Source organism: Sarcophilus harrisii, chromosome 4 (assembly GCF_902635505.1).
Source record: "Sarcophilus harrisii chromosome 4, mSarHar1.11, whole genome shotgun sequence".
NCBI classification, from domain to species: domain Eukaryota; kingdom Metazoa; phylum Chordata; class Mammalia; order Dasyuromorphia; family Dasyuridae; genus Sarcophilus; species Sarcophilus harrisii.
This window is the reverse complement of record NC_045429.1, coordinates 314,630,221-314,702,309: the sequence shown is the minus strand read 5'-3', so window position 1 is coordinate 314,702,309 and position 72,089 is coordinate 314,630,221.

The following is a 72,089-nucleotide window of genomic DNA, read 5'->3' as shown; positions in this document are numbered from 1 at the left end:
TGTCACAAGAACCATTGGAGAAAATGCAGCTACAAGAATTATGATAAGACAACTGGCTAAGGAATGAGGTTTGCAGAAGAATTATGTGGAGACTATACAAAGATGCTCCTTTAGAGGAGATCATAAGACGCTGTGCCACAGTGGGCACAAATGCTTATTATGCCCAGGCTATGATGAACATGGAAAGACAGGGTCCCTCTTGGCAAGGGACTTCTAGAGAAACTCGTTGATGTTTTCAGTGTGGAAAAATAGGACATCTGAGAGCTCAGTGTAGATATAGAGATAAAATGAGAGGACAGGGGGAGAGAATAAAACCCAAAACTCTATGTCCAAAATGCCACAGGAGCTTCCACTGAGCCTCAGAATGTAGCTTGACCCAGGGAAATGAGAGGCAGGGCACAGCTCAAAAATATCATACAAAAGACAGGTAGGTATGATGGCAGCTGAGTTTACACCCAGAGAGTCTTTAGATCAGAACTCTGATGTGATCAATCCTCCAAAAAGCAATCAGATAGCAGAAAGGGATTACAATTGGGGAGAATACAGGCTTTTTAAACCAACAGGCAATGTCCAGTGCAAACAGCTCCAATGTAATTGCCAGGTGATGAGGAGAAATCCCAAAAGTAGTAAATAGAAGGAACCAGATAAGTTAACTGCTTGGGAAAGAGAGTTTGCTAGTATTCCTATAGATGGAGAAGGAAAGAGATGGAGAAGATGGGTGGCAACGAGCACCTGGAAAGAGACAGAAAAAGAGAAAATCCTTGAAACAAAGGAGAAGACCTAAGAAACATCTGACACTGAAAGAACATGGCTGATAATGAGACTGTTGCAGGACTTGAAAACCAGCAGGAATCATTGGATTCCTTGAGATAAAAAAATTTGTTGATGAGACTATTGCAGGACTTCAAAACTTGCAGGAATTATTGGATTCCTGGCACATGAAGTAATGGACAATAGATTCCTTTTGGAAGATTTCTAGGACTTATGGACATGTATAAATCATCATTTTGATTCATGTTATTTGTTACATCACTACCAGCCTGTGTTACTATGTGCTTCTGTAACTTATGTAATTATATGTAATACCTCCCATATTGATGAATTTATGTATACCTATTTTAAGAGTGAGCCCCTTCAGAAACCCATTAATCTGGTTTGATTACCCATTTCCTTTGGTGTTTTCATCTCCCTTCCTGAGCAGTCAGGGAGGGCATGATCACCCTTTTTTATGGTGTTTTCACTCCTTTTTTGAGCAGTCAGGGAAGGCATAATCACCTTCTTTGTTGGGATTCTCACCTCCTTGAGAAGTCAAGGAGGTCATGACTACCACCTATGTTCTAAATCAAAAGAAAACTGGAGATGTTAGGATTCTTACAAGGTGCCAAGTCAGTGGAACTGATGAAATAATGATTCTCTAATTTACATTTTTTTAGTACTTACTATAATTCCACAAGATTCACACCTTTAAGAGAGCATATATAAGGAGGAGCTCTCAGAGCCAAAGAAGAGAAGCCTACTAGAAGCTCATTCAGAGGGAGCTTTTGGAACAAAGGAGAGAGAGATAGGCCTCCAGAAAGCTAACCGGCCCCCAGGAAGAGAGACAAGACTTTGAAGAAACAATAAAGGATTTGGACTTTAACTCCTGGCTGCATTTGGGGTGATTGCTCTGAACTGAAACTAAGACTGCCCCCAGAATCCCCACAAGAAATCTGCTCCCAGAGAACATTACACTTTAGAGAAGAATATTACAATCAGAGAAATGCAAATTAAGACAATTCTGAGATACCACTACACACCTGTCAGATTGGCTAAGATGACAGGAAAAGATAATGCAGAATGTTGAAGGGGATGTGGGAAAACTGGAACATTGATGCATTGTTGGTGGAGTTGTGAACAGATCCAACCAATCTGGAGAGCAATTTGGAACTATGCTCAAAAAGTTATCAAACTATACATATCCTTTGATCCAGCAGTGTTACTGCTTGGATATCCCAAAGAGATTTTAAAAAGGGAAAGGGACCCATATGTGCAAAATTGTTTGTGGCAGCCCTTTTTGTAGTGGCTAGAAACTGTAAATCGAAAGGATACCCTCCAATTGGAGAATGGCTGAATAAATTGTGGTATATGAATGTTATGGAATGTTATTGTTCTATAAGAAATGACCAGCAGGATGAATACAGAGAAGCTTGGAGAGATTTACATGAACGATGCTAAGTGAAATGAACAGAACCAGGAAGGAGATCATTATACACTTCAACAACAATATTACATGATGATCAATTCTGATGGACATAGCTCTCTTCAAAAATGAGAGGATCCAAATCAGTTCCAATTGATCTGTAATGAACAGAACCAGCTACACCCAGAGAAAGAATACTGGGAAATGAGTATGGACCATAATATAACATTTCCACTCTTTCTGTTACTGTTTGCTTGCATTTTTGTTTTTTTCTTCTGAGATTATTGTTGCTTTCCTTCTAAATCTTATCTTTCCTATACAACAAGACAACTATATAAATATGTATACATATATTGTATTTAACATATACTTTAACATATTTAAAATGTATGGGACTATCTGTCATCTGGGGAGGGGGTGGGGGGAAGAAGGGGAAAAGTTGGAACATAAGGTTTTGCAGGACTCAATGTTGAAAAATTTGCACATGTTTTGTATATAAAAAGCTATAATAAAAAATAAAATTAAAAAAGAAAAAAACTGTTTGAATTTATAAAACATTAAAAAATGAAAGGCGTAGAAGTCTTAAAAAAATGTCCTATGGATTGAGGGAGGGAGGGAGAGAGAAAGAGAGAGAGAGAGAGAGAGAGAGAGAGAGAGAGAGAGAGAGAGAGACTGACTGACTTAAAGCAGAATTTTTATGCCAATTTTTTTATTTGTGTGTGTGTGTGTGTGTGTGTGGTTTAAGTGGCACAATAGATGATCTTGAAGTCAGAGAGACCTTCTGAGTTCAATTCCTGCCTCACACAGTAACTAGCTTTATGATTCTAGACATTTTAACCTCTCTCAATCTGAATTTCCTTATCTGTAAAAAAGGGGATAATTATAATATTTATTTCATAGGACTCTTGTAAGGATCAGATAAGGTAGCATTATATAAATGCTTTGTAAAACTTAAGTGCTATATGAATTCTAGATATTATGTCATCATCATCGTTGTCATCATCATCATCATTTTCATTTTTGTCCTAATTTTATTGTGTTCAGTTTGAGCAGACACAAATTAGAAAGATTGTAAAGAAAATCCCAGATATATAGAAAGGAAATTCATCTTTCCTACCTATTCCAAAATCTATCTGTACAATGCTTTCCTTCATAAATGTTCCTATACTTTTTTTGGTTGTTTGTTGGTTTGTTTTAGGAGTTAATCTAATCTGACTGCTGTTGACACATCATTCAATGATTACCAATTCATTACTATTCTAGCTACACGGAAAATTTGAAAAACACAGCAATTATTCATTTCCATTGCTTTTGGAGCTGTTGCTGTTAGTTAGGCTGTTTTTAGCTTGTGTAAGAGAAGACCATCATCCATCTTCTACTCTTCTTTCATGCTTTAATGTTTTATAAATTCAAAAAAAAGGTAAAGCATGCATTGCAAAAACATGGGACTGGAAGCTTGTTTTTTCCATGGATATAAATTGACTTATCTATGTTTAATACACATTGCTTAATGCATCATGTTAATAGAGAAAAAACAAAACAAAAGGGAAAAACAATGGAAGAGAAAAAAAACAGAAAAAAGAAGTGAACACAACATGTATTGATTTACATTCAATCTCTATAGTTCTATTTCTGTATGCAAATAGCATTTTTCATCCAAAGTCTAGTGTCAGTGTTTTAGATCATTCAACCACTGAGAAGAACCAAGTCTTTCATAGTTGATCACCACACATTCTTGTTGTTATTTTGTATAATGTATTCCTAGTTCTGCTTGTTTTGCTTCTGCTTGTTTCACTCAGCATCTTTCCAGGCTATTATAACATCAACTTGATCATTATTTTTTATAGAAAAATAATATTCCATTATCATATACCACAACTTATTCAACCATTCCCCAACTGATGGGCCTGTACTATTTTTCCAATTCTTTTCTACCACAAAAATAGAGCTGCTACAAACATTCTTTTACATGTGGGTCTTTTTCCCTTTCATCATTCCCCTTTATGATTTCTTTGGGATACAGACCCAATAGTGACACTGAGTCAAAGTGTATGCACAGTATTATAGCCTTTTGGACATAGTTCCAGATTACTTTCCAGAATGGTTGAACAAAACCCCATAAATAATATGTTAGTATACCAGTTTTCCCACATCCCCTCAAACATTAAGTATTAAGTTTTTTCTTGTCATCTTAGTGAATCTGAGAGATGGGAGGTGGTACCTCAGAGTTGTTTTAATTCACATTTCTCTAATCAATAGTGCTTTAGAAGATTTTTTCACATGAATACAGATGTCTTTAATTTCATCATCTGAAAAATGTGTGTTCATATCATTTGATCACTTATCAATTGGAGAACGACTTGTAAATAACTAACAAATTTGACACAGTTCTTTTTATATTTTAGAAATTAGATCTTTATCAGAAACATTGGTAGAAAAGTTTATTTTCCCTAGATTTGTACTTCCTTTTTAAATCTTGTGTTTGTGCAAAAAATTTAATGTCATCAGAGTTATCCATTTTACATTTCATAATGTTCTCTAGTTCTTCTTTGATCATAAATTCCTCCCTTCTCCTTGAGCCTTATTTTGATATAAGGTGTGAGAGGTAGGCTCATGCCAAGTGTCTGACATTATTTTCCAGTTTCCCACCTTTTTTTGTCAAATTGTGAGTTCTTATTCCAGAAGCTGTAGGTGGATGTTTATCAACTATAGATTGCTATAGGCTTTGATTACTGTGTCATGTATCTAATCTATTCCATTGGTCCACCATTTTATTTCTTACACAGTACCAGATGGTTTTGTTGACTGCTGCTTTAAAATATAGTTTTAAGTTTGGTACTACTAAGCCATTATCCTTTGTATTTTTTTTCATTAATTCTCTTGCAATCTTTAACCATTTGTTTTTGCAGATGAATTTTATTAGTATTTTTTCTACTTCTATAAAATATTTTTGGCACTTTGATTGGTATGGCACTGGACAAATAGACAAATTTAGGCAGAATTGTTATTTTTATTATAATAGCTCAACCTAGTCATGAGGATTTGATATTTTCCCAATTGTTAGATTAGACTTCATTTGTGTGGAAAGTGTTTTGTGTTTGTGTTCATGTAGTTCTTTGGTTTGTCTTGGCAGATAGGCCCACAAATATTTTATTTTTGTCAATAATATATACAAATTCTGATGATTTGTGTGAGTTTATTTTATACCCTGCAACTTTGCTAAAGCTGTGAATTGTTTTGGGTAGGTTTTGGGATGATTTGTAGTATTCTCTAAGTATTCCATCACATCATCTGCAAAGAGTGATCATTTTATTTCCTCATTGCCTATTCTAATTTCTTTAATTTCTGTTTTTCTTATTGCTAAAGCCACCATTTCTAGTACAATGTTGAATAATAGTGGTGATAATAGGCATACTTGTTTCACCTCTGATCTTCCAGCTTCTCCATTACTTGTTTTAATTTTTTCCTGTCCATTATTAATAATGCTTGCTGTTGGTTTTAAATACATACTACTTATTATTTTAAGGAAAGCTCTTTTATCCCTATTGTCTCTAGTGTTTTAAACAGGAATGGGTGCTATATTTTGTCAAAAGCTTTCCCTGCATTTATTGAAATTATCATATGATTTCTGTCGGTTTTGTTATTGATATGGCCGATAATAGTAATCGTTTTCCTGATATTGAACCAGCCCTACATCCCTGGAATAATTCTCACTTAGTCATAGTGAATTACCCTGCTTATAAATTGCTGTAATCTCTTTGCTAATATTTTATTTAAAACTTTTGCATCAATATTCATTGAGGAGATTGTTCTGTAACTTTCTTTCTCTTTTTTGGCTCTTGCTGGTTTAATTATCAGTACCACACAAACACACACGTGTGTGTGTGTGTGTGTCATAGAAGACATTTGGCAGGACTCCTTTATCTAGTTTTAAAAGTAGTTTACATAGTATTGAAATTAATTACATTTTAAATATTTGGTAGTGATTTTATTTGTGAATATACTTGTGAATTCATCTGATCCTGAAGATTTATTCTTAGTGAATACCCTCAATGGGTCATTCTATTTCTTTTTCTGAAATTATTTCCTCTTCTATTAATCTGGGAAATTTACATTTTTGGAAATATTCCTCCATTTCAGTTATTGTCAGACTTGCTGACATAGTTTGACAAAATAACTCCTAATTATTTCTTTAATTTCTTTTCCATTGGTGGTAATTTCACCCTTTTCATTTTTGATGCTGGTAATTTGGCTTTTTCTTTCCTTTTTTTCTAATCAAATTAACCAAAGGTTTATATATTTGTGTATATTGTTTTTTTTTCTTGAAACCAACTCTTAGTTTTTTTTTTAATTAGTTAAATAGTTGTCTTATTTTCAATATTATTAATCTCTACTTTCAGTTTCAAAATGTCTAATTTGGTATTTAATTGGGGTTTTAATTCATTCTTTTTCTAACATTTTTAGCTGCATGCCAAATTCACTGATCTCCTCTTTCTCAATTTTATTCATGTAATTATTCAGAGATAAAATTTCCCCTAAGAACTACTTTGGCTGCATTGCATAGGTTTTGATGTGTGGTTCCATTATCATTTTCTTGATGAAATTATAGATTATTTCTTTGATTTGTTGTTTGACTTACTGATTTTTTAGAATTAGATTATTTAATTTCCATTTGTTTTTAGTCTATTTTTGCCCCCTTTATTTTCTCCTTTTTGCTCCCCTCCACCCCAGAAGACAAGAAATTTAACACAGGCTGTACAGATGGATTCATTTCCATGATAATCATGTTGTGAAAGAAAACAAAGACCTCCCCCCCCAAAAAAAAAGTCTTAAGAAAAATAAGGAAACCACAACAATACTTATGACTTAATCTACATTCAGATATAATCAGTTCTCTTTGTAAGTGTAGATACATTTTTTTCATCATAAGTTCTTCAGAGTCTTCTTGGATTGTTGTATTACTGAAAATAGCAAAGTCATTCACAGCTTCATAAGGGAATCTGACCAATTGTTTGACTCCCTCATTTTCTGTGGGCTGAGAATTCCAGACGCAGCCACTTGCAGCTATTGATTCTGTGACTCCTAAGGCCTACTCTTGGTTTGCTGGGATCTAAGTTGTGATGGCACAGCCTGCCATGGACTATGCTCTACTCTCAATCTAGTATAACAGACCTTTCCTGCTAATCTTCTATATTACCTTGAACTGGAAAATTGTTTACTCCATCTTTTGAGAAGGATGTTGTTCTATTCTAGAATTTGTTTAGAGCCTTATTTAAAGGTATTCAGTCTCAGTCTTTACTCTACCATCTTGTTTCCACCTCTTCTATACTTTTCAGTCAGTTCTTTTTCTGGGGTGGAAAGTATTTTTCATTATGAGGCCTTTGGAGTTGTTTTGGATCATTTTATTCCTGAGAATATATAAGTAATTCACAGTTAATCAATGCATAATATTGCTGGTACTGTGTACTATGCTTTCCTCATACTGTTCACTTAACTTTATAACATTTCCTGCAAGTATTTCCAGATTTTTTTTCTTAAAACATCTTATTAATAATTTATTTTTAATTTAATATTGCATTTTTCTTTGATTGTATATAATACTTTTTACATTTCTTTTCATAATGTTGAGTTCCTGATTCTCTCCTTCTTTCCCATCTTCCTACTTCCTGCCTTTGAGAAGGCACATGTGAAATTATACAAAACAGTTCCATAAGTCATGCAATAAAAAAATCATAAACTCTCCATCCCCCAAAAAACAAGAAAAATTAAGTTAAAAAGGGAGAATGTTTCAATTTGTATTCAGACACAGTCACTAGATATGGATAGTACTTTTCATCATAAGTTCTTCAGAGTAGTCTTGTATCATCATATTGCTGATAATACCAAAATCATTCATAGCTGGTCATGCCACAACATTGTTACTACTTTGTACATAGTCCATTTCACTTTGCATGAGCTCATGGAGAATTTTCCAGGTTTTTCTAAGAACCTGATCACAATTTCTTATAAAACTATGATATTCCATTATAATTATATAGCACAATTTATTCAGTCATTCCCCATTTCATTGGAATCCCCTCAATTTCCAATTCTTTGTTCTGAAAAAAAAAAAAGAATTGCTATAAATGTGTGTATGTGTGCATATGTGTGCTTATGTGTCCTTTTCTTTTTATATTTTTAAATCTCTTTTGGGATATATACCTATTAATGTTATTATTAGGTCAAAGGGTATACATGATTATATAGCCCTTTGTACATAGTTCCACTTTGCTTTACAGAGTAGTTGAGAATCCGTTCACAATTTCATTAATAATACATTAATTTCTCTCCCCCCCCCACATTCTCTCCAGCACTTGTCATGCTGAAATTATGTATTTCAGTTGCTTTTCTTTCATAACTCATTACTCAAGGGCTTGTAGGAAAGAGTAGATTTTTCTTAAATACTTTTAATTACATTTTTACAAAACATGTTGCATTAAATATCAGTTGTCTATATCTTCGTAACTGCAGGAAACAAAGAAAAAAAATCTACTTTATCACAAGGCAGGGAAATAGACTATTGGTAAGTTTTGTTTATTTGTTTGACCTCCTCCTTTCCTACCCCAAATGGAACACTAAGAAAAGTATATATTTTTGTATTCTGAAAAAATTAAGATAAAGTAGAAAGGGTGAAGATTTGGCATGAGAGCAGATTGCAATGCCACTTTATAAAGGTGATCAAATTTACTGACACTGGAATGAAATAAACAGCTTCTTGATCACAACTACTCAGAACTTAATTTTTTTAAAAAAGGGTTTTAAGTTATTATTCAAATTGTATCAATATCTTTCATTGTCACTTCCAAAATACATTGAAGAGAAGGATAAGAAAGGAAGAGAAGATACTAGTTGGAAGTAAGACTCTATAAAATATAATAGATTGGTATCTGTTATAACCTATTGCATCCAAAACATTTTAATTTATTGAATCATAGAATAAATTTCAGAGTTAGAAAGGATCTTATTGATTGTGTACTCTTGCTTGAAAAGAATCCCTACTAAAATACCCTTGAAAGGTATTCATTCAACTTTTTGTTGAATATCTTCCATGAGAGGGCATATATGAGTTCCTGAAGCTGCTAATTCTATTTTAATAGTTACAACTGTAAAAGTTTTTGTTTGTTTGTTTTCTTTAATGCAGATCTAAATTTGTCTCTTTACAACTATTATCCCTCATTTTTATTTTTATATATTTGGATCCAAGCAGGAAAAAAGCATATCTAATTTCTCACCTATGTATTATACTTATATATTATACTTAAAGATACCTAATATATATTTAAAGATAGCTATTTCTTGTTTGCTTGCTTTTTTCCCTTTCTTTTATTTTTTTAATCTGATTTTTCTTGCACAGCATGATGAATATGGAAATATATTCAGAAAAATTGCACATGTTTAACTTATATCAGATTGCTTGTTGTTTTGGGGAGGGCAGAGGGGAAAGAAAAGAAGGAAAACTTGAAAATCAAGGTTTTGCAAAGGTGAATGTTAAAAACTATCTTTGTATATATTTGGAAAAATAAAATGCTACAAAAAAAGATAGCTAGCATGTCTCTTCTGACACTTTCCTTCTCTGTCCTTGACATCTTCCATTAATAATAATAATTATCATTATGATTTATATAGTGATAACTAAATATTTTGCAATTATTATTTGATCTTCACAACAACTGAGGTTGCTAAATGTTACTATCTCCATGTTCCAGAAGTGAAAACCTAGACAGACAGAAGTTAAGTGAATTGCCCAGTGAAAGAAATTATTATTAATAACCAATGATTTGGGAGATCCAGAGTTTACCTTTTCCCCCCAAAATTGTGATTTCAAAAGTTCATTTCCTTAAAGGACATTACATAATGAGATTTGATTAAGTTTTTTTTTAACAATCTTGTTCAGACTCTACCCAATTGGAAAAGCCATTAGATGAGAAGTAAATTCTTTGAATAGATTGCCCCCAGCTTAAGATAATATAGAAGTAAGTGGCATAATCAAATTTCATTTGAATAGGTTCAACCCTTTATTGTGATATTCATTTTTCTCTTATTAATCGTTAACCAATCAAACTTGATTGCCACCCTCAGGACGAGCCCTGTTCCAAAGGCATATACACTGTGAACCCACCACCATGATTATTTTTGGTCTTGAGAAAAATGTACAAATGACTATCCTTTTATTAATAAATGTATTGACACTATCAATAAAAATAGTTCATTACCTAGAAATTATATCTTTTGAACTTTTAAAACACCACACCAAGGTCACACAATGGGAGGGAAGGAAGGAGGGAGTGAAGGAGGGAAGGAGGGAAGGAAAGCAGGCAAATTTAAGTCAGTTTTGTAGGGTAAATTACTTATTCTTGCTTGTAATTCTAGCTCCCTTGATCTCTGGAACATCTTATTATAAGCCCTCCACTAATATATTCTGATAGCTATTAAATATTTTTGGATGCCAACTATAACTAAAGGATTTAAATGATTCCATTCAGGCTACTTTCTGTTTTCTCCTGTGTCTTGAGAGTTCTGAAATATAGCTATAATATTCCTATGATTTCTCATTTTGAGATATAATTTCAAGAAATGAGAAGTGATTTTTTTTATTTGTATTTTGCCTTCTGGTTTTAAGGTATTTGGATAGTATTTATTTATGGTTTCTTGAAATAAGACCCATTCCCCAATTGATAAGTGATCACAAAAGATATGAACTATTCTCAAAGGACTTTAAAATCATATATATCATTTGACCTAAAAATACCACAATTAAACTGAAAACACAGGGAAGGGACCTATATATACAAAAATATTTATAGCAGTTCTTTTCTCAGGGTAAATAATTGGAAATTGAGGGAATGCCCATCAATTAGGGAATGGTTGATATAGTATGTGGTTATGATGGAATGTTATTGTTCTATGGGAAATTACGAGCAGGATGCACTCAGAAAAACCTGAAAACTCAAGCAAACCAAAATGTACTGTGTAGGAGTTATAGCAGCATTGTGAGATGATCAGTAGTGAATAAATGATTCTCAGCAATACAATGATCCATGACTACTCTGAAAAACCTAGAACAAAAAATGCTATCCATAGCCAGATTAAAGCATTCTCTCTTTTTTGTAACTTTAATTTTTGTGAGTTTTTTTTTTGGGGGGGGGAGGGTGATAAGAATTTATCTTTTTTTTTCCCCACAACATTACTTTTCTGGAAATGTTTTGCATAATTTCACATGTGTCTCCTTAATGAGAGTGGAGGGGATGGGGAGGAAGGGAGAGAATCTGGAAGCCAAAGTTTTAGAAACAAATGGAAACAATTGTTTTACTTGTGACTGGAAAAAATAAAAATATTAAATATTAAAACAATCTTTTTCACAAACAAAACCAATGCAACTAATATAATGAAACCAGAAAGCTGGGAAACAATCTTTACAGCAAAAGTCTCTGATCAAGGACTCATTTCTTGAATTTTTTGGAACCTAAGTCAAATTTGGAAGAACAATAGTCATTCCCCAATTAATAAATGGTCAAAGGATAGGAACAAGAAATTTTCAGATGAAGAAATCAAAGTTATTTATAGGTATATGAAGAAGTAATCTAAATACTTTTGATTAGAGAAATGCAAATTAAAACAACTCTGAGTTACCATATCATCTATCATATCGGGTAAGATGATAAAAAGGGAAAATGATAAATACTGGAGAGGTTGTAGGAAAAATTAAAACTCTAATGCATTCTTGTTGGAGTTGTGAACTGATTCAACCAAAAAAAAAAAAAACTTATTGTTTTTTTCAAAGTCTTCACTTTTTATCATTAAAGCAATGAAATTAAAAAAAAAAAAACCACTTCCAATTTTTCCATTCTACTGGCATTAGCAGCCTCTTAATCACCTAGAATGATAATCTTAGTATTATACTTGACTTTTTTCTCTCATCTTTTTATCCAATGTGTCGTTAAATTTTGTCATTGCTTCTTTTACAGAATCTCTCTTCTATCCATCTGCTTCTCTCCACTCACATAACCACCATCCTGATTCAGGAATTCATATTATTACTGGGCTATTAGAATACTCTTTCTCTATCTCAAATCTATGTTCCCTGCTCTCTGGTTTCCATCTAGTCTTATTTCAAATCTTGTTTTGCAAATATGTCCTTTCCAGTCTCCTTCAAGTAGTAGTTTTTCTTCTGAAGCTACATTATATTTGCAAAGTACCTATCTCTTGCATGCATAGTTATTAGCATAGTCTCTCCCTTAAAATGTGAGCTTTTTTCCAAAAAAAAAAAAAAAAAAAAAAAAGCATATTTTTGTCCTTTTCCGTTTCCCAACAACTGTGTGTTTAGCACACAGTTACCTACGTTCTCAACTTACCTGTCATCCTTATCTCCTTATTATTTCTCATCCCCCTATATCCAGTCAGTTGTCAAGGCCTATCATTTTCATATTTGTGGTATATCTCCTATATGTTCACTTCCAACTTTGATGTTAACCATTATTACTTCACACATTTACTATAGCAATAGTTTGTTTATTAATCTCCCTACATCAAATATCTCCCAACCAACTAATATTCCTAAAACAAATCTGATCAGTTCACTACCTTTTTCAAGCAATATTTAGTGGCACACTTTGCCTCAAAGTTCCACTGCAAAATCCTCTATTTAGTTTCAAATGCCTTCACAGCCTTAGCTCATGTTACCTTTCCAGTATTCTTATTGTCTTACTCTGTACTTTATGTACATGATTTACACTGTCTTACTGTGTCTTCCATACAGTAATACATTTCCCAATTTTAATGTTTTTTACTATCTGTTACCTATTGCTAGAAATTTTTCCCTCCTTATTTCTACTTCTTGGCATTGTTTGCCTACCTATATCAGCATATGAGCTCCTCAAAAGCTGGGACTTTGCATCTGTCTTCAATTTTCCAGATAGTGCATTAACTGGTACATGGTAGCACTTAATAAATAGTTGTTAACTTGATTATATCCTGCAAATAAATATGCATTTCCTGACTGTCTTAAAATTAATATTTTCTTCATTAAGGTATAAATTATGATTTTCATTTTTGTTTCTGTTTTTTCATACCTAGCACAGTATCTTACAAAGAAGAGGTACTTATCAAATAAATACTCATTGAATTGAATAATGAAAATACTTGCATATTAGGCAACCAGATGAGATAAGACTATCTCATCCACTATCCCTCTTTGTATAAAAAAAACAAAGCTAAGGGCTTGCAATTTAATATTTCTTTTTGAAAGACATGTAGTCTGTTGTATTAAGATGAGTAATTAGCTTTATCTTTGTGTAAATAAAATATAGTGTTATTTATTTTACATTATAAAAGAAACTAAGAAATTACCTTACCAATTTTCTGAGGATTTGTTATTTACCTCAAATGAAGTATAAAAATGACTAAGGGGAACTGGAAAGAATACCTATGATAAACAATTGTGGCTGTTTTGTTTGTTTTATTTTTTTCATTCCTTCAATAGTTTTAATATAGATGAAGAATTTCATGTTATCCCAATTGGGAAGAGTTTATTTCAAGATTTACACCCAGGGAAAGAACTCTGGGAGATGACTATGAACCACTACATAGAATTCCCAATCCCTCTATTTTTGTTTGCCTGTGTTTTTGATTTCCCTTCACAGGCTATTTGTACACTATTTCAAAGTCTGACTCTTTTTATACAGCAAAATAACTGTTTGGACATGTAAAAAGAAAAAAAAAAGACTATCTGCTTTTCTAGTTAAGGTTTTTTTTTTCCTCATAATTTTTCCATAGATAGTTTTTAATAAGATAAAAAAGTAAGTAAAAAAAAAGAATCTAAAAAATAAATATTTTCTAATAAGGAGAATATAAAAATCTGAATCTTTGAGAGACTTATTTTTGGATAATTGAATTTATTAATGAAGGAAAAAGAGTGTTGAATAAGTAGGTAACAGCTTTAATTTATCAGTTTATTGTTAAATGAACAGTTTCATGAAAAAATAATTTGTTATTTGAAAATACTTATTTGAATGTGATGCAGATCATAAATACTTTTCTGGTGTTAGATAAGCAACATTGCCTTCCATTTGGAAAAAAAAAAAAGTTTCTGTGGATCCTTAGGGTCACATCTGTTAGGGCACAAAATGGTTTTTAATCACACTTTTTCAAATGATTGGAATTCAAGTATGTGAGGGAAACAGAACTTTAACTGAGGCCTACATACTATTGTTGGGATGTTTGGGAGGTGATTTTCTGGTAGTTTGAATGCAAAGTGGCAGAGACCTCTGCTGAACCTAAGTTAGTTGATATGCAGCTGAACAATCAATTGCTGGCAGATCTCTAATCAAAATCAGCCTCTTCAACCCTAAAGTAATTCCAAAAAACAAACAGTATTTTTTTAAAAGAGAAAAGAAAAAGAACTGAAAAAATTTAACTGATGTTTTCTAGAAAACAACTATTGGAAAAGTATGAAAAAATGTGCAACACACACCATTCATGATCATTCTACCACCACAAAGTTGTGGAGTAGAGATATTTCTCCTCTGGATAGTCATGCTTATAGTATGTATAGTTTTTCAACATTCACTTTTGATATTCTATTGATTATTCTTTCCATTTGCCTTGTTGTAATATTCATGTATATAATGTTGATGCTCTCTTTTGCTTATTCTTTTTCATTTATATTGTTCTAATGTGGTGTTGTAGTCTTTGTAGGCTTTCCTTACTTCATTAAGCATCAACTAATGTAGATGTTCCTGTGCTTCTCTGTATTCATATTTATTATTTTTACAATGCAACTATATACCTTCATATTAATGAACCTCAATTTGTTTACCCACCCTCCAATTTGGAGGCATCTGCCTTGTTTTTCATTCTTTGTTAATAAAAAAAAATGGTATTCTTCAAATTTGATAGACATTGGAACTATCTTCTTATCAATGGTTAGTAAAGAGGATCTCTAGGCCAAAGGACATATAGATTTTATTCCCTTTACTTTCATAATTCCAAATTTCTTTCTAAAGCAATTGTCCTTACTGACCACTCTTCAGTTATACATGCTTATGACAATAGATACCCAAACATTCTTTGCCAAAATACTGTCATTATTATGCTAAAACAAATGACTCATGCACAGAAGTTTATATTTTATAACTTCACTGTAGTTTATGCATTTTGAAACAACTGTTTAATTTTTTTTATATTTTCAAAATACATGCAAAGATAGTTTTCAATATTTACCCTTTCAAAATCCTGTGTTCCAAATTTTTCTTCCTCCCTTCCCTCCATCCCCTTCCCCTGGATAGCAAGTAATCCAATACAGATTAAATGTGTGCAGTTCTTCTAAACATATTTCCACATTTATCATGCTGGACAAGAAACAGCAAATCAAAAGGAAAAAAAAATGAAAAAAAAAGTAAGCAACAAACAACAAAAGTGTAAATACTATGTTGTAATACACACACAGTAACCACAGTCCCCTTTGTGGATTCAGATTGCTCTCTCCTTTAAAACTTTATTGGAATTGGTTTGAGTCATCCCCTTGTTGAAAAGAGCCAGGTTCATCACAGTGGATCATCACATAATCTTCTTGTATTCTCTTGGTTCTACTCATATCACTTAGCATCAGTGCATGTAAGGCTTTCCAGGTCTTTCTTAACCATTCATAAAAACAACTTTTATGGCAATTTTACTTCTTTTACTTGTTCTTTTTAAAAGCATATAGAGAAATCATAATGATTTTTCTGTATTAATTTTGTATCATGTCACTAGATTTTTCATACATCAATAATAAAACAATGAGAAAATAATAAAAAGAAAACCTTTTCCAAAATTGCTACATAATTCATGAAGCATATTGGAATCAATCTATCATAAAGCCTCAAACTTTCAAGACAAGAATTTAAATAACTATATTTTATAAAATAAGGAATAAACCATTAAATTGGACTAATTTTTACTGTTTAAGGTTTGGATGTGATAATATGATGAATATAACAGTGACATTAATGTCATAGCAATCTCATTGTTATCACAAACAACCAACAGGAAAATTTATAATGCTAGTAAAAATAGGAAGAAAATTAATTCAGAGAATAAACATAGAATTAATAAGGAATTAATCAGTGGAGAATTAACAATTGTAAAAAAAAAATGACATCTCATATTATAATCCAAAGAACTAATCACTAAAACTACTAGTTGAAAAGTAGAACAGGATATAGCTATACATATATAATATATATATATATATACACACACACACATATATATATATATATATATATATCAAACTACATAAAGATTTATCTACAATAACTACAACTCAAAGAATACATACTACTTGGAGAAGGATTTCCCATTAGATAACAACTGTTATCAATGCTGAATACAGTTAAGGAAAAAAATAAGCTTAGACAAGCATTTTTGATCATTTCCTGGCCTTCCTATCACACTAAATCTATCCTTTACATTTTCCAACCATTCCTGGATTCTACTTTTCATTTTCAATCTGACACTCCCAAGTCCACATCTTTGGAGCCTGAGCTTCTGACTGATGAATATTTTACTGCAATTCATATGGATACAATTCCATTTTGTCATCTTCACAACATGCCACTGAGTGTATATTTATTTCCATCATCAAATTCCCATCTTCTGTTGAGAAATCTAACTTTTAAAATGATAATCAAATCAATAATACCAAAATACTTCTTCATGATCACCACTCCTCTCTATATGATAGTTTCTATTATCAAAATGAAATATGCTTGAAGGAACATAATTGTTTGATTATTATCAACATTATTCAGTACAAGAGCTGGAATACATCAAGTGATGAATTTTTATCCAGTAATTCATTGCCCAATAAATTTTAAATAAATAATGAAAAAATATCAACTTGGGGGGGGGGGCGTGGACTGACAAAAAAAATGAAGGAGATATCTTTTTCAACTGTGGATAATTGGAGATTGCATAATTCATAGGTAAAGTGGGAAAAATCCCAAATGAAAAAATTGTATTCTAAATATATACAATTATAAGTGTTCAAAGCAATATTCACGAAATTCTGACAAGGAAAATCTTGAATTAGGAAAAAAAAATTGAATCCAAATTCTCTCCTAAAAATCTAACACCTGAACTATTTATGTAAAACACAAGTATGTTTGCTGAAATATCATTGACCAATAAATAAAAAGTCAATTAATCAATAAAAACATTTTATTAAAAACTTTCTATTTCTTAAACATTGCTGAGCATTAGGAAGATCATTTTCATTCTTGTAGGTGGAAACAATAAATTTGATTCTAAATATAAAGCACTTTGCAAACTTTAAATCATAAAATTTGCTATTGCATAGATGTGTTTGTGTGTGACATAAAATTAATACATGACTGATTGACAAGACAGCAAGCACATTAGCAACAGAAGGGACAAGGAAACATTTCATGAAGAAGGAAAGTTAGTAGTCTAAGGGAATTAATAAGGCAGGGCTTTCTAAGAATGGTGGAGATGGAAAGAAAAACCGTGGGGAAAGACTATGGAATATTTTTTTGTGGAGAATACTGAACAAGTTATCATGAGTAGATGTATGTGAGTATGTGAGGAAATGTGTAAGATGAATGGCAGAATAGTAAAAGATGAAGCTGTGAAGACATTTTAAACCCCAAATGAATGTTTTAAATTTTATTAGACAATGGAGTCACTGGAATTTATTATTAATGGCTAGGAAATAGGAGGCAATTATAATAGTATATGCAAGAGATGATGAAGGTCTGAATTACAGTAGTTGCTATAAAAATGATAAAGAAGGTATAGACAAAAAAATGAGAAGATTTTGAAACACATTGTATATGTGGGATAAATGAGAGTGAATTGAAACTGACTGAAATTTTAAACCTAACATTATAAAGGTCATAGTGCTCTTGAAAGTAATAGAACAATTTTGAAGATGAATTTGTTATTTTGTTTTGTTTCAGGGGAGATAATATATCCTACTTTAGATGTGTTAAATTTACTTAGGTGATTATTGATCAAAATGTCTAAGGCAGTTGTTGATGCAGGAGGGGGCATTAGGAAAGAGAGCAACTAAGACATGTTACAACATTCTAGGGATCATCTGCATAAAAATTGTCATTGAATCCATGGGAGAGAATGATGTCTTCAAATGAGACAGTACAGAAAAGAAAAAGGACTCGAGATCATTGAAGTATACCCATAGATAGTTGGTATTAAATGGATAATGAATCAATATGGAAAATTGGCAGAGAGGAAATCAATCAGGTAAGAGAAAGATCAAGAGATATACTGTTGTATCATGAAAACCCAGGAAAAAGACAGTAGGTGATCAATAGTTTGACACTCCAGAAAAATATGTTGAAGAAAATAATATTTGTGAACATATCAGATTTGGCAAATGATGAGATAATTTTGAGATATCACTTCATACTTCTCAGTGTGACTAAGACAGAAAAAAAATAATGATAACATTGGAGGGGATGTGGGAAAATTTGGACACTCATATTTTGTTAGTGCAATTGTGAAATGATCCAACCATTCTGGAGGACAATTTGAAAGTTTGCCTAAAGGACTATAAAACTATGTATGTATACGTTTTGATCCAGTGGTTTCACCATTGTTTCTGTAAACCAAAGAGATCATAAAAGAGGGAAAAGGAACCACATGTGCAAAAATGTTTGTAGCAGTCTTTTTGATAGTGGCTAGGAACTGGAAGTTCAGTAGATATCCATCAATTAGGGAATGGCTTAATAAGTTATGGTATATGAATGTAATGGAATATTATTGTTTTATAAGAACTGGTGAGTAGGTTGATTTCAGAAAAGCCTGGAAAGACTTATATGAACTGATGCTGAGTGAGATAAGCAGAACCAGAAGAACATTACCCACAGTAACAACAAGGTTTTGTAATGATCAGTTGTGATGGACATGTTTTTCCCCCAATAATGTGGTGATTCAAGGCAATTCCAATAGTTTTAAGCTGTAAAATACCATCTGCATTCAGAGAGAAAACCATGGATACTTAATAAAGATGGGAGAACAGTATTTTCACCTTTTGGTTTTTTTTTTCCTCTTTTAACCCTTTTATGTCTTTTCTTGCACAATATGAAAAATTTGGAAATATGTTTAAAAATATGACATATTTAACCTAAGAAAAGGTTGGATATTAAGAAAGTTATGGTCAGTTTTAAAATGTAAAATTTCTGGTGAGTTATGAGGTTGGAATTAATATTAGAGTAGATTTCAAAATGAAGGAAAGTAGAAGTGCAGGCTCCCCAAGTATAAAAAAAAACAAACAAAAAACAAAAAAACACTTTTCATAGTTTTTTTTTTTCTTCTTGCCTCTTTTTTATGGCAGATAATAAGGAGCCAATAGATAAGTCTGGTAGGTAACAATGGAAGTAATTAATTGGGGAAAAAAATTAAATGAGAGAGAACCAAAGGTACCAGTAGAGGAGTTGGTTTAGAGAAAGGTTTCACTTCACAATAAAGATTAAATAAAGTAATGATAGCAGAGGTGATATCAAGGCATTTTAAGATGGGAAAATGAGTAAAACCAAATAAAAAGAAAGAAAACATGTTTAAAATAAAAATAAAACTGAATATTTTCTTCAGTTGAGATTGTTAGAGCTCTTCTCATTTTTGTGCCTTCAGCATCTTTGTCTATAGGTATTAAAATGTTTTAAGCTATATAATATGATTTTGACTGGTTCAGTGCTAACTACCATAGATTCTTGTAATTCTAGGTATTTCCTTGACAATATAAATTCTTAATAAATTTACATAGAACTTCAGCAGTAGTGTTTTCCATATTTTGCCCTTAGAAATTATTATTGCTGTTTTTTAAAAAAGAGAGATAAAAATATCTTCCAGAAAAGAAGTATTCTTAATATCCTTTTTTAAATGTTCATTGCAAGGCAGCACTGGGTCAGGTTGTGTGTGTGTGTGTGTGTGTGTGTGTGTGTGTGTGTGTGTGTTTTAATTGTTCACTGGCTAGATTGTTTCTAAAGAGCAGACTTTTACAATAAAAAGAAATTGAGGTTCCAGGAACAGGAAGGCAATAAATAGTCACTTTTTAAATAAAGTAGAGGTATAGAAGGTAAGTGAAGATAAAACTAGACCCAAAAACTAGAAATGAAAAATAAAACTAAGAAAAAAAATAATTTTAAGGGATGGCATTGAAAGTGTAAAAATGAAAGACCTATTAAATTTGGGATACCCTAGAAGCTGGGCTGTTATTCATTTCCAAAATCCTTAGGGTACATTTCCAATGGATATTCTTTAAATAAGTTTCAGTGTGTGTGTGTGTGTGTGTGTGTGTGCGCATGCACACGCGTGTGTGTGTGTCTTCATGTGTGTTAAATTCTCTATTATAGTTTGGAAAAATTGAGGAAGCACTTATTAAATAGAGGTAGCAACACATGTGGAATTATTTTCACAGTCATTCAGTGTGTTGATATTAAGTAATAGATTTGAGTCAAATCTCATTGGCAAGAGTAATTAAAGTGTAAGCTGATCTGTTTCTGCAGTGTGGCTCAAATGGGTGTCTAATTATGGTAATGATTAGCTCAAGTAATATCAACAGACCCATTCCTTTGTCAATTTGACAGTTATATCACAGTACAATTTTAACCAATTCCTTAGTATTCCTGATCTGTATCAGAAACATCATCTCCAAAATATGTGTTGAAGAAGTATGATTTGCTGACATTCTCTATGAAACATACAACATTTTTATGTTTGCTAATTTGGAGATTGTTTTCTATAACATTCTGATGTTTTAGTCTAAATATAAACTGATTTTTATTGTTTGATATGGTTACTTCTAGAGAAGAAGGCAGGACATACAATTTAATTGACTTTGCATGCTGTTTCTTGAAATACTGAGTACCAATCTAGAATTCTTTTTTTCAGAGTGAATCAAAAATGGTTGAAAAAATAGGTTAAAGTGTGGACAGAGGGAAGCGAGGAAGTTACTTGAGCTCTCATCAATTTCCTTGGGAAACAATGTTAAATCAAACCTATAAAATATTTTAGAGTCCACAAAAAGACAGTTTTCAAGATAGGTTAGAAGGATTTCAGAAAACAGGCTGTTTTATTTGGGTTAAAAGGAGAGCATTGTTCAGTGCAGGCAGTGTCTAGACAAGCTATCAAGAAGCTCTTAGCTATAATACAGATCAGCAGCCAAGACTCCTTAGTCCAAGCTCAGCAAGGCAGTGGTATCATAGGCCAGCTGTGAGGCCTCCAGCCCCAATGAAGCAGGCAAACTGCCAGTACCAGAACCCAGATCAGAATAAACATGACTAGGCCAGGCCACCATAGAACAGTGGGCAAGCCACCAACTCCCATGATAACCCTAGTGCATAAAATCAATGACCAGACCCTGGGGAACCAGGATAAATAGTTTACCACAGTGCCCCTTGTATCCTAGGAGCAGACTTTAACTTTAAAAAAATGAGCAAAACCCAAAAAAACCTCATAAGAATTCAACAATGTCAAAATACCTATATGTAAAGCTTCAAAGGAGAATATGAATTGGTTTTAAGTCCAAAATATCCTCTTTAAAGAGCTTAAAAGATGATTTTAAAAATCAAAAAAGGTGAAAGAGATATAGAAAAACTGACACACTAATAAATTGGACACTAATACATTGTTGGTGGAGTTGTGAATTAAACAACCATTCTGGAGAGCAAATTGGAACTATGCTCAAATGGCTATAAAACTGTGCATACCCTTTGACCCAGCAGTGCCATTACTGAGTCTGTATCCTAAGGAAATCATAAAGGAGGGGAACACATACACAAATGTTCATAGCAGCTATTTTTGAGGTAGCAAAGAATTGAAATATGAGTAGATGCCTATTAATTGGAGAATGGCTGAACAAATTGTAGTATATGAAGATAATAGAATATTATTGTATCATAAAAATTATGAACAAGCTGATTTTAGAAAGACCTGGGAATATTTACATGAACTGATGCTGAATGAAAGAAGCAGAATCAGAAATACATTGTACCCCCAAACAGCAAAATTGTGTCATGATCATCTATGAAAGACTTGGTTCTTCTCAGTGGTTCAGTGATCCCCCAATAGACTTTGGATATACAAAAGCCATCTGCTACCAGAAAAAAGAGACTGGATGTAAATCAACACATGCTGGGTTCACTTCTTTTTTATATTGTTTTTTATCTCTACTATGGTTTTTCCCTTTTACTCTTATTTTTCTCTCCCAACATGATTCATGAAGTGTGTATTAAAAATAAATAAATTCACTAGGGAAAAAAAGATGGAAGAAAAAAGAGCAGGAAAAGAAATGAGAGTTATGCAAGAGAATTATGAAAAAGTGCCAACAGCTTGGAAAAGGAAATAAAATGATTCTATTCCTCTAAAGAAAACAACATCTTGAAAAATGGAATTGGTCAAATTGGGGGGGGAGGGGTAGAGAATCACTGAAGAAAATTACTCTTTTAAAATAGAACTGGCCAAATAGAAAAGAAATTATGAGCTAAAGAAAATTATTTCTTATAAAGTAGGACATGACAAGTGGAAGCTAATAAACTCAGTGAGAAATCAAGAATTAGTCAAATAAGTTCAAAAATATAGGGAAAAAGAAAATATAAAATAACTGACTTGGAAAAAAAAAACTTACCAGGAAAATAGATCCAGAAGAGATATTTTAATATTTATAGAATTAGCTGAATGTCAAAATAAAAAAAATCCTATACAACATTTTTCAAGGAATTATTAAGAAAAACTACCCTGATATCCTTGAACCAGAGGGCAAAATAGTCATCAAAAGAATCCCCAAATTACCTCCTAAAAGAGATTTCCAAATGAAAACTCCAAGGAATATTGTGGTCAAATTACATATCAGGTCCATTAGAAAATATGGCAAGAATCAGAAAGAACAATTCAAATATTAAGGAACAACAGTCAGGATTATACAGGATTTAGTAGCCTGTACATTAAAGAATTGGATGGCTTAGAATAAATTATCCCATAAAGTGTAAAAGTTTGAAGTAGAACTAAGAATCAAGTACCCAGCAAAACTGAGCATAAACTTTTTTGTGGGGAAGATGGTCTTCCAATGTTATAGAAGACTTTCAAATTTTCCTGATGAAAAGACCAGAGAGATACTGAACAGAAATTTTAATTTTCAATTATCAGACTAAAGAAAAGCAGAAAAGGACAAAAAAGGAAAGAAAACAATGTATTCTATTTAACAAGGATAATTTGTTTACATACCTACATGAGAAAATGATACTTGTAATTTTTAAGAACTGAATCTTTTGCTCCAAGTCATCATTAATTAGAGAAATGCAAATTAAGACAACCCTGAGATATCACTACATACCTGTCAGATTGGCAAAAATTACAGGGAAAGATAATGCAGAATTTTGGAGGGAATGTAGGAGAACTTGGACACTGATACATTGTTGGTGGAATTGTGAATATATCCAGCCATTCTGGAGAGCAATTTGGAATTATGCTCAAAAAGTTATCACACTGTGCATACCCTCTGATCCAGCAGTGTTACTACTGGACTTATATCCCAAAGAGATTTTAAAGAAGGGAAAGGGATCTGTATGTGCAAGAATGTTTGTGGTAGCCCTCTTTGTAGTGGCCAGAAACTGAAAACTGAGTGGATGCCCATTAATTAGAGAATGGCTGAATAAATTGTGGTATATGAATATTATGGAATATTATTGTTTTGTAAGAAATGACCAGCAGGATGATTTCAGAAAGGCCTGGAGAGACTTGCATGAACTGATGCTGAGTGAAATGAGCAGGACCAAGAGATCATTATATACTTCAACAACAATACTATATGATGATCAATTCTGATAGACGTGGCTCTCTACAACAATAAGATGAGCCAAATCAGTTCCATTAGAGCAGTAATGAATTGAACCAGCTACACCCAGCAAAAGCACTCTGGGAGATGACTATGAACCACTACATAGAATTCCCAATCCCTCTATTTTTGTCCACCTAAATTTTTGATTTCCTTCACAGGTTAATTGTACACTATTTCTAAGTCCGATTCTATTTGTACAGCAAAATAACTGTATGGACATGTATACATATATTGTATTTAACTTATGCTTTAACATGTTTAATATGTGTCAACCTGCATCTGGGGGAGTGGTTGGGGGAAGAAAGGGAAAAATTGGAACAAAGGGTTTTGCAGTTGTCAATGCTGAAAAATTACCTATGCATATATCTTGTAAATAAAAAGTTATATATATAAAAAAAGAACTGAATCTTTACTAAAACACTTAGAATAAGAATACTTAGGCAGAGAATATGGACTTAAATTTGCTTTGATGTGATATGGTCCAATGATATGAACAGATAATTTTCAGGTGAAAAAATTAAAGCCATTTATGGTACTATAAAATATTCTAAATCACTATTTATTAGAGAAATGCAAATTAAGGTAACTGAGGTACCACTACACATTCTCAGATTGCCTAACATGACAGGAAAAGATAATTATAATTGTTGGAGAGGATGTGGGAAAACTTAGAGACTAATAATGTATTATTTGTGAATTTGAAAACTAATCCAACTATTCTGGAGAGTAACTTTGAAATATGCCCAAAGTCTACAAAACTCTGCATACCCTTTGATCCAGAAGATTTACTACTGGATCTATATCCTAAAGAAATCATGAAAGATGAAACAAGGATTTATATATGAAAAAAAGTTTGTAGCAGCTCTTTCTCTAGTTACAAGACACTGAAAATTGAATGGATGCCCATCAGTTGAGGGATAGCTAAATAAATTCTGGCATATGAAAATAATGGAATATTATGGTTCTTTAAGAAATGATGAACAAGCTGATTTCAGGAAAGTCTAGAACAAAGATTTTGATGTGATAAAAAAATTAAATAAGATATGGCAGTAAAGAGGATGATTGTACTGGGAAAAGAGGAAAGAGAGAAGAATGGAGTAAATTTTATCACATGAAGAGGCATTGAAAAAACCTTTTACACTAGAGGAAAAGAAGGAAAAGCATGAGAATTGAATCTTACTTTCATTGGATTGACTCAAAAAGGGAAGGAGGGAAGTAGGAAGGAAAGAGCAAAGGTTGGAGGAAGACAGTGTAAAACTGGTAGAAGGGAGGTGATGGATAAAAGCAAAACACCAGTGAGTAGAAATGGGGTGAAAGACCAGAGGTAAAATGTAAATGGGAATAATAGAATTAAGAGAAATATACACTGAATAATCATAGTGTTGGATGTGAATGGGATGAACTATCCTATAAAAATGAAAGCAAATAGAAGATTGTATTAAAAACCAGAATCCTACATTTGTTATTCATAATACCATTGAAGCACACACACACACACACACACACACACACACACACACAAGTAAAAGGAAGAAGCAGACTATATTATATATTATAGTGTCCTTTTAGAGGACACTACAATGTTACTGAAAAATATTACTGAAAAGTGCCATAGATAATAAAGTAATATCACTACTAAGAAATACTGAGATATATGAATGAACTGATATCCACATTCTGAAAGGAGAAGTTCAGGAAGAAATGGAAAGCAAAACTATGCTTCTGCAGGAACTCGATCTCTCCCTTTGAGAACTAGATAAATCTAAGCACAAAATAAACAAGAAAGAAGTTAAAAAGGTGAATAGAATTTTAGAAAAGTTAGATAGGATAGGCCTCTGGAGAAAATTGTCTCAGCAGTGCATGGCACAAAAACTGACCATGCATTAAGGCATAGAAATCTCACAATCAAATGGAGAAAGGCTGAATTATTAAATGCAATCTTTTCAAATAATGATGAAATAAAATTATAGATAACAAAACATCATGGAAAGAAATTAAAACATCTCATCCTAAAGAATCAGTGATTCAAACAACAGATCATTAAATACTAAAAAGATTTATAAGAGAGAATAGCAATAATGAGACAACATGCCAAAATTGATGGGGTGCTGCCCAAGCAGCACTTAGGGGAAATTCAATATCATGCCTACATATTTTAAATAGATCAAGAACATTTGGGAATACAATTTAGTAAGCTAGAAAAGGAATAAATTAAAAATTTCCAATTAAACAACAAATCCATCCTATCAAAAAAGTATATATATACACATACTTTTTCTTTATTTCTTCTCAAGGGTTCTTTAATTATCTGCTGCACAGCTTATTTAATTTATTCTTTTTTTTTTCTTTTTCATTTCCCCACCACCCTCAAACAAACTCTGATTAAGAAAAGATATATTTATATAGATAAACTCATTCACACACTCACACACATCATATAGATATACATCTTTCTTATCCCTGTTGACTCTTTAATGAAATTTTGCTCTCTAACTTGTGTTACTATTACTTAACATTCCCCTACCCAAGGATCCTTTCCCTGTCTTCTTCTCTCACCCTTTGCTTTCCCATCCACCCATCCCTTCCCCCTTATTTCTTTATAGATTTTGGAGGGTACTATACCCTTTATGGTCTATATGTAGGGTTGTCTATTGAATCCATTCTTGATGTGAGTAGGCTTTCAGAACTATGAACCCTCCTCTTCCTTGTAATGCCTCTATGTCTATTCTTCCTCTGCACCTCATTTGTATAATATGATTACTATTTTTACTTTAATTCTGCCAATTTTTCTTTTAACTTTACCTTATTGTTGAGGTGAATCTTAAAGATATACATATATAAAAACAAAAATAATGAGTTCATATTTAAATAATCTGTTCATGTTAAATTCCTTAAAATCAATCTTTCATATTGGCTTTATATGTTAAATTTTCTGTTAAGTTTGGGTTTGGTTGATAGAAAGTCCTGAAAATGTGCACGTTTGCTGAATGTTCATTGTATAGATAGATAATTTTGCTGGATATGGTATTTTTGGCCACAGGGGTAGTTCTTTTGATAGTCAGTAGATGTTATTCCAGGACTTATGGTCTTTTATTGTGGATGCTAATGAGTTTTGTACAATTCTTATTGTAATTCCAGGATATTTAATTGCTTTTTACCTTGTTCCTTGAAAAATTTTCTCTTTGATTTGGGGGTTTCTAAATTTGGCAATAATATTCCTGTATGTTTTCCATAAATAATCTCTTTGAGGTGGTGATAAGTGGATTTTTTCTATTTCTACTGTCCCCTAATGTTCTATCACTTCAGGATAATTTTCTTTGATTATTTTCTGCACTATTTTGTCAAGGTTCTCTTTTTGATCAAAACGTTTTGGAAGCCCAATTGTTCTTAGATTTTTTCTTCCTGATTTGTTCTCCAGACCTCTCATTTTTTTTTTTTATGTTTCACATTCTGGTTTATTTTTTTTTCATTTTTATAATGTGTTTTGTTATTTTTTGATCTCTCACAGCTTCACTGGCTTCCATTTGCCCAATTTTGATTTTCAAGGAATTATTTTCGTCTTTGAGACTTTATACCTCCTTTTCTAACTGGTTAATTATTTTTCATAATTTTCTTTTCTTGGATTTTTTTTTGTTTTTCTTTTTAGTTTTTCCTCAATGTCTCTCATGTTTTTTAAATTCTTTTTTGAGTTCTATCAATTTTCTCTGGGCAGGAATCCATTTCATGTTATCCTTTGGGGTAGAAGCTTTTTTGCTCAAGTGTCCTCTTCTGAAGATGTTTCAATGGTGGGGTTCTTTTTTCTTTGCCAATTCATTTTTAATAAACCATATTAATGTAAGAACCTTTAATTGTGGGGTAAAGGGATTGTGCTTCAAGCCTCCCTTAAGCTCTCCCCTTTGACCAGGAACTCCAAACCAAATCCACTCTCCTGCAAGTGCCTATAGCTAGCAGCATCCTTGCTCTGCTGTTTCTGCATTCACTAGGTACTTCCCCCCCAGGGCCACAATTCAGCAACACAAGTGGGCCTGGCATTCCCAGTCAGCTGAAGTTCCCTTAGTCTCCCTGGACTCAGACCCTGACTCCACAAATATCTCAGAGGTGAAAGTCTCTGTAGTTCTTGCTGAGGCTTCAGCCACATTTAACTAACCCAGGTATCCCCACTAGGTGTTTCTAGGGAGCTAGCCAGAAGGTGTTTGCACTTCAGACAGATTAATCCCTGACCTGGGGTCTTTCTTCAGATCTTCTTGGGTTGTATCTGGAGGTCCCCTGTTCTGCCTCATGTCTTCTTGATCTTTCTAGAGTCTATGTCCGCCCAGAGGCACATTTTTTTTTCTATTTGTAGGAGAAATCGAGAGAGCTTGAAATTTATCAGCCTACTAAATTATCTTCCCAGAATCCTCTCTAAGCAATCTGATTTTGGAAAGGCCTAGAAATATTTACATGAACTGATGCTGAGTGAAAGAAACAGAACCAGGAATATGTTGTATAATGTAACAAGACTATGAGACGATAACTATGAAAGACTTTGTTCTCAGTCTCAGTGATCCAAGGCAATCCCAATAAACATTGACTAGAAAATGCCATTTGCATCCAGAAAAAGAATCATGGAGATTGAATATAAATCAACACATGCTATGTTCATTTCTTTTGTTTTCTTCTCTCATATTTTTCCTTTTGTTCTAATTTTTCTATCCCAACATGATTCATAAAGAAATGTGTATTTAAAAAGTTAATATACATGTATAAGCAGAAAAAAATATTAAATTCTAACACTTTGTAAAGTATTTGGGGAAAAAAAAGACAAGTAAGGAGTCCTACCAAATTCCTTTTATGAAATACATATGGTATGGATACCTAATCCATGATGAGTAAAACAAAGAAATATCATTTTTTTAATTAATGAAAACCTGTTTTAAACAAAATATTAACAAAGCTATTACAGCAATTTAGCGCCAGCATAATATTATGGCCAAATGTGATTTATATCTGGAAAACAGGAACATTTCAAGATAATTAACCTTATCAACAACAAAACTAACAGAAATCATATGATTATCTCAAAAGATGCCAAAAAAAATTTTCTGACAAAATACAGTGCTCATTCATTTTTTAAACACCAGAGAACATAGGAATAAATTGAACTTTCCTTAAAATATTAATGGTATCTAACTAAAATCATCAGAAAGCTTTTTCTGTAATGAAGATAAGCTAGATGTCTTCCAATAGAACCAGAGGTGAAGCAAGGATGTCTATTGCCACCATTATTATTCAATATTTTACTACATATATTAGTTTTAGCAATGAGAATTGATTGAAGGAATTAGAATAAGCAATAAAGAACAAAACTATGACTCTTTGCAGATGAATTGATGGTATACTTAGATAATCCTAGAGAATCAACTAAGAAACTTTGAAATAATTAACTTTAGCAAACTTGAAGGATTTAAATTAAACCCACATGAATATCAGCATTCCTATATATTATCAACAAAGTTCAGCAACAAAAGAAAAGGAAATTTCATTCAAAATTACTATAGATATATAGATATAGATATAGAGCAACATCTCACACTATAAAACAAGATAACGTTAAAATGGGTACAAATTTTTGCTATAAAGGGTGATGACTTAAGCAAATCTATGGAGAAGGGAAAATTAATAACCAATTTAGAAAGAGAAAACATGAAATGCAAAATGGATTAGTTTAATTTCATTAAATTTTAAAAATATTACATAAGTAAAATTAATATCACCAAGATTAGAAGAAAGCAAAAATATGGAAACAATTTTTATAGCCTGTGTATTTGATAAAGTTATCTTTTCTCAATTTTTTAAAATACAGATCATTCTTTAATTGTTTAATGGTCAACAGATTTCAATAAGCAGTTTTTAGATAAAGAAAGCAATCTATAGTTATATTTAAAATGTTTTTACTCATTAATGAATAGATAAATACAACTTAAACAACTCTGAGATATTATCTCACACCTATTAGACTAATACGATAGAAAAAATAATCAATGTTGAAGAAAATGTGGAAAATTAGAATACTAATGCATTGTTGGTGGAGTTATGAATCAATTCAACCATTTTGGAAAGCAATTGGAAACTATGAGTAAAAAGCAATCAAATTGTGCAGATCCTTTGATACAGCAATAATTGCTAATCAGTCTATATCCCAAAGAAATAATAAAGGAGAAAAGGACCTACATGTATGAAAAAAAAAAGTGTTGACAAATAATTGGAAATTGGGGAAATGCCCATCAATTGTGGAAATGGCTTAACAAGTTGTAGTATATAAAAGCAATGGAATGCCATTTTATTATTAGACAATGATGAGCAGGAAGATTTCTGAAGAATCAGAAAACTGTGTATGAACTGATGCATAGTGAATTTTTTTGATTGAAATGAGCAGAATCAGGAAAACACTATATACAGTAATAGTAATATTGTGTGATGATCATTTGTTATTAAGTTATCTATAGCAATTCAATGATCCAAGGCAATTCCAAAAGACTCATGTTATCCACATCCAGAGAAAGAACTCTGGAGTCAGGATACAAATCAAACCATATTATTTTAACATTTTTGTAGCTTTACTTTTTATTCTGTTTCTTCTTTCACACCATAACTAATGTGTTCCGATGATTTTATAAATATTTATAAATAAATAAGTGAATTCATAAATTTATACAAAAAGTTATAAATTTTAACATACAGGATTGCTTTCTATGTTGGGATGGGCATAAGGGAAAGAGGGAGAAAAGGCAAAAATGGAAATTTAAAATCTTATAAAGCAAAAAGACAGTAAAAACTGTCTTTTCATATGATTAAAAAAATACCATGGAAAAAGAACAACAGCAAAACAAAGCTAAAACTCTAAGCAATTTTCAGTGACCTAATAGAGAGATTCTATCAGGACTCTCCCTTGTAAGAGAGTCATTGTGGTTCTTTGGAAAGCATGTTGGACTGGAGTCTTTTAACTACCAGTTCTGCAATTTGCTACCTCTGTGGCCTTTGAGAAGTTCCTTAAAGTCTCTGGGTGTTTGTTCTTGGGTGAAATGAGGATGCCCTATTACATGACCTCTAAGTTTCCTTCAAGTTCTGATTATAATCTTGTAGGCTCTAACACTGTAGAGGATAACTACAGAAAATAATTAGCTTTTCTTTGAGGTTGTTAGTTATTACAGTGGATAGAGAACTGCACATGAAGTCAGGAAGACCTCTGTTTAAATCTACCCTCATTTACTTAGTTTCTGTATGATGACAAGAAAGTTATTTAATTCTTTTTGATTTTATTTGCTCAAGAATAAAATGGTTAAAATAATAGCACCTGTCTCCCAAGAAGGTTGTAAGAATCAATTAAATAAAATAACATTTCCAAAACACTTGGGGCCATGGTTAGAACACAGGTACTATATGAACATTATGCAATATTATTATTATTACTATTATTATTATTTTGTTTTTAACTATAATTATAGGTAATTTTATTTTTTTATTTATAAATCCAGATCAGTTTTTCTTAAATGATTTCTGTATGAGGAATATTTATGTATTAATATCTGTTCTATATTCTGTGTCTATCATGAATATTATTGACATATGAGCAGTATGATGCTGAATGCCTATATGATTGAGAAACTGACAAGTTCAGGTTAGTTTGGAAGAACATATTCCATTGATTAACAGAGATGTGAGGAAAGACAGGTTAGCAAGGCATACGTGAGATAGACATACCCAGTAATCAGAATAACCTATGATATCCCATATGAAAGTATTGAAATAGTAACATATAGACAAGAGTAATGTTAAAAATGTACATAAGTGATTTGTGTCTTGTATGCAATTGCATATGTTCATTAATGCTTGTATTTTGGATAGTTAATTCTGTTAAATATGCAAAGGTTTGCTATTCATTTGTGCAGTGTTGTTCTGTTGTATATTTTGCAATTTTCTAGTTATGCTGGTTTTATTATTGCTGGTGTCATTTGTTGAATCCTGTGGCCATGGTTGACTTTTTCAAATTTGCTGGCATATTGAATGCACAACTTTAATAGCACCATCTATTAACATTTTAAATAACTCAGCTGGAATTAAGGCACTTCCACCATTCTTATTGTTAACAATGCTTCCTAAGATCTATTTGATTTCCTTCTCCAGGATGTCTAACTTTAAATCAGTACCCACACCACCTATATGAACATGAACTTATCGACATAAAAGTCTGGCATGTTGAGACCATGGGATCATGAAGAGTTGGACATGACTGGATGAATGAACAATGTAAGCACATGTTATAAATGTGGTATTTACATGTGACTTATCCTACATTTAACAGTGATAGAGTCACTGAAGTAATCTTTCAAATAATGTTTTGTCAGGGACACTAATACATTGTTGGTGGAATTGTGAATACATCCAGCCATTCTGGAGAGCAATTAGGAACTATGCTCAAAAAGTTATCAAACTGTGCATACTCTTTGATCCAACAGTGTTAATACTGGCATTATATCCCAAAGAGATCATAAAGAAGGGAAAGGGACCTGTATGTGCACGAATGTTTGTGGTAGCCCTCTTTGTAGTGGCCAGAAACTGGAAACTGAGTGGATGCCCATCAATTGGAGAATGGCTGAATAAATTGTGGTATATGAATATTATGGAATATTATTGTTCTGTAAGAAATGACCAACAGGATGATTTCAGAAAGGCCTGGAGAGACTTGCAGGAACTGATGCTGAGTGAAACGAGATGGGCCAGGAGATCATTATATACTTCAACAACAACACTATATGATGACCAATTCTGATGGACCTGGCCATCCTCAGCATTAAGATGAACCAAATCAGTTCCAATGGAGCAGTAATGAACTGAACCAGCTACACCCAGAGAAAGAACTCTGGGAGATGACTAAGAACCATTACATTGAATTCCCAATCCCTATATTTTTGCCCACCTGCGTTTTGGATTTCCTTCACAGGCTAATTGTACAATATTTCAGAGTTCGATTCTTTTTGTACAGCAAAATAACGGTTTGGTCATATATACTCACTGTGTATCTAATTTATATTTAAATATATTTAACATCTACTAGTTATCCTGCCATCTGGGGGAGGGGTGGGAGGAAGGAGGGGAATAATTGGAACAAGAGGTTTGGCAATTGTCAATGCTGTAAAGTTACCCATACATATAACCTGTAAATAAAAGGCTATTAAAATTTTTTAAAAAATCAAATAATGTTTTGTACTGTATATATGTTGTTATTCTCTATATTTTGTTATATTGTTAGTCTATAAATGTTATTGTTGCTTAAATTTTCCTTTATATTACTCATGATTATATTTTGTGAATATACAATCACAATTTTGACATATGCATATGTTATGGTGTTTGACTCATGGACATCAAAGATTGTTGGACTTCAAAACTCTCAGAAATAATTAACATATGCATATGTCAAAATTCACAAGGTACCTATAGTCAAGGATTAAGAACAGTGGGAAACAAGAGAAAGGCAGAAGCTTTTCTCCCCTCTCTGAAGAGATTCCCTCTCATGTGTTATTGTATAATTGATCTCTCCTGACTCACCATTGGAATAATAATAGGCTCTAAACCATCTAATTATTTCATCAAACTCAAAAACTATAATTGAATTGTCAGCCAATATCATTATAGCTCATATGTAAACATAATTCAATTTCATTCAATGACATTTCAAGTCATTCAATGACTTCTCAATCTGTCCAAATATCTTCAATTATGAATTTATTTAGTGAAGGCTAAGTATTAGGCTAAGATAGTTACTTTAATTAGGATGAAATAATTGACTCAATAATCCCCTAGTCTTACACAGGAAATTCTTAGACAGGCTCCATTACAAAATGAGTTGCTAAGAACCTGAAATCTGTTATTTCTTACTGGCTTGGAAAGGATATGAAATTGTCATGGAGTCAGAACTGTAGGATACTATTGTAGAAATTTTTTAAATCATGGGAATAAAGTCTTGAACAGAGTAAGTGGCAGCAGACATATGACTATGATGACTATTCAATTATCTCTATGTCTAAACAAAATGAGTATAACCTCAAGATTGAGCAGTCTTCATAGGCATAGATCCTTATGAAGAACAATAATTGTCCTTCATTTTTTTATTGTTTTATTACTTCAGTTTGTCTTTCTAATGCTAAACAGTTACAGGGAGTTCTCAAGAGAAGAGGTTCAAGTTATCAGTTACCACATGAAAATAATTAAATTCACTAGTAATTAGGGAAATATAAAGCAAAGCAATTCTGAGGTACCTCATACAATCTGATGGATGTGAGGAAGTATGTCAGCAATAATAATGGTATTAATAATCATGATAACTATTCTTGCAAATAATTGACATCTAGTTTAAAACTGAGTGTGCACAAGTATAAATTTCACCAATATATAATTGTTTCTGGAGTAAAATTATGCAGTACAATTGAAGTACATTTAACGATTCTGACATATTATTTAATAACTAAGGCTGTTACTAAATGTACTTTTTGTTTCTTTATTAGTTTTTATTCTTCTTGAAAGTTCATGTCTTCATTAATATATTATGAAATGTTAACAAGTCTGAATATCTTCCATTGTATTACTGACATTTTATTAAAACACAAATGAAAATGAAATTTGACAAATTCTTACTGATTAATTTTTTTTTTTTTGCTATTACTGCTATTTGCTTGTTCTTTTTTTTGAAAACTGCTGAACATAGGAAATAAATTAGCAAAAAAACAAAACCAAATCAAACAAATAACAAAAAGTTGTGGTCTGATAGATTTTGGGTATCTTTCTTGTTCTGCTTATTTCACTCTGTATCTTTCTAACCTTATTTTGAATATTTAAAGTTTTTTTTTTTAACCTTTTAAACCTTTAAGAGGCAATTGGGCTTAATTGATTTGCCCAGGGTCACACAGCTAGGAAGTGTTAAGTGTCTGAAGCCAGATTTGAACTCAGGTACTCCTGACTTGAGGGCTGGTGTTCTATCCACTGCACCAATTTGCTGCTCCCTTTTTGTTTGTTTTTTAAGGGGAATTTATATTCTAGAACAAAAACCTATAGGGAAATCATATTTTTATGAAAATTTTTTCAAAATAAAGTTGAAAAATCACTTACACCATTTTCAATGAATGGATACCAAAAAAAAAAAAAAATGTGATCGTCACAAATCAGAATCATTATGATTCAAATTCCACTCACAGTGTGTTGGAGCATAATTGTACATCTATCAATTTTATTTCTGAAATTAAAGAAATAATGCAGAAATGTGTGGGAGAGAGATTTAAAAGTGCCAGTTCGTGTACTATAGTATGGAGCAATGATTTTTGAGACTGGGATTATTTGGTACTGCCTAAAAGGTGGAGATGTGTATCAATGGAACAAAGTAGACATGAAAAAGAGAGGTATTATAGCAAATTAAAGAACATGGGACATGTAACTTATTTGACTTATAGAGTGGCAATCAGTTTGTGAACTGGAGATAGAGACATCACAGTTCAGTGTAGAATGGATTTCAATTACATTAAATTAAAAAATATATTCATATGGAGCTACTAGGACTGAGAACAGAGGGAAAGAAGAAAATCTGAAGAAAATTTCTATCAAGTGTTTATCAGATAAAGGTCTCATATCTAAAATATATAAAGTTTTTTTTTTAAGATATATAGGAATGTGAATCATTCCTCAGGTGAAGAATTGTCAAGGAAAATGAATAAGCACTTTTCTGATGAAGAAATCAAAACATTTTATAGTCATATAAAAATGCTCTAAATAATAATTGAATGGAAAAATGCAAATGGAAACAACCTTGTGATATCATTTTATAGCTACCAGATTGGCTAAAATAATGGAAAAGTAAAGTAACAAGTTTTGGAATGGATATGGAAAAATTGGGTTAGTTGTTAATTGTTGAGGGGGTTGTGAAGTGATCCAACCATTTTGGAGAGTGTAATGTAGTTATGCCCAAAAAGATTTTGAGCTATCTGTGATCTTTGACACGGTGGTGCTACTACTTGTTTTATTTCTGAAGATAATTAGGGGGGAAAGGAAAATAATCTGTATGTTCTAATATAGTTATTGAATTTCTCTTTGTATCTTTTTTCTTTTGTCAAAGAACTGAAAGTTGCATAGATGTCCATCAACTGAAGGACAGTTGAACAAATAGTGGCATATGATTGTTTTTTATTAATTTATTAATTTTTTTATTATAATACATTTTCATTGACAGAACCCATGCCAGGGTAATTTTTTACATTATCCCTTGCACTCACTTCTGTTCCGATTTTTCCCCTCTCTCCCTCCGCCCCCTCCCCTAGATGGCAAGCAGTCTTATATGTTGAATATGTAGCAGTATATCCTAGATACAATATATATGTGCAGAACTGAACACTTCTCTTGTTGCACAGGGAGAATTGGATTCAGAAGGTAAAAATAACCCGGGAAGAAAAACAAAAGTGCAAGCAGTTTACATTCATTTTCCAGTGGGTGTTCTTTGGGTGTAGCTGCTTCTGTCCATCATTGATCAATTGAAACTGAGTTAGGTCTCTTTGTCAAAGAAATCCACTTCCATCAGAATACATCCTCATACAGTATTGTTGTTAAAGTATATAATGATCTCCTGGTTCTGCTCATTTCACTTAGCATCAATTCATGTAACTCTCGAGTGACATATGATTGTGATAGAATATTACTGTGGTAGTATACCACTTATAATGAGGTATAAGAAATGATGAGCTCAATAATTTTAGAAAAACTTGGAAGGAATTGCATAAAATCATGAAGAATGAATTGAGCAGAATCAAAAGAATATTGTACAATGTAACAGTAATATTATTTTAAGAAAGATTTTAAGTGAAAAAATTATTTTGACAATTTTAAATACCCAAATTAACTCTAAAGGATATATGAATAAAAATGCTATCTGTATGCATAGAAAGAAATGATAAAAATAGAATATGCATATAATAATTTTACATACACATATGCCTATTTTTGCCTAATGGTAATTTCATATATTTAGTAATATATTAATATTTATATATAATTTTGTTTCTAATTTGTAGGAAGAGAGTGAGGGAAGAAGAAAAAAGTTTACATAATTATGTTATGTATTTGAATATTTGTATATTTGAAAAGAATAACAATATATGCAGAGTAGATTTATAGTTCCATGTGCAATCATTTTTTTCTAAATTTTACTGTGTTATGGAAATGCTTGTTTTATTCCATAAATTAAAAACAAAATTTAAAAATGAAATATACATTCACAAAGTCAGACTGAAGAAGTGAAATTTTTGATGCACCCAACTGTACCTTGAATAAGGTATTTGTTTTTGCTTTTTATTTTTTCTAAAATTGTCTTCAGTTGGACCAGTTCAACAGAAATAAGTTAATCCTACCATAATTTGGTAAGATAAGAAGCAATAAGCAATCTGAGCTTGCTATATGGAAGAGAAATGATCCAGAACTCATGGCTTATCTTATTTAAGAGGCAGACTCTTGCTTTTTATTGTTATATAACAAAATCCTATATGACTGAAACATCTGTAAGCTGTGTTCATTTTTCCCTCCTGATTGACTAAAATCTTTCCATTAGGAGAGTTTATACCAATAGAATTAGGCAGTATTTCCTAGTCCAAACATATGCCCCTTCATTTCCTCTAATTTTATACAATCTAAATAAATACTCAGTGGTTCTCAGAGGCTACTGGAAAACTGAATGCCCATCATATGTTCTAAATAAGGCACTCTGGAAGAAAGGATTGTCTTGGAACTTAAGAAAGTAATTGTCAATTACTAAACAAAAGGGTCAAAAGGAGTAAGTGGACTTTTTCCTGTATTTGTCTGTGAGAATAAACATAAGAAAATACTCTACTATAAAAGAAAATATTCAACTATCAAAGCAAAAGTTTCGAGAAAACTGATTTCCATTACAAAAAAAAAAAATTACACTGAAAATTCCATTGAAATTTAGGCTCCTTTCATTTCGAAAATGACATTCAGAGAATTTACATTTTATTCCTCATTATCCATTTTGATCTTGCTGTGTTACTAATAGATTAAAGACAAAAAAAAAAAAATTTCCTCGAGAAATTGTCCTCCAGCTGGTGTCAAGATTTGCATAAAATGTCAATGAGGAGATTTCTAATGTGGAAAGAAATATACATAATTATGGCTTCAAATTATCAAGTAATCTTGTGATATATGAGATTAACTAAGAAAGTGTAGTCAACATTACTGCAAAAATTGTCTTCTAGTTTAAGATACTCTTTATTACACTAAACCATATTTCCAATATTTAATTTTACCATTTTCAAGTTAGAAAGGGCTTTAAAAGACACCACCTCAAACCCTTTGTCTGATATAAAGAGAACTACCAATGAACTAGGAGAAATTATCTTACAATTTAAAAAATTATTACTATTCTATGAACATCTTGTGACATAATATTGCATGTCACTATTAAACAAAAGAAAGACACTACAAAAATGTCCACTTCTGAGTATTTCCTTCAAAGATGATATGTCGTATTTATAATATCCAACATTAGTGCTGACAAGTATTTTATGTCATTTCATTCAAATATCATGCTATTCCATGAGATAGGCATTGATGATAAAATGCTTTCCATTTGAGAGATGAGGAAACCAAGGCCAATATAGACAAACTAATTCACACATGATCAAATAACCAAAGTGTGAGAAGCGGATTTGAACGTAGGGCTCAATATGGCACCCTTCCAACCATGTTATCCTTCATTTTTAAAGTTATAGAATCAAGATAAAGTTAATCATTTTAAAATCTGTATTTTAATTATCCTCTTGAAAATTGTTTTCATCTTTTCCATCAATACTACAAATATTAAACCTGTGATTTTTAAATGACTCATTGTTACCTAATGAAGTATATTAATCAGTAGCATAATATCTCTTTTTTTTTTAATTTGTTTTCTATAGTATACGATCCAACAATTCTGGAGAGAAATATGGAAATTTACCCAAAGGACTATCAAACTGTGCATATCCTTTGATCCAGCAATGTCTTTACTGTATCCCACTTGGATCAGTATCAACAATGTATTAGTGTCCCAGTTTTCCCACATACTCTCAAAAATTCATCATTATCATTTCCTGTCAACAGACAAGATTTTTAAAGTTCATTCTGGAATCCCCATTTTACCAATGAGAAAACTGAAAGCCCATTACAATAAATGATTAGCCCAAAGTCATAAAATTTAATTAGATTCATAAAATGGATTATGCTTATGATATCATTTCTTGGTATATTTCAAAGAATTTGGGGAAAGGAAAAATGACCTACACATTCTAAGATGTTTATAGCAGCTCTCTTTATGGTAGCAAAGAACTGGAAATTACTACTGATATTTTTTCAAGGAATCTTCCTTTTTCTAGGGGGTTAACTTGTCAAAATGGACAATTAAAATTTCACCACAGATTCTGTTTCATCATAGAGTGGAAATTCAATGTTTCTGAGTCAGTTGGATACCTTATCCTCTATCAGCCCTCAAATCAAGAAGAAATCAAATGAGTCTCTACTTTGACCAAAAATCATTTGGATTTATGTAATGTTCTCTCTAAAATGTAATGTTCTCTGTTAAGGTTTTCTTGGGGTCTCTGGAGGCAGCCTTCATTTCAGTTCAGTAACCAGGATGTGGCTCTCTTCAACAGTGAGGTGATTCAGACATTTTCAATGATCTTGTAAAGACGAGAGCCATCTGTACCCAGAGAGAAGACTGAGGGGACTGAGTATGGATCACAACATAGTATTTTCACTTTGTTTTTGTTGTCTGCTTGCATTTTGTTTTCTTTCTCATTTTTTTTCCCTTTTTGGTCTGCTTTTTCTTGTGCAACAAGATAGTTTTGGAAATATATATAGAAGAATTGAATATTTTTCATATATATTGAATTACTTGCCATCTAGAAAAAGGGATGGGGGAAAGAGGGAGAAAACATTTGGAACACAAGGTTTTGCAAGAGTGAATGGTGAAAATTATTTATGCATATATTTTGAAAATAAAAAGCTTCAAACAAATAAAATAAAAATCTTATCTGTTTATTTTCAGACGAAGAAATTAAAGCCATTGCTAGTCATACAAAAAAAAAAAGTTCAAAATCACTATTGATTAGAGAAATGTAAATGAAGATAATTCCGAGATACCACTTCACACCTCTTGGATTAACTAAAATGACAGGAAAAAAATAATGATAAATGTTGAGGAGGATATGGGAAAACTGAAATATCAATGCATTGTTGGGAGAGTTGCTAAATGATTCAAATATTCTGGAGAAGAATTTGGAACTATACACAAAGAATTATCAAACCGCATACTCCTTGATCCAGCAATGCCTCTTCTGGGTCTGTATCCAAAGAAATAGTAAAAGGGAAAATGACCAATATATGCAAAAATATTTATAGCAGTGCTTTTTGCAGTGGCAAGGAAATGGAAATTGAGTGAGTTCCCATCACCTGGGGATTGATTTGAATAAGTTATGAATGTGATGGAATGTAATTGTTCTATAAGAAATTATGAGCATTCTGATTTCAGAAAAACCTGGAAAGAATTACATGAATTGATGCTAAATGAAGTGAGCAGAACCAGGAAAACACTGTTGTCACACACACACACACACACACACACACACACACACACAATATTATGTGATGATCAACTATGATGGAGTTCTCAACTATATGATGATTCAAAGCAATTTCAATAGTCTTGGGATAGAAAATGCCATCAGCATCCAAAGAGAACTATGAAGACTGAATGTGGGTTGAAACATAATATTTTGAGCTTTTTGTATGTTTTCTTTCTCATGTTTTTTTTTTTTTTTTCCCCTTTTGGTCTGATTTTTCTTGCACACGATAAGTGGTTATTGTTTAGGGGAGGAGGAAGGAAAGAAAGGAAGAGAGAAAACACGAACAAAAGTATCGCAAAAAAATGAATATTGAAAACTATCTTAACATATTTGAAGAAATAAAATACTATTGAAATATTAAAAATTAAATTTTGTTTGTTTATAGATCCTTATAATCCTTTTGTGTATATTTATTATTTATATCAAACTAGATTGGCCCTACAGATTGTTTGTTTAGGATGAAAATTCAGGATTTTTTTAATCTTCTTCCTCTCAAGAAATATGCTAATAATGATACTGCAAAGATTCAAATTTAAAAGAGCTCTAACTTAAGCCAGATATCTCCAATAAGTGGAGCTAGAACAGAAATGAATCTGATATACACCAGATAGATTACACAGATCTATCTCTAAGACAACTGGTTGTGCATTCAATGATAATTGCAATTAGTTTTAGTGAAATGCAAAATTTTCTGCAAAGTTGCTCAAATACTGAAGCAAAACAGAGTTCAGGACTTTGTTTGGGGGATATACTTTTCCTTGTAGAAATTGAAACATTCTTCTCTGCTAATGGAACATGAAGACACTGTGGTTAGCAAGAGATATAAAGTCTAAATTGGGCTACTGGGTGGATAAAATGTTTCTTATGTCTTCACACAATTACTTAATGAGCCCTATTCCATGAGGTCATATTGCAGTTCCACAGAATGCTGATATTAAATAACCTATTAAAGTCCTCCTTTTATTGGGATATTTCTGTATATAATTTAAAAACCTACATTTTCTGAGTAAAACAAAATCCCCTTTTTCCCTCAAATACCACAAATGATCATATTCTCTAGGTAAATTTTTTTGCAAGAAAATTTTTCTTAATTTGATTTATTTAGACATATGATGAGAGTAAGGGAAGTGTAGTAGACAAAGGACTGGGTTTCGTGTTAAGAAAACTGGGATTCAGTTCTTTCATATGACATACATAAGCTGTGTTGCTATAAACAAATCATTTAACTTCTCAGAATCTGAGTATGTAAGACTATAAATTACAGAAAATTTGCCATGGTAGATGTAGTTTCTATACTATGAGTCTTTACACTGAGTTCCCTACATTGATGAAATTCACAGGCTTATTTCCATATTGTGGATATAAAGCAAATAGAATTCTCTAGCTGCCAGTCACTTTTTTTCATACATTATATTCTTCTGTTTTTCCTCTTGTTTATATCATAATTGCAATATTAACTAATCATTGACTCTTATTTTCCTTTCCAATATGTGTTTGATAAAATGTGATATAATTAGGGCACTTAATATGAACTTGAAGGGAAGGAGGTGCAGTAGTGTAGTTTATTTAAAAAGAGGAGAAATGCAAGTTTGAAAACATAGGAATGTAGCTACATTCACATATTACATTAGTAGTTAATGGGAGTTTAAACCAAAGGATCATATCTTGTTACTTTAAATGAGTAAAGTGAAATGAAGAAGTCAAAAATTACTCTCAATGACCAAACATTTCTTAAAGCCCTTTGAAAGGAGACAATGTAGAGGGTCTAAAGAAAAATTACTCTCATTTATTTCAACAAGGTAAGAATAGAGAGCTTGAACTTTTATAGAAAGCACATCTCATTTTCTCTCCTCATCCCTCTAAAATGCTCTCTTTAGATACAAAGAGGAAACCACAGGCTGACTAGTTTTCAAAATATGAATTCCTTTTACAAAATTATGTTTATGAATCAAATAGAAAATGCCTATCTTAAGTGAGATAAAATCATAGGGAGCAAATTTAACAACCTAATACTTTATAATACTCAAGTTATCTTCCTGGAGAATAAAATTAAAAATTATTATAAACAAACCCTTTTCACACTCAGAGATAATTGAACAAATGAGAAGACTAGAATATTTGCTTATATATTTATAATTATTTCGCTTTTTGTTTCTTTTTGATTATTAAAACATGAAGTTTCTAATATGACATTTATGGATAGAAAGGGGGAGACATGCTGAGAAATTATTCTAATAGAATATTTTCAGAAATATAGGAGGGAATGATCAAACATTTAAGTATGTGTTAAACAGAGGGTGTGAAGGGCTGAAATTCTGAATAGGTGCACTGGAATCAGACAACCAAGCACTTAAAGCTAATTACCTATTGGACAAGAACTTTATTAGCATGTTTGGAACTTCTCTTCTCACAGTTAATGCTAGCTCAATGCTTGGGGTTAAGAGAATTGTAAGAAGGGATTAGGGGGTGGAGTGTGACAAGCCAGAGTCACTTTGGAGGAGGATGAGGAAAGGTTGGTGGAGACTTTGTGGCAGTTTTGTCCATCCCCTTCATTTCTCCTCCTAAAGACCAAGGACTTTTGCTCATCCTGACTCTGGTTGATTCTGAAGCCTCCAGGGAGCTAACATGGAATTTACAGTGGGTATCATAGCTTAATCTTTAGTAACTTAAAACTACATTGAAGCTTTTGAAACACTCTCAAAAGAAAGGAAGCTACATTGTTAGGTACCTTTCATGACTGTTCCTCCTGTTCAATGCTTCTAAATAAGGTGGCTTGCTCACCTGGGTTTTAAGTATCTACTCTTTAAGGGGAGAGGAAAAATTGGAACAAAAGGTTTGGCAATTGTCAATGCTGTAAAATTACCCATGCATATAACTTGTAAATAAAAAGCAATAATTAAAAAAAAGAAAAATAAAAAAGAAAAGAAATGAGAGGTATGCATGAAAGAGACAACAGTTTGGTAAAGGAAAGAAAAAAATTGTCTGAAGAAAACAATTACTTAAACAGTAGAATAAATCAAATGAAAAAAGACATACAAAAGATAACTAAAGAAAATCACATTAAAAATTAGAGCAGGGTAAATGGAAGTCAAAGAAAGAGAAAGAAAGAGAAAGAAAAAGAAAAGAAAAGAAAAAAAATGGAAGAAAATATGAAAAACTTCATTGGCAAGACAACTGACCTGTAAAATAGATCCAGAAGACTCAATTTAAAAATTATTGGCATACATGAAGGAAAACTTTCTTAATTTTCTAGAAACAGAGGGAGAAATGCCCATTGAAAGAATTCATCCATCATTGTTAGAAAAAGATCGCACAAGGAAAATCCCAAGGAATATAGTTGCAAAACTCAAGAACACCAGAACAACAAGAAAGGAAAAAATAGCCCAAGCTACTAGACAAAAACAATTAAAATATAAAGGAACAATAGTCAGTATTACCCAGGTTCTGGCAGCTTCTACATTAAAGGTTCAGAAAGTTTGGAATACCATGTTTCTGAAGGCAAAGAACCTTGGGTTACAACAAAGAATTAAGTGCCTAGTGAGAATCAGTGACATTTTTCAGAGGAATAGATGGACCTTCAATGAAGTACAAGATGTTGAAACATTTCTATTGAAAAAAACCAGAACTAAACAGAAAATGTAATCTACAAACATAGGACTTAAAAGAACCATTATAAGGTAAATGGGGGGGGGGGGAATATATATATTTCCCCCCCCATTTACCTTATAAAATATATATAATATATTGCATATATAGTTTGTAAATATATGTATGTAAAATATTATATATATATATATATATATATATATATATATATTTAAAGGTTAAACTGTTTACATACCTAAATGGGAAACCAATATCTGTAACTATTGACTACTTTATTCTTTACTGGGGCAGGCAATGCAGGGTATCACATGGCCTGAGGGTGTGTGTGAAAGAACTCTGATATGATGGCATCAAAGAAAGACATTAAAGGGGTAGGAAAAAGATTTGTACTAGAAAAAGAGAAAAGGAAAGGCATATTTGAACAATTAATTCACATGAAGAAGTGCAGAAGACTTACTGCAATCAAGCAGAAAAAGGGAGAAGGAAGAGCTTTATCTCATCACTTTGGGCTTTACAAGGGAATAACCTAGCCATTCATTGAGTATGTAAATTTATCTACTCCTATAAAGAAAAGAGAGGGGCAGAATAGAAGCAAGGGCAGAAACACTAGGAAAAAAGATAAGAGAATGGAGGAAGTGTTGATAAAAGATAAGGTAGTAGGTGGAGTGGGTAAAAAAATCCCAAAATGCTAAGGTTAGTGTGGAAAGAAAATAAATACTAAGGAGATAAAAGGATGAAGGAAAATACAGAGCTGATAATAATAACTAGTAATGTCAATGGCATGAATTCTCCCATAGAACAGAAGAAAATAGCAGATTGGAAAAAAAAAATCCTACAATATGTTGTTTACATATTTGAAACACATTTGACACAGAGAGATACATACAGATAAAAGATAAAAGCATAATTTATTATGCTTCAGATAAAGTTTAAAAAAAAGCAGGTATAGCAGTTCTGATCTCAGATAAAGCAAAAGTAAAAATAGATCTTAATAAAAGAAATAATAAGGAAAGCACATCTTTTTTTTTTTATTATTATTATAGCATTTTATTTACAAAGCATATGTATGGGTAATTTTTCAACATTGACCTTTGCAAAACCTTCTGTAACAACTTTTCCCCTCCTTTCCCCCATTCCCTCCCCTAGATGGCAGGTAGTCCAATACATGTTTAATATGTTAATGTTAAATCATATATATATACATACATATATATATGTATACACACACACACACACATATTTATACAGATATCTTGCTATACAAGAAAAATATGATATAGAAAGAAAGAAAAAACTGTGAAGGAAAACAAAAATGTAAGTAAGCAATAACAGGAAAAGTGGAAACAATTATGTTGTGATTCACACTCATTTCTCATAGTTCTTTCCTAGATGTAGCCGATTCTCTTCATTACTGAACAATTGGAACTGATTTAAATCATCTCATTGTTGAAGAAAAGCTATGTCAGTCAGATATAATCTTGTTGCCATGCATAATGATCTGGTTCTTATTTCACTGAGCAGCAATTCACATAAGTATCTCCAAGCCTCTCTGAAATCACTCTGCTGTTCATTTCTTACAGAACAATAATAGTCCATAACATTCATATACCATAATTTATTCAGCCATTCTCCAATTGATGGGCATTCACTCAATTTCTAGTTTCTAGCCACTACAAAAAAGGGCTGCCATAAATATTTTTGCATATGTGGGTCCCTTTCCCTTCTTTAAGATCTCTGAGATATAATTCCAGTAGTTGAGCATAGTTCCAAATTGCTCTCCAGAATGGTTGTATTTGTTCACAATTCCACCAACAATGTATCAGTGCCCCAGTTTTCCTACATCCCCTCCAGAATTCACTATTATTGTTTCCTGTCATTTTAACCAATCTGAGAAGTGTGCAGCAGTATCTCAGATGTCTAAATTTGCATTTCTCTGATCAATAATGATTTGGAGGACCTTTTCATATGACTAGAAACAGTTTCAATTTCTTCATCTGAGAATTGTCTGTATCCTTTGACCATTTATCAATTGGAGAATGGTTTGATTTCTTACAAATTTGAGTCAGTTCCCTATATATTTTGTTATGGGGACTTTATCAGAACCTTTCATTGTAAAAATGTTTTCTCAGTTTATTGCTTGCCTTCTAATCTTATCTGCATTAGTTTTATTAGTACAAAACCTTTTTAAGTTAATATAATCAAAGTTTTCTATTGTCTGATCAATAATGATCTCTAGTTTTTCTTTGGTCAAAAATTCCTTCCTCTTCTACAACTCTGAGAGGTAAACTATCCTATGTTCTTCTAATTTATTTATAATCTCGTTCTTTATGCTTAGATCATGAATCCATTTTGACCTTATCTTGGTGTACGGTATTAAGTATGGGTCAGTGCCTAATTTCTGCCATACTAGTTCCTGATTTTCTTAACAGTTTTTCTCAAATAGTGAAGTATTATCCCAAAATCTGGGGTCTTTGGGTTTGTCAAACATTAGATTGCTATTGTTATTGACTATTTTGTCCTGTGAACCTAACCTATTTTACTATAAAAGCTGTCTATAGGTAGAGCTTGCTTTGCTTTTTTACTCATTTAAAAAAAAAAAAAGTTGGGACCGGCTTTTTGAATAAGGAGATTCCAAGCTTCCTCTACAGACTCCCAGAAGAGACAAGGGCGGCACTGGGGTCATGTTGAGTCACATCTGGTGCTGGGTAGGTGTAGACAGGTTCAATGAGACTTCAGTACTTTTGGGTACACTTTTTACCTTCTGTGTTTGCTTTGGATGTTTTATTATGCCTCTGCTGATCTACTGGCTTGTAACCAGGGCACAGTAACCAACACTGAGGTAGAGTCCTCCCCATAGATTCTCCATCTCATGAAAGATGTGCCCTGTGCCCCTGTGTTCGGTGCCCCTGTGAAACTGTGCCCCACTCCTGGTCTGCTCAGCGTGCCCTGGCCCCTGTGTTCTGCCTCTCTGCCTGTACCTAGCCACCTCCTCCCATGCTCACACCTGATCAAAACAGACCTTTTCTGGTGATCGGAATTATCTTCTGCTGCTAATTTGCTGTACTCCCAATATTCGTGGATTCTGTCAGTCTAATACTATTTCAAAGGTTAATTTCATAATTAGTATGAGGGTAGCAGGAGAGCTTGGAAAGAAGTGTGTGTTCTCTCCACCATATTGGCTCCACCTTCCCAAAAAGCACATTTTGATAAAAGGTAGACTAAATAATGCAGTAGTAATTATACTTAATGTGTATGCATCTAGTGGTAGAGCAAGCAATATCCTAGATAAGATTTCAAACCAGTTACAAGAAAAAATAGACAGCACAACTATTCTAGTAGAGGCTCTCAACATCCCTTTCTTAGAATCAGACAAATCTAACCATAAAATAAAGAAAGAAAACTAAGGAGGTTAACAGAATCCTACAAAACCTAAATATGATATACTTATGAAGAAAAATGAATAGAGAAAGAATTGCACCTTTTCTCTTAGCAGTACATGGCACCTACACAAAAATAGGCCATGTATTAAGGCATAAAATCCTTACCTACAAACACAGATTGCCCAGATTAACAAAAGAGGAAATAAATTACTTAAATAGTTCCATTTTAGAAAAGGAAATTGAAAAAGTTATTAAGGAACTCCCTAAGAAAAAATCTACAGGACCAGATGGATTCATGAGTGAATTCTACTAAACATTTAAAGAACAATTAATTCCAATATTATGCAAACTATTTGGGAAAATATGTAAAGAAAGGGAATTGCCTAGTTTTTTATGGCACAAATATGGCCCTGATACTTAAATCAGCAAGGGCCAAAACAGAGAAAGAAAACTACAGACCAATCTCCCTAATGAATATTGATGCAAGAATTTTAAATAAATAATATGAATAAATTATCTATATATAATAAATAGAAATAAAATATTAGCAAAGTGATTATAGCAACTATAATATTACCAAGTAGGATTTATGCCAGGAATGAATGTCTAGTTCAATATCAGGAAAACCAATACTATAATCAACCATATCAATAACAAAACCAACAAAAATTATATGGTAATCTCAATAGATGCAGAAAAAGGTTTTGCCAAAAAACAGCACCCATTGCTATTAGAAACAATAAAGAGCATAAAGATAAAGGGAGTTTTTTCTTAAAATAATAAGCAGTATCTATCTAAAATCTACAACATTCATTATTATTAATAGAGAGAAGCTGTATACATTTCCAATAAAATCAGAGATGAAACAAGCATGTCCCTTATTACCATTATCATTCAACAGTGTGCTATAAATGTTGGTGTTAGCAATAAGAATAGAAAAAGAAATTAAAGAAATTTGAATAAGCAATTAGGAAATAAAACAATCACTCTTTGCAGATGATATGATGATATACTTAAAGAATCCTAGAAAACAATCCAAAAACCTACTAGAAACAATTCATAGCTTTAGCAAAGTTGTAGGATGTAAAATAGATCCATACAAATCCTCAGCATTTCTGTATATTACTGACAAAGTCCATCATCAAGAGATAAAAAGAGAAATTCTATTTTAAATGACTGTGGACAAAATAAAAAACTAAAGGTTCTATTTACCAGGACAAATGCAAGAACTATGTGAATATAATTTCAAAACACTTTTCACAAAAATAAAATCAATTGGAAAAATATCAATTGTTCATGGATAGTCTGAGCTAATATAATAAAAATGATAATTCTGCCTAAATTGGTCTACTTGTTCATTATCATACCAATAAAATTGTCAAAAAATATTTTATAGAACTACAAAAAATAATAACAAAATTCATCTGGAAAAACAAAAGGTCAAGAATATTAAGAGAATTAATGAAAAAAAAAATGCAAAGGATTGCTGGCTTACCAGTAGCAAACTTAAAATTATATTATAAAGTAGCAGTAATCAAAACCATTTGCTACTGGCTAAAAAATAGAGTAGTGGATAACTGGAATAGACTAGATACATGACACAATAACCAAGGCCTACAGCAATCTAATGTTTGATAAATCCCCAAACTCTACCTTCTGGAATAAGAATTCACTATTTGACAAAATTTGCTGGGAAAAAATGGAAAATAATATCTTAGAGACTCGGTATAAAACTACATCTCACATCCCATACTAAAATAAGGTCAAAATGGATACATGAGTTGAGCATAAAGGATGATACCATAAACAAATTAAAAGAAGAAGGGATAATTTATCTATCAGATCTTTGAAGAAGGGAGGAATTTATGACCAAAGAATCACTAGAGAACATTATAAAAAGCAAAAGGGACAATTCTGATGAAATTAAATTAAAGTTGTTGCACAAACCAAACCAACAGAAACAAGATTCAAAGGGAAGAAAAAATCTTTTACAGCAGTATTTCTGATAAAGATCTCATTTCTAAAACATTAAAATATATGAAAAAATATATTGTGTCAAATTCATAAGAATACAAATCATTCCCAAAATGATAGTCAAAAAATGTGAAGAGACAAATGAAAGTCATTTACAATTATGTGAAAAAATTATCTAAATCACTATTGATTAGAGAATTAAAACAACTCTGAGACAGCACCTCACAACTCTCAGATTGGCTACAGGAAAAGATAATGATAAATGTTGTGTGGGATGTGGGAAAACTGGGACACTAATGCATTGTTGGTGGAATTGTGAAATAATCTAGTCATTCTGGAGAGCAATCTGGAACTATTCCCAAAGGACTATCAAACTGTTCATACCCTTTTGGCCCAACAGTGCCATTACTGAGTCTGTATCCCAAGGAAATTATAAAGGAGCAAAAATGACCAATATGTGAAAAAGTGTGTATAGCAAAGAATTGAAAAAGGAGTGGATGTTCATCAACTGGGGAATGGCTGAATAAGCTGGTACATGAAAATAATTGGAATATTATTGTTCTATTAAAAAAATTAACGAACAAGCTGACTACAGAAAAGCCTGGAAAGATTTACATGAATTGATGCTGCGTAAAACAAGTGCAATCAAAATACATTGTACATTGGAGAATGGCTGAATAAATTGTGGTATATGAATATTATGGAATATTACTGTTCTGTAAGAAATGACCAACAGGATGATTTCAGAAAGGCCTGGAGAGACTTACATGAACTGATGCTGAATGAAATGAGCAGGACCAGGAGATCATTATATACTTCAACAACAATACTATATGATGACCAGTTCTGATGGATCAGGCCATCCTCAGCAACGAGATCAACCAAATCATTTCTAATGGAGCAGTAATGAACTGAACTAGCTATGCCCAGAAAAAGAACTCTGGGAGATGACTAAAAACCATTACATTGAATTCCCAATCCCTATATTTATGCCCACCTGCATTTTTGATTTCCTTCACAAGCTAATTGTACAATATTTCAGAGTCTGATTCTTTTTGTACAGCAAAATAATGGTTTGGTCATGTATACTTATTGTGTATCTGATTTATATTTTAATGTATTTAACATCTACTGGTCATCCTGCCATCTGGGGGAGGGGGTGCGGGGGTAAGAGGTGAAAAACTGGAACAAGAGGTTTGGCAATTGTTAATGCTGTAAAGTTACCCATGCATATAACCTGTAAATAAAAGGCTATTAAATAAAAAAATATATACATTGTACACAATAACAGCAAAAATGGGCAATGACCAATCATGAAAGGTTTGGTTCTTCTCAGTGGTTCAGTGATCCAAAGCAATCCCAATAGACTTTGAACAGAAAATGCCATTTGCATCCAGAAAAAAAAAAAGATATAAGAATATTAAATGTAAATCAATATGTTCCATGTTCAATTCTTTATTGTGGTTTTATCTCTCCCATGAGTTTTCCCTTTAGCTTTGATTTTTCTCTCCCAACATGATTCATCAAGCAATGTGTTTAAAAATAAATAAACTTAACTACAATAAAAAAAAAAGAAAGAAAGAAAGAAAGAAAGAAAGAAAGAAAGAAAGAAACAAAGAAACATGAAGCAGAATGGTTAGCCAGAGAGCCAGCATGCCTAGCTACAATGCAGGAGCAACTAACGTGCTGTCATGTGGCAGGAGGGGAACAGCCCAACTTACACACCTAAGAGAAAGATTCAAATAATATTTACTTGCTTGGAAGAGGGAAAGTAGAATAAGAAAAAAAGTAACCCCCTTTTGAAAATCACTTAGTCAAAGGATTTTTTTTTTTCAGTGACCTATAGCAGTGTTTATTTATTTATTTATTTATATTTTAAACCATAAGTCCATCTCACACTTATCCCTAAAAGTTATCAGTGACAGGGGTGGAGACTGATGCTCCAAGGGATTCAACCGCAATTTCCACTAATACCAGGGTTCAGGATTTTAAAAACAACTGTTGTAACCTTGTTAACCCCGGAAAAAAGACAAACTAAAACACTGAAAATCTGTTGAGTGAAGCTTCCTAGCCAGTAGCTTTTAAGATTTATGATAAAAACATATGGCTGGAAAATTTTCATCAAACAAAGTACTTTTCTAGAGGTCAACATTCTAAAATAGATTGTCTATGTCCCCAATTCTTTGAAGGTTTTGCCTTCTTCCTTTTTTTATCTAGTCCTCATCCTTTATTTGTTTGTTTGTTTTCCTTATCCTCCTAATCCACCCTCATCCATGTCCCTTTCTTTTGCTGGTTTAATAGACATGTACAGAAATGATAAATTTATATAAGCTAAACAAAATAACATAAAGAAAAATTATTAGCTTGAAAATTAGTAGTATTTTTCAGGACACAAAAAACTTTTGCTTAAATGGATTTATTGTCAGATTCTCACCAAAATGATAAGTGGATTTTCATGGGAGAAGCATAATAATTAACAATCATAAAATTCAAGTTTATATATTCACTTAATAAAAAACTAGCATTAAAGTTATGTTTTAATGATTTAAATCATTCTACATATGTTGATTATTTCTGTGATTACAGCAACCAATGGGGTAGTTGCCAATACTATCTCCACTTTAGGGAAGAGAAAAATAAGACTTCATAATGCTGTTTTTCAGTCATGCTTGACTCTCTGAGACCCCATGTGTTTTGTTGTTTGTGTGTTTTAAGATACTGACATGGTTTCTCTTTCCTTCTCCAGTTCATTTTGCAGATGACGAAATTGAAGAAAATGGCAACAATTAATAAGTGTCTGAGACTATATTTGAATGTAGGAAGATGTCTCCTTATTCTAGGACCAACATACTCTCCAAGTGAGTCACCTAGAGATTAAATGACTTGCTTAGAATAGCACAGGTAGTAAATATCTGAGACAAATTGGGACTCAAGTCTTTCTAAATCCTCTGCATCATATAGCTATAACACACACACACACACACACACACACAGCCCTGTGTATATATTTGTATATGTGTACATATGTGTGTATAGATGCAAATGTATATATATATATATATACACATATATATATTCATGTTTGCATTATGTATGTATGATTTATATTTATATAATGCTTGATAGTTATAAAAGTTGTTTCCCAAAGTAAATGTTGGAGATATATAGTGTAAAAATGTAAAAAGTATTTCCATGCCATAGAAGTAGAAATTGAGGTTTAGTAAGATTAAGTGATTTTCCCATATAAAATATTTTTAAGGATTCACATTAATATTTCATTTTTCTGGGCATAAGTCTGAAATTCTTTTCTTGATGTCCGGCTAAGGAAGCCAAGTGACTTATCCTTAGAATAAACATCGGGATAGAAAATGATAGCACTGATGGAATTTGAAGCCAAGTTCTCTGATTCTAAGAATAATGTATTTCTCAATAGTCCACATGTCCTCCATATCTTACCAGGCAGACATTACAAAAATATACTTCAGAAGAATTATTGGACAAGTATGTAGAGGCCTGCTCTGATATACTAATTAACATTCTGTTATGTTTGACTCTGCATGACTCCTTTTGGATTGTTGGGGTTTTTTGTTTGGTTGGTTTTTTAGCAGAAAAAGAGGAAAGGTGCAAACATTAATTACAATCAATTCTTGCTCCTAAATACATTTCAATTAAAACATATGAAAATTAGGAATAGGGTTCATTGTAGAGGAGGGAATATATATATATAAAGAGAGAGAGAGAGAGAGAGAGAGAGAGAGAGAGAGAGAGAGAGAGATTTTGAATATGTTTGAGTTTGCATTGGACTTGGGACACCCAATTCTAAATGTCTAAAAAATAGTTTGATGATTTAGCACTGAATCTCAGGAGAAATCTCAGGTCTGATTATAAAAGAAAGAAGTGCCTTCTGCACAGTGAAGATGAATGAATCCATGGGATCAGATGATGTCATCAAGAAAAAGACAGTGGAGAATGAAGATAGAAGATGCAGGAAAAAATCCTGAAATAGTATCCTGAAATGTTTTATATTGAATAAACAGGGATGTGGGTTACTTCAGTGTCAGTAGTTACATGAAGTAAATGTTATTCATGTATGACAATTGAATTTAGCTCAGTTTATACTAGCTTCCTTTTACAAAGTTATTTGCTCTGTGTCAGATTTATTCTTATATTTAAAATATCACACTGCTCTTGGTTTCATTTTTTATATTATACTGAGAGTACTATAGATCCATTTAATCCAACTGCTATTATTTAAGCGCCCCTGTATTTAGCCTAAATGTCAAACTACCTTTAAACAAAAGCACCTTTATGTCTTTCAATCCCAAAATAATAACACTATATTTCAGGGAGTTCCCATAAAATCCCCATAAACAAGTTTTATGGAAAAAAAAAAATGACACGTCCTTAAGCAATAACCATTGGCCAAATAGAGACAAGTCTGTGAGGTTTTGTTTGTTTGTCTTAATAAGAAACCTTAAATTTCCCCCAAAGTACTCTTATTTAAAACATGTGTTTTTAGAATGTTATCCTTATTTTATAATTCTCTGTCATTCATGGCCTACTCCCTGAGAAAAGCTCTTGAATGTAAAGTGACCTTGTCATTCAGTGATCTAATAAATCTATTAATATAGAAACTGCCATTTTCAAAGGTTTTAACCTTTTATTTTGTTTTGTGGGAAATTTGGTGGATATAAATGAATAGCAAAGAAAAGCTATAGGAAGTACAAATAACCAGCAGCACATCAGAATGGAGAGTTCACTAAATACTATTGTTGCAACCAAACATTATTGTTTTGATATGATGCATCTCCTTAGTCTTATGTGGACTCGGGCATTATGAAGTGGCCTCTGAGTCCAGAGATCAGAGGAAAAAAAGATAATATAGGTTGAATTATGACTTGAATGGCCCTATAGAATTGGTCATAGAAGAAGAATGTACCCTGAAGCAGAAACAAGAGGAAACATGTGCTAAAGAAACTCAAATCACCACTACCTGATCTCATATCTTGATGGAAGACAGACCAAGCCTTGAACCCAAGAGCCTTGGAAATAAATAGAAAAGTTGAGAACCCAGTATCCATCCACAGGCATGATCCTAGGAAAGAATTCTGTTAGAGGAACAAGAAAGTTATCTGTTCCTTAAAAACAAGAAAAAAGTCCTTTCACCTGAATCCTTGGCATTGTAAAATGGGTCAGTATCAGGAACTGATATGCTTTTTCCCCTAGAGGAAATTATATTAAAGAAGAAACATTAATAAAGAACTACAAGAGCTTTCCATCTGACTTGAAGCTGAAACTCTGATTATGGCTTGTTATTCCCATGAGAAGGTGTCGTTACTGTCTTTTCTATTTGTACCACTAGTGCTTAGCACAGAACACTTTGAAAATGCTTCATTCATACATTCTTCTTTAGTTATTAAATTTATATTCCTACAAGATATATCTATTTTACTTCTCTTCTCAAATATTTTGTATTAATTTTAGGACAAAATACACAATCTTCAAAAGCATTTAAAGTCCTCAACAATATCTGATCCTTACCTATTTTTCCACTCTCCTTTCATATAATACCTATCCATGTTTCAATGGGATACTGAATTTTCAATTAAATTTCAATTAAACTGGCTTATTAGCTGTTCAGCCATGCAATGAAACATCCATGTCTGCAAAAAATGTCTTCCTTCTCAGTAATATACTCCCTTTCACTTGGGTCCTTTAAATCCATGTCTTCCTTGAAAGTATAAATTCCATATTACCTCCTTCTTCTAGTCTTTCTTTATCTTCCCCTTACTTATCCCATTAAGCAAATGATAAATCTTGAAGTTACTTCCAATATATGTATTTAATTATCTATAGAAGTGTTCTTTCCCCAGTAACATGTGAGCTTCTTAAGGTCAAGGACTTTCTCATTTTTTTTTTCTTTTTTATTAACAACTATCTAGAAAAATGTCATGTATGTAGTAGATACTTACAAATATTTGTTGAATTTTAATTTGTTGAATTGGTCCTATATAAAAATAATTTTCTAAGCAATAAGTACAAATTCCAGAAGTTATTTTCTTTTCACAATTATTTAGTCACCCATTCAAATTAATTTTGGGGGATGATTTCAGAAAGACCTGGAGAGACTTACACAAACTGATGCTGAGTGAAACGAGCTGGGCCAAGAGATCATTATACACTTCAACAACAATACTATATGATGACCAGTTCTGATGGACCTGGCCATCCTCAGCAATGAGATGAATCAAAACAGTTCCAATGGAGCAGTAATGAACTGAACCAGCTACACCCAGTGAAAGAACTCTGGGAGATGACTAAGAACCATTACATTGAATTCCCAATCCCTATATTTTTGCCCACCTGCATTTTTGATTTCCTTTACAAGCTAATTGTACAATATTTTAGAGTCCAATTCTCTTTGTACAGCAAAGTAACGGTTTGGTCATGTATACTTATTGTGTATCTAATTTATATTTTAATATATTTAACATCTACTGGTCATCCTGCCATCTGGGGGAGGGGGTAGGGAGGAAGGAGGGGAAAAATTGGAACAAGAGGTTTGGCAATTGTCAATGCGGTAAAGTTACCCATACATATAACCTGTAAATAAAAGGCTATTAAATAAAAAAAAAAATTGATTTTGGGGGATGGTTGAATAAATCAATCCACGTAGGCATTATTAAAAAAAAAAAATAACTGTCGGAAATGTTAAATGTTTTATATACTAATGTAATTTTAGGACAGATTTTTGGAGCCCAAAATAGTGGAATAACTTCATGAAAGTTTGGATAAGTTTCTACATTTTAGTAATATCTTTCTAAATTGGATCTGAACTGGAAAATGCTTAACTTTGTCCAGCAGTCTATGCTGCAGATTTTCCATTATCTTGATGCTAAGCATTGAAAACATATACAAAAGTTTAGTGAACATAACTGAAAATAGAGGGAGAAAAATTGGGGATCACACAGCTTTAAAATGTTTATACCCCTAAATAGACAAGAAAAGAAGTTAAAATATTTAATGTACATGTATAGAGGAAAGCTAATACCAAAGACCAATATTTATAAGACATATGACTAAAATCAAGCAATCCAGTACCTTGAGTTAGTAAATGAGATTCTGTTTGTATGTTTTTTCCTGACATGTAAATCTAGCTTTAGGTGGAATACCTTAAGTATTGCAGGAAGTGAGATCCCAAAGTGACTAATTTTTTACTGAAGACTTGGAACTGATGGTTTGCTCTATAGAAATGGACTGGGGAGGGGAGAGCCAAGATGGCAAAATGAATGCAGGACTCAAGTAAGTTCTCCCACAAAACTACTACTAATGTAGTATTTTACATGTCAGGAAAAAACATTAATTTGCATATTTTCATTAATTCTCTTTAAATTCTTAAACTTTTGTTCATCCGGATGAGTGTTATTATTTTTTTCTACCTCTGTAAAATAATTTATTGGTAGATTGATTGGCTTTCTTAGAGGAGAAGTTAAAAGCGCTGTAAAAAGAATTAGACAGCAAAACTATACTAGTGGGGAATCTCAACCTTGCTCTTTCAGGACTGGATAAATTGAACCATAAAATAAATAAGACAGAATTTAAGAAGGGAAATAGAATTTTAGAAAAATTAGCTATGATAGACCTTTGAAAAAAACTGAATGAAGACAGAAAAGAATATACATTTTTCTCAGTGTAGATGGAACCTACATAAAAATTGACCATGTTGTAAAGCGTAAAAACCTCAAAAGCAAATGCAGAAAGACAGAATTAGGAAATATATCTTTTTCAGAAAATGATGCAATAAAATTATTTGTAGCAAAGGGCCAGGGAAAAACAGACTAAATGTTAATTGGAAATTAAATAGTCTAATCTTAAAGAATGAGTGGTTGAAACAACGAATCATAGACACAATCAATAATTTTATCCAAGAGAATGACAATAATGAAACAAAATAGCAAGATTTATGGAATTCAGCCAAAGCATTTCTTAGAGGAAGTTTTATATCTCTAGATGATTATTTGCATAAAATAGAGAAAGAGAATATAATTGAATTATGCATAGATGAAAAAAGCTAGAAAAAGAACAATTTAAAATCCCCCAACTAAATACCAAATTTGAAATTGAGAAAATAAAAGGGGAAATCAATAAAACTGAAAGTAAGAAAACTATTGAAAAAATAAAACTAAAAATTGATTTTATGAAAAAAAAATCAACAAAATAAATGAACTTTTAGTTACTTTGATTAGAAAAAGAAAGACAAAAATCACATTATTAGTATCAAAAATGAAAAGGGTGAACTTTCTGCCAATGAAAAGGAAAGCAATAATTAGGAGCTCTTTTGCCAAATTTTATGCCAATAAATCTGACAATCTAAGGGATATGGATGAATGATTACAAAAATATATATTGTCTAGATTAATAGAGGTAGAATTAGATTACTTAAATAGGCTCATTTTAGGGGGAAAAAATGAACAAGATATTAACTCCCTTAGAAAAAATCTCCAGGACCAAATGGATTTACAAGTGAATTCTCCCAAATATTTAAAGAACACTTAATTATAATACTTTGCAACATATTTGGAAGAATAGGGAAAAAAGGAGTCCTACTAAATTTATGACACAGAATGGTACTAATAATTAAGCCAGATAAAGAAATTATAGACCAATTTTCCTAATGAATATTGATGCAAAAATATTAAATAAAATATGAGCAAAGAAACTATAGCCAGTTATCACCAAGATAATATACCATAACCAAGTTGGATTTATACCAGAAATACAGGGTTGATTCAATATTGGCTGTGAAATGGAATAGTCGATCAATGAGACAGGTTAATTTCACAATATACAATAGTCAATGACTGTAATAATCTAGTGTTTGACAAACTCAAAGACCCCAGCTTCTGGAATAAGAACTCACTATTTGACAAAAATTACTGGGAAAATTGGAATTTAGTATGGTAGAAACTAGGCATTAACCCACACCTAATATCATATACCAAGGTTGAAATTGTTCATAATATAGACATGAAGAGTAATACTATAAGCAAATTAAAAGAATAAAGGATATTTTACCTCTGAGATCTATGGGGAAGATAGGAAGTTGTGGCCAAAGAACTAGAGTATGGATTGCAAAATGGATAATTTTAATTATATTAAGTTAAAAAGTTTTTACACAAACAAAACCAATGCAAACAAGATTAGAAGGAAGTATTAAATGGTAAAAAAAAAAAAAATTACATCTCAGATTGGTTAAGGACAGGAAAAATTAATGATAAATGTTGAAGGGAGTATGGGAAAGGATATGGATAGGGGACATAGTTGGTAGAGTTGTGAACTGATCCAATCATGATGGAGAACCATATGGAGCTATGCCCAAAGGATTATAAAACTTAGCATAACTTTTGATCCAGCAGTGTTTTTCCTGGGACTATATTCCAATGAGATTATAAAAAAGGGAAAAGGTCTTATGTGTGCAAAAATGTTTATAGCAGCCTTTTTTATAGTGGCAAGGAACTGGAATCTAAGTGGATGTCCTTCAGTTGGACAGTGTCTGGATAAGTTATGGCACATGAATGTTATGGAATATTATTGTTCTATAAGAAACAATCAACAGAATGATTTCAGAGAGCCTTGGAGAGACTTACATTAACTGATGCTGAGGGACGTGAGTACAACCAGGAGAACATTATACACATCAACAACAAGATTATATGATGATCAATTCTGATGGGTATGGCACTTTTCAACATAGAGGTGATTCAGGCCAATTCCAAAGATCTTGTTAAGAAGAGAGCCATTATACCCAGAAAGAGGAGTATAGGGACCAAGTGTGGATCACAACATAGTATTTTCACTTTTTTTGTTGTTGTTTGCTTACATTTTGTTTTCCTTCTTTTTTTTTCCTTTTTGCTGTAATTTTTCTTGTCGAGCATGAAAATTTTGGAAATATGTATAGAAGAATTGTTCATGCTTAACATATATTGAATTACTTGCCATCTAGGGGAAGGGATAGGAGAAAGGAAGGGAAAAAAATTGGAACACAAGGTTTTATAAGATTGAATTTTAAAAAGTATTTATGCATATGTTTTGAAAATAAAAAGCTTTAATAAAAAGAATGTAAACTACATAAAGGGTGAGACTACTTTGCCTTTTTTCTTAATGCTCAGTGCTTACCATCATGTCTAAAGTGCATGAAGATATTAAAAATATTTGCTGATTGATTTATTGAATCGTGTCATTCCATAATTCCCTATTTTTTTTATATAGAATATTCTTTTAGCTCAGAAATATTTAATTACATTGATTTGTCACAACTTTTGTAGTTGTTCCCAAATAATGTGTAATGAGCATCTATTTAACATCAATTACCTATGAGGTATATTATTTCATTATAAAACATGGGATACCATAATCTTGAAAGAATTGAATGTGTGGGTGACCCCAAGAACTACAAGAAGCTACATGATGAGCATTAGTGGAATACAACATGTTTCCAATGACGCATTTCACGAAAAATGTGGCCAAAAAAAAACCCAAAAACATCATGAATAGAATGTAATCTACTACTTGTAGTGGATTATTTTGGTTTTTCCTTTGACTAAATCCATTCTTTATATATCTAATTTTTAATGACTTCACTTGGAATTTTCTTGGCAAAATGGTGGAGTTATTTACCATTACCTTCCTCAGATCATTTTACAATTGAGTAAACTGAAACAAACAGTTATATAACTTGATAACTTGTCCAGAGTCATGTAGCTAGCAAGGATTTGAACTCAGGTATTCCTGAGTCAAAACCCTACACCATCTAGCTGCCTATTTTACATCTAATCAATGTTTAAGAATGAATTGTTGAATTGAATCAAGAAAAATAAAATTAGTTGGTAATGTAATGTAGAGGGCCAAAAGATAAGAATCCATTCTATGTCTTGAATCTTATTGTAACTTGGCTCATGAAAACTCTCTTTTCTTATTGAAATAGCAGAGACTGCTTGTCAATATAATAAATTAACAATCTACGGAGATTATCAAAATGAAAACACTACTTTTTGGATTAAAGGCAAACCTTTGAATTTAGGCTAGGAAAAACAGCCCACAATAGAAACTAAAGATATTGAGACAATGGTATGATAAACTTTATGCTGGTGTATCTCAACTATTTGCATCTCTATCTAAGTAACCAAGATCCAGGGCTTAATCATTTACATCTTGATAGATCTTGTTTTCTCTAACAAACTATTGGGACTTCAAAGAGTCTACTTTGTATCAAGTCTATGAGCATTTAGATATATATTTGTCTCTCTAACCAATAAACTTTGAAGAATTCATAATTTGAACTTCTCCACCTGACCCTGGAATGTTTTCACATTTTTAATTTACTACAGGAGATGGACTCCAACAATGTAACAAGAACAAGGGAAAGAGAGAATTTCAAGTTGCACTAATACCCAGGAAATATGAAAACTCTGAAGAATATAACATATTTGGGTAAATTCTATGAAGAATTCAGGACATGGAAAAACATCTCTGTATATATACTAAGACTTAAATGAGTTGTAATTTTTGGCAAGATAGAGGATTTATATTGAAGAGATCCCAGATCCCTTGATATTTATGTCCCTCTGCTTATATATACATGCCTTTGTTGTTTCGTTTCTTTAAAATTATGTTCATTTATGTGCCTATCCCTGTTTCTACATATTTTATGCATATGTAAATAGTTTTGCCCCGTGTAACTAAAATGACTGACTTCTGTACTTAGTAGTAGGCCAATTTAGACACCACATAACTTTTCAGAAAGTGGTCTAAAATGGAATTTTCATGGATAATGCTACAAATTCAAATAAAAATGCAATCCTACAAATTCATTCATAAAAAATAATATCACCCATAGTATTTACCTCAAAAGGTTATCATTAAGATTAAATGGTGTATTGTGCTTGCCATCTAGGGGAGGGGGTAGAGGGGGGGAGGGAAAAATCGGAACAGAAGTGAGTGCAAGGGATAATGTTGTAAAAAAAAAAAATTACCCTGGCATGGATTCTGTCAATAAAAAGTTACTATAATAAAATAAAAAAAAAAAAAATTGGTGTATGTGAAGCGTTTTGTAAACTTTAAAAAATAGTAATAAGAACAGGACCTTCTCACACCTTCTCAGTATCAGCTGTCCTGGAATATCTTCTTATTTCAAAAGATAATGTGGACATTAGGGAGTTCCTTCTAGATCCTCAAGATCAATCATTTAAGGAGGGAGCTCAGGGTCACCATCTCAACATTTCACACTGAGTTGCAGAACTTCATCAACTTTCACACCTCCACAGTTTTTAGTTTCATTTTATGTATTGTCTTCTCCCATTATACTGTGTTTTCTATGAAGTAGGGTCATTTTCCCCTATTCTTTTTGTCTCTAACACTTAGCACAATTACTGACACTTATGGTCAGGTGCTTAACATAAGTATCAGCTATCATTCAGTATGTTCATTACTTTAGATATCACAGAAAAGAAAACTCCCTTGGGCAATGCTGGTGGACATATTCTCAACAATTTATAGAGAGTTGTCTAGAGCAACTAAGTTTAATGATATACATCATATAGTCATTATGTGTCAGAGATAGGACTTGACCTCAGATTTCCCTGACTCCAAAGCTAGTTATCTAGTCACTATACCAAACTGTTTCTCACTTATTGATGTTATTTCACAATTATGCATTGCTTTTAAATTTAGAATGTTTTGTTTTGATATGCAGATGATGCTTATTGACCTAACTTCCAGAAAAATTGCATTTTAAATTTGTTTTCTGGTAATGCATCCATGCATATTAGATGTATACAATGTAACAAGGGAACAATGAAGCTAAATATCCACAATAACGCCTATGTCTTGTGCCACAATATATCCACAACTGTGACAGTAGTCCCTCTTTAGTGCTTGAGTCATAAACACTTGGAATCATTTAGCTCATTGTACAGGGCCAGGATTCTTAAAAGGTATACTTGAATCAAGGACAGCAGGGTACTTATAGTTTTAACCATCTACTCAGGGTGAGATAATGGTTTTCTAAACATATACTTATGTGATGGTGATGTAATGGTTGCACATGTTCAGTGTGTTGCAGTGATGTAATTGTACTTAGGTATTTAAGGGACTTTCAGACGCAGAAGACTCTCTCACCACAGACACAGAGAAGACTTGGGACTCCATTTTTGACCATCCTCATGAGTCTCCTGCCTTCATCACTCCTCCACTAAGATCAAGGACTCGGTCTGGTCCAGAAGCTCCAGAGAGCTAGTCTGGACTCTACAATTCATGTTTTAATTATTTGATCTCCTGGGACAGAATCTCCATGTTATATTTCCCAGCCTAATTAGGGATAGTGCCTGACTACATAACAGACAAGTTGCAGATGAAATGCTCTTCTTAAATTGCATTCCTTGCCTCAATTGAGTTGGGTAAGAATAGAAATTAATCAGAGCAACTTCCGTTTTATTATTTCTGAATTCAATTGTATATCTGATATGATATGATATAGATGACCTATATCTTTATTGCTAGAAAACTGGTAGTGCTATATTAATGGTCATCAACATTCATAATGATTACTTTTTTTTTTTTTTTTGCCAAATTCTGTATATAAGGATTTAAAACATATTACATATTACTTTTCTTTTTCCTTCTTTCTCCCCTCTTCATTATACAGAAAAAGATATTTTAATTCATAGCAAGAAAATATTACACAATTTGATTTGGCATTAGTTCCTTTGGCCTATAGCTAAATATTAAAAATGGAAACATTCTATCAGAATGTGCATATAATTAATGAGTTTTCTTGAAGTGCCTGCAATACTCCAGAAAAACATCCCAACGTGAAGTGTTGGTTTATTTGAGTCTGGTGTTAATAGGTTTTCATGTCATGGTTGCAGTCATAAAGTACAAATGAAAAGAAAATAGACTGGAGGATGAGTTGAAGGAGAGCTTTCTTATTTTGTTTACTTTACCACATTCTTCTTGACTGTAGTAAGAGAAACTGGCAAATACATAATATAAGAAATAGTAGTAATATGTTTATAAAACTGGGGAATATATGATTGTGTGCTTTTGATGGTATAAATAAATTATATTCAAAAACTCTATTGTTATAGAGTGATAAGGTTAGAAATTCCATTGAAAGATATTTTCCTTGCTTCTATGAATGAATTATTAAAACCATATTAGATACTTCATTTCCTTCTCCAGGATCATTTCTTTAGAATTGAAACCTACCTTATAGACTACCTAATCAAACATCTTTGATTTAAGAACTCTTGATTCCTTCTAAAAGAAGAGTCTATACAATGAGAGAGACAGAGACAGAGAAAGAGGAAAGGAGGGAGGGAGAGAGAAAAGAAAAAAAGAAAGTGAAAGAGTTTTGTGAACTTGTTAGTCAAAATTGATCTCTTATCACCAGTTTCTACATTTGCAAAGTGAGTGAACTACACTAGAAGGATGCTAATAACCCCCCCCCAAAAGAAAAATGAGTGATTGGAGGTATTCTTTAAGTAGATCCTTTCATCTTCTCAAAACTCTATTAATAATTAGTAGCACTAAGCTTCGATCTGTCAACACTGGATTTTTCTCTTTGATTTATCATTTGACAGGACCTTCAGTTAAAATTTTAGGAGACAAAAAAAAAAGTCATTCATAATTTCAACATGGATATTCCTTCTAATAGTGCTCCTCATCTACATCTTTAATCTTGTATGACTCTAGTCTGTGCTTTCCCATAATTCACTACAGAGAAGTCACCAAATGATTTGAGGAATTTCTTTGCTTTCTCATGACAATATGAAATTACTAGTGGTGCATATCATACGTCCAGTAATTATCTCTTGCCCTCCCCAAATGACCAGTTTGTCTTAGTTGGTATGCTTTTTTTTTAATGTGAATCTAAACTTCCCTCACCACAAAGTGAAACTGAATAAAGTTAAAAAATCCAAATCTTATCACAGCAACTTTCAAATGGATCTTACCTTTTACCACTCAAAGATCGGTCATCAAATTTTTATTTTTCAAGTTTCAAAGTTTTGAGGAATTCATGCTTGGACATACGCTTGTTTCTCTTATATTAATAGCTACTATAATCCTTTTTTTCCTTCCCAAAATTGTCTGTATTACAGTTCTGACATATGCTCTTTTATTTCTTTTCATTAAATATTAATACCTTCACAAATGCTACAGGGTATCTCTGTTAAATGCATATTTCCTGACTGATTGAGGTCATAGATGGTTGCCTTTCAAAATCCAAGCATAATATACCTCCAAAGTGGTTAGGTCTTTTGGACCACCATAAACTTTATAATTGATCAAATACACTTTTTTTGCTGCTAACATTTTGCAGACTCTTATTATAACTGGCTTTAATTTTGCCTGTCTTATGTAACCCTCAAATTCCAAAACAAATCCTGTTCCTTTTAGCACTGGATTTCTGTGAAGTCTGTAGAAGCAGAGAGTGAATATAACTTGTGATTCAAGAAAAGGACTTTGCAGTTTTTTAACTTCTTATAAAATCAAATATTATTGTAAATAATCCCAATCAAATTAATCTTTAACTCTATCTTCTCTTGCTCTCTTATGATTCATCCTCTGCTAGCCCATATTTGACCTAATGTTCATTTTTTTTTTCACATTAGAAGGATAGTGAAAACCTCAGAAAATAATCTTTTGTTTAATTTTTTCACTCCACAAAGAGGGTTAATTTTTAAATATGACATCACTCATTGATGATTTTAGTTAGAACACTGACTTCTGTTTCCCATGTTGTACTCATTTGCCTAAGTAACCCAGCTTACCAGACACTGAAAATGTAATAATCCTTTGGGGACATGAGCATTGGAGAACTACTACCTATTGCAAAAATAGAAGCATTTCTTAAGTTTTCTAATTCTTATCTCTATTGGATAAGATGTTACAAGAATATCAAGACAATCAATAGCAAGGTGGGGAGAGGAGGGAATGATTAGAAGTTGGTCTACAAGTTAAAGACTCCAAACTATATTACCAAATGATAATCATCAAAACGATCTGATACTGGATAAAAAATAAAGCAGTGGGTCAGTGGAATAGATTAGGTACATAATATCATAGTAAATAAACATAGTAATCTAGTGTTTGGAAACACTAAGCTTTGGAAACAAACTCATCACTTGGTGATTGTTGGGAAAATTGGAAAACAGTTTGGAGAATCTGAGCACTGGATAAAGTTCCAGTCTTGGAGTTAGAAAGACCTGAGTTCAAATCCATCCTCAAAGACTTACTATGTAACTCTGAGCAAATAATTTAATCTTGTTGGCCTCAGTTTCTTTATCTGGAAAAGGAACTGGAAAAGGAAATGGCAAACTCCTCTACTATCATTGCCAAGAAAACTACAAATGGAGTCATAAAAAAATCAGACAAGACAGAAAAGTAACTAAACAACAAAAAATAACAGCCTTAGACTAACATCCCACATGGTGTCAAAATGGATAAATGATTTAAATATAAAAAATAATGTCAAAAATAAATTAGGGGAAGATTGAAAATGTCCCTATCAAATCTAGTGAAATAGAAGAATTTATATCCAACAAGATATAAATAATTATAGGAAGAAAAATGGACATTTTTGATTGCATGAAACTTTTTTTAAAAAGCTTGTGTACAAATAAAGCTAATGCATCCAAAATTAGAAGGAAAACAGAAAACAGTGAATATTTTGCAAAAGTTTCTATAAGTTCATTTCTCAAATATATAGGATCTTGAATTAAATTTATAAACATAAGTTGGTAAAGAAATAAAAACTATCAATAGTCATGTATAAAAAAATCTCCAAGTCACGATTGATTAGAAAAATACAAATTAAACAACTCTAAGATACTACCATATCTCTAACAAATTGGCTAATATAACAAAAGAGAAAAATGTCAAATGTTAGTGCTCATGGAAAAAATGGGCCACTAATGCCTTGTTGTTAGTTATGAACTAATTGATCTCACCATTCCTAAGAATAGTTTGAAACTATATCCAAAGGGCTAAAAAAAAAAAAAAAAAAAATTATGTATAATTTTTGACTCAGAAATGGCACTACAAGATCTTCCTTCCAAAGAGATTAAAGAAAAGGGGGGAAGGAGGGAGTGAAGACTCACTTGCCCAAAATATTTAGCAGCTCTTTTTCATTTGACAAAGAATTTAAAATTGAGAGGATGCCCATCAATTGAAAAATGGCTGAAGAATGTGTGGTATGGGATTGTGGTAGAAAAATTACGTTCTACAAGAAATAACAAATGAGGTGGTTTCAGAAAAAGCTGGGAAAACTTATCAGAACTAAGGCAAAGCAAAGTGTGTGGAATCAGTAGAAAATTTTATGCACTAAGAGCAATGTTGTAATGATGATCAGTTATGAAAAAATTTAGCTACTCTAGTCAGTACAATGATCCAAGAAAATTTTAAAGGAACTAAAGATGAAAAATGCTAACCACCTCCAGAGAGAGAGAACTAATAAACTTTGAATTTAAATTAGATTAAAATGTACTTTTTATTTTAAAAAAATTTTAAAAAAATTTTTTGGTTTTATTTTAATTGTGTTTCCTTTTGTAATGTGACTAACAAATAAATGTGTTTTGCATAATTCACTTGTATAATTAAAATTAAATTGCTTTCTTTCTCAAGGAGGGAGAAGAAGTGAGAATGAAGAAGAGAATTTAAAACTCAAAAATTTTAAACAAATAATTATTGATTTTTTAGATGTAATTGGCAAATATTTAGCGAAATCAACAATTTTTAAAGCCACCAAAATTCCCACAAATAGGTTTGAAATTAATGAGAATTCTCCCTCTCAAGAGGGAGGTAAAAACAAGGTATATATTTTAGTTGTTGTGAAACTACATTCAAATCTTGGTCCTGGATAGCCAGAAAAGAACGATGTGACAAAACCAGTATCTATAATTCACTGTATTTGAAGAAAGGGCTTGATCACATACTCTAAAAATGACTGAATGGCTCAGTAAGAAACAGGGTCAGCTAAGCAGCTGGATGCCAGTATAGAGGAACTGTACAATTGGCTCAAGACCAGTATAAACTTTAAAAGTCTACAGGGGTTTGGGGGGTTTCAGGTCTACAACAATAGACATAAGAAAAGTCATAGGGATCATGGAAAGAAAACAAGACAAAAACTCAAGGAGGTCAGATTCTACAACAGAAATTTAGGGAACTGAACACTGTCAATTGTAATAACAGTGACATCCATGATGGAGAAGACATAGTATGAACAAGACTATCCCTCTCCTCTAAAAGAATAAAAACTAGTATGAACATGAAATGAGATTAAAGTTTAAGAAAATAGAGACTTCCGGCCAAGATGGCAGAGAGGAGGCCTATAGCTTTGTAAGCTCTGTGTTTTCTCTCAGAATTCATTTCATAACAAGCCTCTGAATTAATGCTTGTATGAGAAAAACACACAAATAATTACCAAGAGAAAACATCCTTGAAATTCTCCAGGAAAGGTCTGTTTTTGCTCGAGGGTGGGGACGGTTTTAGATCGGGCGTGGGCTGAGGGCAGGCAATGGCATCGAGAGCACGGCAGGCAGCTCACAGCATCTCAGCCGTCTCTGCGGGGAGAGCTTTGCTACAGGATTGGATACTTTGCTCTGGCAGCAAGTCAGTAGCCCAGCAGAGAAGCTAAAAACACCGGGGGTGAAGAATACAACCCCAAACAGCTGGAGTCTCTCGGACTTGGCCCCCCCTCCCCTACAGTGTCTCAGCATGCTCTCAAAGTTTCAGAGTACAGGCTTAGCACAGTCCTGATAATGCCTCGCTGCTGCCCCCGCAGTCTGTAGAGGAAGCTCAGTAACACCACCCAGCCCAAAAAAGAAAGCAGATTCCTTTTGGTTTTTTTTTTTCTTTTTTTCTTTACTAGTTTATTTTTGATTCTTCTCTGAAAAAATGCGCAAAAATTTAAACAGACCTTAACCATTGACAGCTTCTATACAGATAGAGAGCAGACTCTAAACTCTGAGGAGACTAAAAACAGATTGTCTCCAGGTGAATCCCCGAAGGAGGAGAGCATCTGTTCCTCAGCACAGATGAATCTCATAGAAGAAATTAAAAAGGCTCTCACAAGAGAGCTAGAAGAAAATGGGAAAAGGAGAGGGAGGCTTGGCAAGAGAGTCTGGAGAAGTCATCCCACTCACTTAAAGACAGAATGGATAAAGAAATCAAATCCTTGAAAAATAGGATTAGTGAACTGGAAACAGAAAATAGATCTCTAAAAAATAAAATTGGCGAAATGGAAAAAAATTCCATAGAACAAAACAACTCAATTGGACAATTAGAAAAAGATATAAAAAAAGTGAGTGAAGAAAATACTTCAATGAATATCAGAATCAAACAAATGGAATTGAATGACTTGAGGAGACAACAAGAATCAGTCAAGCAAAACCAAAAAAATCAAACATTGGAAAAAATGTAATACCTTCTTGGGAAAACAACAGACCTGAAAAATAGGTCTAGGAGAGACAATCTGAGAATTATTGAACTCCCAGAAAAATATGATGAAAAAAAAGAAACTGGACACTATTTCCCAGGAAATTGTCAAAGAGAACTGCCCAGAAGTCATAGAAACAGAGGGTAAAATAGACATTGAAAGAATACATCCTAAAATCAAAATACCAAGAAATATAGTGGCCAAGTGTCAGAACCCTCAGAGGAGCCACAATAAGGATTACCTAGGATCTTGCAGCATTCACATTAAAAGATCGAAGGGCCTGGAATGTGATATTCCAAAAGGCTAAGGCACTTGGTACACAACCAAAAATAACTTAGCCAGCTAGAATGAGCATCTTTTTTCCAGGGAAGAAGATGGACATTCAATGAAATAAGCTAATTTCACCTATTTTTGATGAAAAAAACAGAATTTAACAAAAAGATTGATCTACAAATATAGAACTCAAGAGAAACCTAAAAAGGTAAAAAGAAATCGTGGGAACTATATTTCTGCTATAAAGATGTATAAAGAATACATGTATACCTTGTTCTAGAAACTAGAGGTGAAAGGACATTGTACCAGAAAGGGTAAAGTGGGAGTACTACATCTCATGAAGAGGCAAAGGAAACCTATTATATCTGAGAGAAAGAATGGAAGGGGATGAAAATAGTGTGTATCTTACTGCCATCAGAATTGAGGGCAAATGGCCATTCAAGTAATTTATGTACACATAATCCATAATCCAGAGCACTGTATCCTTGAGATATCCTTGGGCAGAAGGAGACTCAGGGTCCTTTGAGGATCAAATTTGGTGATTCAAGGTTAAGGGATGTCATCTGGTAAACCAGAAGAAAGTCCAGATAAATAGCACAGAGCAGGGGTACTCTGGATGACTTCCAGATAGAGAAGATCCCTTTGGGCTTGAGTATCCGAGCCAAGAAGTCTGCTCAGTGTATTAAAGGATCTCAAGCCATGAGATTGGAGCTGCTCTTCCCCAGAAAGAGAGAAGGAACAGTTTAAACCAAATCTTCAGAGCAAGAGTGCACTTGATGAGATATTTCTCTTTTGTGTTGTAGGGAAAGGATGATCCTCTTTCATGTAATTTTTGTCTGTGTTTGTGTCTTTGTGCAGAATGTCTGTCATGTTTATTCTGTAAACTAGATTTTGTTTAAAAAAGGAGGGGGAGGGGCTGACTTTTTCCTGTGGACTTTATCTCTGGCCAAGCTGGGGACTGCAGAAAAAGTAGTCTTATTTTTGAGAGCATTGATTGGGGAGTTTGGCAATTGGTCATTTCAAGATTGCAAAAGTGCTTAGCATAAAACAAATGCTAGTTGAGTGTTAACAACTTTATTAGGTTTAATTGCTTCATATTTGGAAATTTTATGGGTTTTTAGATGTGATCAACATATGATACCAATGTTGAAATAGTGTGTGTGTGTGTGTGTGTGTGTGTGTATGTAAGTGTGTAAAGTAATTTGGAAGCAAATTCAACTAAATTAATGTCTCCATGAGAAAGATAGCACATAGGATAAAGGAACATATGGGAGGTGGAGTGAATGAAAGAAAGAGAAAATATGTTCAATCAGTTCAGTGAAATTTGTTATTTGAGATACTATAGTATTAGCAATTTTATATAAATTGTAATCTCTTTGCACTGACTTTGTTAACAAAAAAATGGGAACTTTGGGAAAAACATAAAAGCACTTGGGTGCTTTTAAAACAAATAGACTAGTCTGCAAAGCCTTTTCTGATTCACTGAGGAGGGAAAAAAAAGGAGCAAAAACTTAACTTCATTAGGTTTGCATTTTAAAAGCCTGGAGACCTGAGAATGGGGGGGAGGTAAAAGAGAACAAAGAAAGCTGATGTCAATCAAAGAAAGTAAACAGACAGGAAGTAAAGAGTCTTTTTCTGGAATTTCTCTTAAATTATAAATTTGTTAAGCTTCTTAGAACTATTTTGTAAGATCATTATCTTTGAGAAATAACTTGTTTCAATTACATAGGTCCCAATGAAGGAATGAGTTTACTAATAATCTGCAATTTTGTTAAGTCGGAATAATTTATAATGATTGATTTTTACATTAGGAATGTTGAGCTTAAAACCACCTCAAATATCAAGATGAGTTACAAATTTTATGATGAATCTCTTACAATTATATGAGATGATCACTATTAAATAGTATGTGCTAGAATTGTGTTTGTTTACTTTAAGCCCAAGATCTTAGAAATTTGTGTGTCAATATTGAAACATTATTATTGGAAATTTAAATCTGTATTTGATTTGATTCTAAGTTAAAAAAAAAAAATAGGTTGTTAAAAACAAAGTTCTGGAACCCTACTTTAGGGTTCACATGTTTGCATTCCCTAATAATATGAAGTATGTTGCTTTCTAAAATGCATATTGGGTAATTTGTAAAAATTATGCATTATGATTTAAAATTGAATCAGCTCTGCTGGACATATGTGTAAGTTTTATGAAATTTGATCCAAAGTTATTTAGATATTAGCTATATTGTGAATCTTGAAAAAAAAATTTTTTAAAGATGACTTTAAAAACAAGGGATGATTTTAAAAACAATAAAAAGCAAGATTGATTTGCAAAAGCAAATGATAGTTTGAATGGAACACCTAGTTAGAATATCACAAGGGAAAGTATTGATTTTTTAAATAACTTTTTAATTGGTGTATATGTTAAAATTGGAATCAACTGTAAATTACATGAGCTTCCTTTCCATTTTTGCCTTAGGTTATGTTGTGTTTATTTGACTATCATTTATGAAAATTGTGAAATTGCTAATTAAATTATTTTGTGTTATTGTTGTAATATTGAATCCTAAAATTGTTAGGTATTATGTGGATTATTTAGACATCAGATG